Source organism: Nicotiana tabacum, chromosome 17 (genome assembly GCF_000715075.1).
Source record: "Nicotiana tabacum cultivar K326 chromosome 17, ASM71507v2, whole genome shotgun sequence".
NCBI lineage: Eukaryota > Viridiplantae > Streptophyta > Magnoliopsida > Solanales > Solanaceae > Nicotiana > Nicotiana tabacum.
In genome coordinates this window covers 21,303,117-21,374,230 of record NC_134096.1, presented here as the reverse complement: position 1 = coordinate 21,374,230, position 71,114 = coordinate 21,303,117, and the positions used below count along the sequence as shown (strand labels likewise).

The window sequence follows — 71,114 nt, the reverse complement described above, 5'->3', positions numbered from 1 at the left end:
TACTTTACAGTCTTTATTTTATAACAGTTTTGACCACTTTTTCAAGTTTTTCGAAAAAACCTTTTTTTCTACTCATAAACTGCAATAGTTTTTCAATGACATACATGTCCAAACATAATTTCAAATTTCAAATATCATTTTTCAACTTAACTTAAAATATTACTTTTTCAGAAATCATACTAAATGTTATGTCCAAACGCCTACTAACAAGAGGATTTTGAGATGCCAACAAGAGGTGCCCTGATATTATTATTTTTAAGACTCGCGTGATTCCAAGAGTACATAACTGCATCCCTTTAATTGGAGTGTAGCCAAGGTCCAATTGAGGCAATTATACGTTGTTGGATCTCTCGCTAAATAAATAATGTGGTGATCAAATACGAGTATTTCTACACTCAAGTTAGCAAGAACTCATAGAGTGTGTTTTAAAACAAACTTCTCGACGTGCATCAAAGAGAAGCATAAAAAAATATTTTTATTATTCACTAGTCGTTTCCGATGCTATATAACTATAGCATATCTCCCTTTTCCTCTCCCTTTTCTTTTTTCCTTTTTCTTTTTGTGCAGCTTGGTTCCCTTCTTGCCTTCGTAAAAAAACTCTTATTTACTTATGTTTGGAAGTTACAACACGATTCCTTTGATTTGGTTATTATAGTGTGCATTTGTAATCGTATAATCGTGATAGCCTTTTTTTTCATAAAAAAGAAATTGATCTTTGGTCACTCATTCATTCTCTTATTATAAGTTATTGACTAACATTGCTAAGGTCACTCAAGAAACGAGGACGATAATTAATGAAGTTTCCACTAAGTGATATTTATGTAAAGGTGGTCTCTGTTGCAACTGCTTTACTTAGGAAAATCAAAAGCGTATGCTTGCTAATAAACCTTTTTTTGTGTTTGAGATCCTATCTAAATTTTTCTATATTCGAGCTACTAATTAAATTATATTAGTCGTTGCACGTTTTTACTGCTGTATTTTTGAAATTATTACTCAAGTCGAGACAAGTATCGCAATATATATACCGGTAACATAATATCAAAAGGTTTTGCAAAATTCATTTTTATTCGCGTAAAAGTCATTAGTTTGGTAAAATATAAATAACAATTTTATGCTCCATAAATAAAGACTATCAAAATGAGGCATGGCCCATTACAACTTTTATAGCACATCCCGACAAGGGAGTAATATATATATATATATATATATATATATATATAAAATTTCATTCTGACATTCAACATCAAGAAATTAAGCCACGTGACTGTATTAAGATTTGTGCAGGCCGTTTTTTAAAACTATTAGCAAAATATTAAGCCACAATTTAAATTATATATTTAAGTTTAATCTTCTTATTATGATAACTCTAGCATCCTCTTATTTTATCAAGTGGTTCCTTCTTATTTTTTTTTTTCTTTTTTGAACTCAAACAAAGATTTTTGTTAGGCTGAATCAGCAACCAACAAGTTTACAATAAAATTAGGAGCGTACTTGCAATAGAACGGACTAGTATAATTTCTAGACTCGTTTGCCAAGTAATGAGAAACTAGATTTACTTGCCTCTTAACAGAAACTAGAGAAATATTAGGATTTCTCTTTAACAGGAAACGATAGTCCTTCTAAAACACTCCAAATTCTGTAAAATCTTCACTTGAGGTGTAGTTACAAACAATTCCTAGGTATCACATTCGATTATACTCGGCCATTAAAATATTAAATCAACCAGACGTGAGGAAACTTAAATCCATAGTTTCAGCATGCCTAGCATTGGCATAACATCATAAAATCGAAAAAACTGCAACTACAAACTTACTTGATGAATAACGCACAATAGCCCCTACTCTACTGCAGCCCGAAGTATGGAAGACAACTGTATCTATATTACAATTCCAGATTCCATGTGGAGGTTTAGACCAAGACGATACTGCAACCCGTGTGGAAGCACTCACTAGACCTTTCAATCGCTCTTCAATCATGACAATCTCGCATTCGCTTAAAAGTTTCAAAGCTTCAGATAACACATAAGTGGGAGGAAGAATTTTACAATTCCACATAAATTCATTTCTTGTGGCCCAAACTTTCGAAGGACTGCACATGTCTGCCGAGCCATTAAAGAATTTGAGTCACTAACAACGCGCCTAAGGAACTCTGCTATACTAATGCTTTCCTCATTTTGTTTATATTGTCATACCACCCAGATTTCTTCTGCCTTCTCACACTCAAGGAATACATGTTCATTGTTTTTCACCAAGCCACAAAAAAAAAAATCATGCTTGAGGATTAATCATATAGCTAGTAAATTGGACTTAGTAGGTAGAATATTTCGAGCAAACCTCCAAATAATATCTTTGGAGGTAACTTCAAGTACCAAAACGTCTTCCCGTCAACAAATATCAATATAAGTCAAAAGCTCGAAAGAGAGAGAATAACAAAGATGATTAACTGTCCAGGCACAAAAGCTGACTAAGTTGACGAGGCAATTCTTGAAAATAGAGACTTCAGCATATTAGAATGCACTTTAGTAATAAATTTATATAAAATATTACTTAAAGCAATTAGATGCAAGTCTTTAAGAGTAAAAGGATCCAGCGTTTTAGGTATAAGACAATAATGGTTTCGTGTAGTGAGGCATGAAAAGATTTATTTTGTAATCAGTACCTGCAAGCCTCCAGAAACTCATGCCCAATCTGTCACAACCTCAAATTTCCTCCGTAGAATGTCGTGATAACACTTAATCTTAGGGACTAGATAATCCTAACACTTAATGAATTAATTGATAGCGATTAAACAACAGAACTATTAAGCAGAAACCAGCTATTTCTAAATGAAACCAACATTTCCAACATGAAATAACGTCCCAAAACCGGTAGTACAAGTCATAAGCTCTACTCAGTTTGCTAGAAAATCCCTAAATACAACTATTCCGGGAGAGAAATAAACAGTACAAGATGAAGTTTCAGAAGGTGACTCTGAGGCCTACGAACGCGACGACATGTTTACCTTGAGGCTCCACAGCAATGTTCGACCAACTAGCTAATAATCAACAACATCCGAGGCACTTGGATCTACACAAAAATATGCAGAAGCGTAGCCTAAGTACACCACAATGGTGCACAATAAGTATCAAGACTAACCTCGGTGGAGTAGTGATGAGGGACAGTCAAGACACCCACTGGACTAAACAACCTGAACATGTATAAATGTAGAACTAACATGGAACAATATCGATATAAAGCTAGGCATAATGTCAATAATAATACAATGTTTGTAATAGGAACTAAAAGCAACAGTTAGCAACGAGACACAACATGTAATAACACCGTAGAGTAAGATGAACACAGTTTAAATCAGGTGAAACCAAATAAAGAAAAACAAGCAAGAACTCAATAAGAACAATCGCTTTCACACCAGGTTTATCCAAGAATTTCTACAAGATACGAAACCTCAAAATCACAAATCACAAGTCCCAATTTGTGAACCTTAATCACTTGGCATCTTGTGCCTGTATTACAATTTATGACTGCACGGACGACTCACGTGCCAAGAGAGTGACAATATCTAATATACGCACGGACCACTCACGTGCTAACAATAACAGTGACTCATGACTGCATGGACAACTCACGTGCCAATAGGATAACTCTCACACATAAGGCAAGTACACAGGAGTACATGTAAATGATCAATAACATCAGGATTCATCTTCTTAAATCGATATGTGATTTATTTACGTGTATGCGTGTACAAGTGTTCTACCACAATTCAAGTCAACAAGTAAGAGTAGTGACAATGAATGACACATAAGAAACGATCACCACAAAATGTACAAGGTATAACTCACACAAGCTAGGCACACCACTACACAAATATCAACAATAACAACGCCTTCAGGCCATCACAAGTCATTACAAATCATTCCCCGACATAGCCCACCTTGTCTCGCCATGTACACAATAATAAAGTAAATGCCCGCCTTGTCTCGCCGCACGCGCATAATAATATTCCCACCTTGTCTCGCCACATGCGCAAACCCACATATATAGCCCTCCATGTCACGCCGCATGCGCAAATGTCAATAGTAAGAACAACACAGACAACTCACGTGCAAACACCCCGACAATCCTTTCAACAATACGACGTGTGCCAAAACATAACAACACAGTTTAGTGACTTTCACAACAAGTGCCCATATGCCACAACATTTTCTCAAAATAGCTTCAATACCACAATCACGCATAGTCCTCGGTTCAACAATACTGAGTACAACAGCAATAACCACAATAACACGAGAATACGGCAAGTAAATCAACATAAGAACTTCAAAACACAAAGAAACGAAAGGACGATCTCACAAAGAAAGACACAATAGGGAATAATGGTCTCAACAATAATAGTTCAACAAGGGAGAGATAATGTGTAACAATGATTCCACAAAAGTACAATCCGACGATAAGACAGATAACATGAATCAATGACCCCAAATAAGAATACGTCAGCAATGGAATGGATAACAAACTTCAATTAAGGTTAAGCAATAACAAAAGAGATAATAGTAATTTCAATTAAGGTTAAGCAATTACGGAAGAGATACTAATAACTTCAATTGAGATTAAGCAATTACGGAAGAGATACTAATAACTCCAATTAAGGTTGAGCAATTACGGAAGAGATACTAATAACTTCAATTAAGGTTGAGCAATTACGGAAGAGAAGGACGATCTCACAAAGAAAGACACAATAGGGAATAATGGTCTCAACAATAATAGTTCAACAAGGGAGAGATAATGTGTAACAATGATTCCACAAAAGTACAATCCGACGATAAGACAGATAACATGAATCAATGACCCCAAATAAGAATACGCCAGTAATGGAATGGATAACAAACTTCAATTAAGGTTAAGCAATAACAAAAGAGATAATAGTAATTTCAATTAAGGTTAAGCAATTACGGAAGAGATACTAATAACTTCAATTGAGATTAAGCAATTACGGAAGAGATACTAATAACTCCAATTAAGGTTGAGCAATTACGGAAGAGATAATAATAACTTTAATTAAGGTTAAGCAATTACAAAAAGGATAGCATGACAATAAAAGAGGCAACAACTTCAGTTAAGGCACATAGGAGTTTAATCGGCAATAAGGGTAGAACATGAATCAATTAATTCCAAACAAGACATGTAAGGGTGAATTTAGTAAATGGGGGATTTAACATGACAAAACAATTTCAAATCTAATGAACATAAGAACCTAAGAGCCCTAAACGGTCAAATTTTCACAATTAAGCCTGAGTATGTAATTGTCACCTCGCATACACGGCCTTCACAAGACACAATTAGCACAAATGACTCAAATTCCTAAGGGGTAGTTCTCCCCCACAAAGTTAGGCAAGATACTTACCTCAAAGGAGATAGACCGATACTCTAAAATGACATTCTCGAGTGAAACAACCTTCGGACGGCTCAAATCTAGCCAAAATAACTTCAAATCATAAATAAAACTCATAGGAAACAATTTCGGATAATAAAACTCCGATCTTTAATTAAAACTAAAAATACAACCCTCGATCCCGCATCTCGTAACCCGATAAAATTTACAAAACGCTAACACCCATTCCGATACGAGATCAACCATACCAAAATTATCAGTTTCCGACATTGAATCGCTCTTCAAATTCTCATTTTACATTTTGAAAGATTTTTACAAAATTTCTCATTTTCTTCCATTCAATTCACTAATTTAATGATGGAAACAACTATGAAATCATGAAATATAATCAATTTTGGATAAAGAACATTTACTCCAATCAACACGTGAAGAACCTTTCAAAAATCGCCCAAATCCGAGGCCTCTAGCTCAAAAGATGAAAAATGGACAAAACCCATGATTTTGGAAATTATACTCTGCTGCCCAGGTAACATGAATCGTGATCGCGAAGAAGAAAAAAAATAACAGCTGCCAAGAATGCACTACGCGATCGCGAATAAGGGGATGTGAGCGCGATTCAAGACTGTCTCAATGTACGCGATCATGAGCAAAGATATGCGAACACGAAGAACAAAGTAGGGCTCCCCAGCAAGGCCAACTCTACGCGAACGCGGAACATCAAATGTGAACGCGATGCAGAATGGACTTTGATTCGTGTTTCGACTAAACCATTATATCTGTATTGTAATTTTGGAACCATAGCAACTGAAATCATTAAGTTTTGACATCGTATGAGTAATTTATGGTCATTTTACTAAGAATTGAGTTGCTAGATTTTTCAGATTAGTTACGAAATTGCCAATGAATTCGTATTTAAAAATCTGCACTATTTTCAAATATTGAAACTAACATATTTCCTTCATTATAAAGTCAAATGGAGTGATTCAAAATTCTAACTTAACTGGAATTTCACGAGGAATATATTAGAGGTATCAAAAGTGAGTTTCAGGATTGTTTGGCATAAAAAAAACGAGGTAGAACAACTGGCATTTTTTGGCTATTAGTGTTGTTGAAGTTTTTCTCATCTTGAAAGTTTAGGATTGAGAGAATTCAAGGATGTTCTTCAAGTTTCTTCCATGGGATAAGGTCTAAACCATAACCTAAGTATTTTACTTTGATTCATTCCCTTGTTTTAAGGTTTAATCCATGATTTTAATTGAAAATCCATAAAATTCTTTAAATCAAGACCTACGTTATGTCTTAAATTTTAAAAATTGAAAATTCGTTAAAGGCGTTTATTTCCCGATTCCTTTTGGGGTTTTGTTATCGTATATTAGGAGAACAACATACTTGAATTTGGTGAGTTTTGGAGGAGTATTTCGGGATATATGGGACCCAACTAGTGTGGGTTGGACTCTTGGGTTATGAACACACAAAAGCGATATTGTGGCGAATTGGTTGAGCTATCGGGGCGAATTGGTTGAGCTATCGGACTCCGGTTGAGTCAGTTTTCATTCGTGTGAGCTTGTATTCGTTCGGGGTTCGTTCGAGTAATCTTGGATTCGGAATCCAAGGCGCCCATCATTGACTTTTGTTAACTTTTTCGGGAAAATATAAAGATCATAGCTTTATTTATTGTAATTTATTTCTCTTGCATTGTTTGATGTTATTAAGTCATTTTTTAAAATTTGAGTCGTGTGGAGGCAAATTTTAGGGAAAGGCTATTTTGAAGGGTTGAGTTGGCTTAGTTGAAGTAAGTATCTTGCCTAACTTTGTGTGGGGAAAATTACCCCTTAGGATTTGGATGGATTGTGCTATTTGTGTTATGTGAGAGTTGTGTACGCAAGGTGACGAGTGGGTACACGGGTTATATGTGGTATTTGATCGGTTTAGATTATCTACACTCTTTCCATGCCTTTATTTGAATTGTCATAACATGTTATATCTCTCATTATTAATCTACTCTTACATGCTCTATTTGAAGTTGTTAGCACTTATTCTACCTCTTACTTGTTATTTTGCTCGTATATGCTTTAGTTGAAGTTATTGCCTTCCTTATTGTCTTGTTAGCTCTTAATTATTGAATCACTTTTAATTGAAGTTGTTATTTCGTGGAATATCATCTTGTTGAGTTATTGGTGTTGAAATTGTAATAGTCGTTATCACATTGAGGCAAGGTTGTTAATTGTTGAGATACCTTTCCTTGTTGAGCATTCTCATTCATTTTGTTATTGTTGAAATTCTTGTACACATTGTGGTTGAGCCATGGGCTATTTGTTGTGGAAATATTGATGTTGTTGACTTTGTGACAAGGTGTGGCATATGGGCACTTGTGGTGCGAGTTATGGTTGTGTTGCGATATTGATAGGCATGCAGTGGTGTAAGGTTAGGGGTTGATACACATGCGGTGAGATAAGGAGGGCTTGATATGCGTGTTTCTAGTAGGGTAACTAATTGAAGCCACGTGGTGAGATAAGGTGGGCTAAAACGCATGTAGCTATTTCGGGAAAAAAATAATTTTCAATACTAAATGTAAGGCTCACGCGGCGATATAAGGAAAAATTGTGATTGAAATTGTGAAATGTGAATATGAGGCGGTACCTCGGTTGTGATTTTTATTGTACATTCCATGTTGGAACAACTTGTTGATTTGAACGGACATTGTTCTTCCTTCAATCATTCATCTACATTTTGATTGTATTTGGTTATTCATTGTTATCTTGGTGTTGGAACTATTGTGGTTTCTTGTGTGAGTCATGCATTCTATGTAATTTGTTGTGTTGCTTTAACATGTCAATATGTGCCTCTGTTATAACTTGGTGAATTGATTGCCAATGTGAATTTAATTGCCTGGAGTCACTGTATCATATTTTGTTGAGTTGTTGGTAACATAATAATTTAAATAAAATAATTATTAACATGCTTTATTCTATATGCCTCTTAAGATAGAACTCCTTATCTCACTCGATACCTTATTATTCTAAATGGTTATCTCACTTTCACTATAATTGGGTTCTCAAATTATACTCATCACCATGTTAGATGTTTACCTTACTTAAAATTGTTATCATATTTTTCTTTAATAAATTTTATATTTAATTCGTTAATTTAACTTATGTTTTGCTTTGTTTTAAAATGATACTTTTACTCAATTCTATTGATTTCTAAACTAAACTCATCTTATACTTTCGTACAAATTGTATATTAGTTTACTTTACTTGATTTCTAAAATAAACTCATTATTTCATTTGACACCTTACCTTATTCAAGATTGTTATTATGTTTTATGGTATCTAAATATATCTTTCGTTCATCTAAATTAATATTTATCACGGTTGCAAAGTACATGGTAGCACGTGAGCTTTGTCGTGTGATTTGTGTAAGATTTGAAAATTGTGGTTCATGACTTGTGGTTTATGAGGTGTGGTGCCTCGAGGTAATTCTTGTTGTAAGTCCATGCGTTGGAAGCGATTTGATTATTTGAGTTATCATAAGTTTTTCCTTATTTGACTTGATTTGCATCTCATCGGTGTTCGGATTATGTTGTTTCTTTATTACTCATTTACTACTTGCTGCCATTTATGTTTCTATTACTTCATTGTTGGTTGTAAATCAATAATTTTTCTGTCGTTGGTCTTACATTGATCTTCTTTCCATTGTTAGCTTATGTATATCTTGAATATATTTCTATATCTAGTAGGTGTCTTGACCTACCTCATCACTACTCTACCGAGGTTAGGCTTGATACCTATTGGGTACCGTTGTGGTGTACTCATGTTATGCTTCGGCATATTTTTGTGCAGATCCAGGTATTCTGATTGTGTTGTTGATAGTTGCATCTGCGCGGCGGGAAACTTCAAGGTATACCTTCTTGACGTTCGCAGGCCTCGGAGTCACCATCTTACTTCATTATGTTACTATTAAATTGTAATCCAAAACAGTATTGTGTTTAGAAATTGTAGTGTGTTTTAGTATTGTATATGACTCCGTACTATCGGTTTTGAAAAATGTGTAACTATTGGCCGCTTGTGGCTATATATGTCATTTAATAGTTTATGATAAATGATTAAATAGTTCAATTATGTTATTAAATCAGCATATGTTAAGCTTACCTAGTCTTAGAGAGTAGGTGCCATCACGACTTCTAAGGTGAGAAATTAGGGCAATGACAATCGGATTAAGTAAGCAATCTTAGGACAATTCTTTTTCTTCTTTAGGGCTTTTAGCCCCAAGTTGATCGAGGGCATTTCACTCCTAGAAAGGGCTTGTTTGCGACTAGTAGTAGCTGACAACGGTTTTTGACGCATTTATTAGCTGAAGAGGCCTAAGGCTGGTCTCTTTTCTCTCGTACCATGCATGCTTTAATTTAATTATCATTATTCCGAAAGTCAAAAAGTCCTTCCAATTTCTACCAATTCCATCCTACCTTTATTTATGGGCTATGAGCTTTGTAACTTTTTTTTAATAAAATTCTATCTAGTTCGTAGAATTAGTTTGATCCTCCCTACAAAAATAGTTGAGAAAAAATAGGCGCTTTTTTTAAAGGACTCATTATTATAGAGAAGATCTCCTTAGCTCACAAGGTGGCTTTAAGTGATCGGGGATTTTAACTTAAAGATAACATATGAAGGAGGGGTAATGTAGCCCTGGAACCAGAACATTATTCACCCTCATTTCCTTGCTTGCTGCCGAATTTCCAATCTTCTTATAAACTTATTAGCCAACTAATTATCATGTAATGATTACTCACCAAGTAATCATTATGTGATGATTTGAAATTCATTCTTTTTGCTCCAAAATTCCATCTTCACTCTCCAATATACCTACATTATTAATTAATATTCAAATAAGTTTAAAACTTAATACTCAAACTAAGTTGGGCATATACAATATAAAATACAATTAAATAACAAAACAAGTAGAGTAAATAATATCAAAACATATGAAAATATGCCCAACACCACTACCGACACTTCAAATTTTGCTCGTCCTCGAGTAACCTAAACTTTACTATTTCAACCACACAACTCAAGAGACCACATCATGATGGAGCATAAGCAAGTAATCACACTACACCTATGACTATGGTTGATACCAAAAATTAAGCATGAGCATACCCATTTTACACATTTTCTGACTTCGCATGCCATAAGTGTCACAACCTCAGTTTTCCTCCGTAAGATGTCGTGATGGCACCTAATCTCTAAAATTAAGTAAGCCTAACATTTAATAATAACTTAACAAGAATAATCAGCAGGAATACTAAAATAGAACTAACAATCTGATATAGCCTTCCAAAATAGAATCTCAACAACAACTTTATCAAAAGTGGTGGAACTTAGTCATAAGCTCTAATGAATAAATTAGAATGTCTACTACAACTCTGTCTGAATGGAAAATACAACAGAAAATAAAGATAAGGGAAGGTGACTCTGAGGCCTGCGGACGCCGAGTAGGTTTACCTTGAAGTTTCCGGAAAGTAGCTAACAATCGATCCCTAACGTCCGGCACAAGTAGACGTACCTAGATCAGCACAAAAAGAGGTGAAAAAGTGTAGTATGAGTACACCACAACGGTACCCAGTAAGTATCAAGCCTAACCTCGATAGAGTAGTGACGAGGTCAGGTCAATATACCTACTAGGACATAATAAACATAATGAAAATGTAATAACAAGAAAAAATAAAAAGCGGAGAAATAATTAATATGAAGCAAGTTAATAACATAGACTAGTGAAAGGATTGTAAGCATAGAGATAACATAAAGGAAGCGATTGAAATAAACCACAATGATCATATACGAACAATAACTAATTGAACAAGGAAGAACAAAACAACAAGAAGTATTCCCACCAATAACTCGATGCAACATGAGATAAACAACAAGAATCACAATGAGGTACCATCTCCTGTACAATAAGAATCACAACCGAGGTACCGCCTCTTATATAACAAGAATCACAATCGAGGTACCGCCTCATATTCACATTTCTCAATTTTAATCACAATCTTTTCTTGTACCACTGTGTGAGCCTTACATTTAAATAGTTTTAAAAATATTTTCTCCAAAATAGCTACATGCACTTTATCCCAACTTATGATGCCATGTAGCTTCAAGTAACTCCCTTACAAGCAACATGCACATAAGTCTCACCTTATGCTGCCGCATGCATACTAACCCCTATCCTTATACCGCTGCATGTGCATCAATATCATATCACAATAAAAACTCTCACCACAAGTGCCCATATGTCACAACTTGCTAATAATCAATAATATCAATGTCTATACAATAATAGCATGTGGCCCAACCACAATGTGTACAAGAATATCAATAATAATAATGAATGTAAATTTCTCAACAATTAACACTTCGCCTAAATATGCTAACGACTTTTACAACTTTAACACCAATAACTCAACAATGAGAAAGATAATGTGTAACCACGACACTAAATAAGAATATCTCACAATGGAAGATATAACATATACCGATGACTTCAAATAAGGATAATCAATAATGAAAGGATAACATGTAACAATGACTTTAAATAATGATAATCAACAATGAAAAAGATAACATGTAACAATAACCTCAAATAATGATAAATGAACAATGGAAAAGACAATATGTAACAATGAAAGAGGCAACAAGTTCAACTAAAGCATAAGAGAAAAATATAGAGTAAGATGTAGGACAAGTATTAACGAAGTCATTTAAGGCTTGTAAGGATAGACTAACGAAAGTAAGAGTAGATTGACTATGAGAATTTAGAACATGATATGACAATTCAATTAAAACATGGAAAGAGTCTAAGTATCCTAAACCGGTCAAATACTATATATAACCTGTGTACCCACTCGTCATCTTGCGTACACGATTTTCACATAATACAAATGACACAATCAATCCCCAATCCTAAGAGTATTTCTCCCACACAAATTTATGCAAGATATTTACCTTAACTAGGCCAACTCAACCCTCAAAAATATCTTTTTCCCCAAAACTCGCCTCCGCATGGCTCAAATCTAATCAAAATCGACTTAATATCATCAAACAATGAAAGAAAAATCAATAACAATAGATAAAGCTATGATCTTTATACTTTTTCAAAAAGTCAACAAAAGTCAACTCGGGGCTTTGTCAGTCAAAACACCGGTCCAAAGGTAGATTTTGACTACCCATAATCCCACGAGTTCATATATGTGATTAGTTTCAAAATCCGAGTCCAAATCAACTCTCAAAACGCAAATTCTTATTTTTCAAAAAATTTACAAAGTTTCACAAATTTTTCACTTTGATTTACATGATTTTGATGTTAAACTCTAAGATATATTGATGAAATATAGTTGGAAATAAATTAAAATCAGTTGCCCAATGTTTGTAGATGAAAATCCTCGTTCCAAATCTCTTTCTACCGAGTTTAGTGTTCTAAAATGAGAATATGTTGAAAAATCCCGCCTCTCATCCCTTTTATCCAGCTACAGATGTTGCATTTGCGACACATGGTTTGCATTTGTGAGCCCTAGCAGTTGCAGACCAGGGATCACATTTGGAAACCCTGACAGCCTCAATAATAATCGCAGTTGCGACAAAAGCTTCGTAATTGCGAAGCTGGACTTTTCGCAAAAGCGAACAATTGTTCGCAAATGCGAACCAAGCCAAATGCTTGCTGACTTCGCAATTGCGAAGGGGTTAGTCACAATTTCAACATCAGATCCCCCACTGTCACTTTCACAATTGTGAGGCTAGTGCTCGCAATTGCGATAACAGAGCAACATCAATACCAACAATTCATTTTCAGTTCAATTCATTCTGAAACATGCCTGAAACTCATCTGATCCCTTGAGGCTCCAAACCATACATCCACACAAGTCTAAGAATATCATACGAACTCACTCGCGCGATAAAAACATAAAAATAACATCTAAGACTACGAATCGAATACTAAAATGCATGAATTTCAAAGTAAAGTTCAAGAACTACTAGAATTGCATCTAAGCATCCGAATTCTATCAATTTAACTCCAAACGATATCAAATTTTGCAGACAAGTTCTAAATAGCATAACGGACCAATTCCAACTCCCAAAATAAAATTCTAAACTCGATAGCTAAAAGTTAACCTACGGTCAAATCTTTCAATTTCAAACTGCCAAATTTTGGCAAAACAACAAAAATCAATCTGCAGACTTTCGAATTCAATTCTGGGCATACGCCCAAGTCGAAAATCACGATACGAAGATATCAGAGCTATCAAAACACCATTCCGGGCTCTTTTTCAGAAAAGCCAGAGTTTGGTCAACATTTCTAACTTAAGCTTCTAAGTCAAGAACTAAAGGATCCCAAACAACCCGAAATCTTCCCGGAACAAAACTAACCAACCCTGTAAGTTATAAAACCATAAACACACATATGTGAAGCATCAAAAGGCAAAACATGGCACAATTACATAAAATGGCCAGTTGGGTCGTCACAATAAGTTAAACAAATTCAAAGCTTCAAACAACCTGTACATAACCACCTTACCTCAAAGGTCAACTCGTTATCACTAAGCACTCTTGGTTTGCACCCTCACCCAAACAAGAGAAGTTTAATAAATCCACCTATCTGTCATGAGATCATATTCCTTCACTAATAAACAAGAGAATAAATAGTCCAGATATTCAATTCAAAAGATCAAATGCAATTCAAGACTCATACATAAGAACAAAAATTCACTCACTCTCACAAAATAATTTATGCGCTTCCCAAGGTCGTACTATAGGCTTGCATGTAGTGTAGGACTCGACTAATCTAAGCCTGCTAAATCTATGATCAATTAGAACTTTATAGATTGTGATGTAGGCTAAGAGACAGATAAGATACATTTGGGTAATAGTGGGTAACCCTTCTAAGCACATTAATACAATACATCAAATAATTCGAGTGCCGCTCATCATAACCCAATCTTCATATGTCCCATCTCATTACCATATCACAAGTAGGCCCCCTTTCTTTAAGCACTTCAATATTGATAACTCACTAGTGATGATAGAATATACTCGTGTGATGTTTTTTTTCACTTTTTTCCTTCTTTTTTTGTAATTTTTTCTTACACTTCCCCAATGCTTACAATTTTCGTTAATGGCTCTCTGTTTGTAGTGCACCTTTATTACTTTCTACGGTTCCACTCAAAAGCTATCCTATTTTCTCCTTACCCTTCTAGCGCTCAATCTTGTAACTCAAGTACTTTTGGAGATCAAGGTTCAATCAAAGAATAAATTAATAACGAAAGGGAATTAGGCTTGAAACGTGAGTGCCAAAGGAAATATTTATAGGCTCAAAGGACCTAACTAAAAACATTAAATTAATGATAGGCAATTAAGGCTCAAAGGGCTAATCACAGAAATACCTAGATCATCTCATAGACTCAACATTTATTTCGCCTTGTCACACACATGGGGCAAATTCTAGACTAACTCAAGATAACACAGACTACAACTTCAAACTTCTCACACACATTGCACACAACTCATTCTCGACAGATTCATTCCAACTCTCAAGTTAAAGCAAGTAGCATATAACCAAGAAGTATTAAGCAATAAGCACTAGATGAACAAACAAGTCAAGAAGCTCAGAAAAGGGCGTCACAGAACATGCTATTTAAATATTTTAAGGCATCATACAGTTCAAAACATTTCGGGAAGGTGATTCGCATGCCTTAGCCTAAATGTGCTAGCAACAAACATGTCAAAATGCATCTAAAATCAATTATTTCTTACTTCCCACTCCTACTCTAATCTTAAAAACAATACTCGGTTAAAGTTATATCCCCTGAAAAAGAACAGATGCACAAAGAAAAACCAAGGGGGAATTATTACCTAACTAAAACTAACTAGAAACGAAAGGAGAATCCACTTTTTGCATTTTTCAGTGGACCTTAATCCCTAAAAAAAGTTTTCCACAAAATTCATCATCGAAAAAGTCTAAATTTTCTGATTATTTCTTCTTTTTCGATTTTTTCACAAACTGTTTTTTTTACATAAAATACTATACTACTAAAGAGTACTAGCCTGACAATCTCCTCACCCCACACTTAAAATTGTGCATTGTCCTTAATGCATACAATAAATAATAAGAGGGTAAAAGAGACTCCCTAGTAGGTCAAAGTCCGAAGCATTAGCAGTTCACGGGATACGCAGACTTCTCCCATATATGATCATTTGTGCGGACACCTCATACTTAGTTCCAACCACCTGCTCACTTTTGCATACTTCCTATTAGCTTTGACTCTATGCTCCTACTCCTACAAAACACAAAAAATAACATTACAAAGATAACACAATAAAATAAAATAACAAAAAAAAAGTAGAGTTGGCTTGCCTTCCAACAAGTGTTTTATTTATAGTCGTGGCACGACTTATCCAAACTTCATCACTTTTTCCTCCACCTTGAAGATATAAATTATATTCCCAAATTTGATTCAAGCTTTCGATTATGGTCTCGGGTTGGTGGTACAAAGCCAACATAATCAAGTAAACAATATCGCATTTCTCTTCTTGGCATAGCAAATCTCAGACTATATGCACTTTTTTCCTCATTTCTAGACTCCTCCATAAAATCGGATGGATCAATTCTCGTGTCACCAATCAAACACAATATTGAAAAGTAGTTAGAATGAGGTCCAATACGCTCTAGCTCTAAAATCGCTTCAATTTTGACATCCTCATTTTGCACACTACGTCAACCTTGGCATCATCAACAATAGTTTCATCAATGATTGGAACTCCCCTTTCTGCTCCACAATCTAGCCAGTGTCTGTATTAAATAGTTGTTGGGCATCAGACGCCTAAACCTTTTTATGCAATTGAGCCTCCAAGTCATAAATATCTGAGCCAAATTGGTCTATCTCTTGTCTGAGCTCAGTTTATTCCTTTTATCAGTTGTTTTGCCATATTTGAAAGACCATTATGAAGAAACTCATAAAATTTTCATTAGCTTAGCTTGTTCCTCTAGCCAAGATTGGCTCACGATATCTTCTTCTTCAAAGTTATCTTCTTGTCAGAACTTGCTCTCTCCAACCAATTTTTCCTCTTTGGACTTCATTCTCGTGATTGTTGTACAAATTCCCTTTATTGCCTTTTGAGTTTCATCAAGTTGTTCAGCTACTTGCCTCACCATGTCCATAGTACGGGTGGCACGTTCCACATCCTCCACTCCATTGCTCCTATCAAACTCACAAATATTATTAGAAAAATAATAATAAGAGCTTGGAGAAGAATAAAAAGAATTAGGACAGTCATCCCAATGGCCACCTTGACAACCACATACATTACAAAAATCCACTCAGAAGATTGAGATGGTAACCTCAACTTGCTCCCCAAAATAGTTTTATAATTTTTCCATAATTACAGTCTTTCAAAATATTGACAAGGATTACCAAAATTAGAACAACCAATATTCAACCAATTTTATTCCAATATGTCATGTCAACAAATATAATAAACAATTAAACTAAATTAAAATTTTAAAACTTAAATAGGCAAAAGTAAAAATCTAATCTAGTAAAATAGTTAATTTCTAAGTCCTTGGCAACGGTGCCAAAAATTTGTTACTTTAAAATGCACACGCAGGCATACGTGGTCAACAAGTAATAAAGAGTGAGTAGAGTATCGTTCCCACGAGTACTTGTGATTAACTATCAACTAAACTAAAATATTTAACTTATTCAAGTGATGTTTTAAAAGTATGATTTTTTAACTATAACTAAAATAGAGAAGCAAACTAAGAGACTAAAGAAAACAAGTCAGAGAGCTTAGATACGAATTCAATCGGAGAAAATATTCTAGAGATTTGGGTTAGCTAACAATGTTGTTAAGTTTTTTACATAAATTGACTAATTAAGTTATCTAATTTATTAATTGTCAGGGTTAACATGATTAAAGACATAAAATTAAAGAATTATCCAATTTTAATAAATTAAAGACATAAAATAAATAATTAACAACTGAAATGCTCCAAAAATACATGTAATAAATCCAAAAAAACACGGTATATACTAATCCAAGAAATTCGAAGTCACAAGTACATGAGCGACTAGAATACTATAAATACAGTTTGAAACAAAATACAACTATTCGAAACAAAATAACAGTAAATATAGATAAGGAAATGGACTTCAGGGACTGTGAATGTCGTGCATCTCTACCTCAAGTCGCCAGATGCATATATGATCTGAGCAAAACCTCCGCTAGACACCACTGAGACCAACATCAAAATCTACACAAGAAATGCATATGAGTAGTATGCGTACAACTGACTCCATGTACTTTGTAAGTGTCGAGCCTAACTATAACGACCCAGCCGATCGTTTTGAGAGTTGTAGCCTCGTTCCCCTATTTACTACTCATTTTATGCTTTATAGTTATTAGGTGACTTGCCGGGTAGATGGTTCGGGTCCGGAGAGGATTCGGAATGAGTTGAGACACTTAGTCTCAAGGTTGAAAGCTTAAGTTGAAATGGTTGATCGGATGTTGACAATAGAGTTTTGATGGTTTCGTTAGTTCCGTCGGGTGATTTTGGACCGAGAGTGGACTTTGTGGTTAACATGCTCGAATTGGAGTTCCGGGAGTTGGAGTAGGTCTGTGGTGTTATTTGTGACTTGTGTGCAAAATTTAAGATCAATTGGACATGATTTGATAGGTTTCGGAATCGTTTGTAGAAGTTGGAATTCCTAAGTTTCAATAGGCTTGAATTAGGGGTGCAATTCGTGTTTTTGATGTTATTTGAGGTGATTTGAGGGCTCGATTAAGTTCGTATTATATTTTAGGACTTATTGGTATATTTGGTTGAGGTCTTGCGGGCCTGGGTGGAGTTCGGATAGTTTTCAGATCAAAATTGGAGTTTGAAAAATTATTGTAGCTGAAGTCTTCTCGTGCAATCGCACTTGCAGATCATTGGTCGCAAGTGCGGGCTGGTGAGTGCAGGTACGACCTGGAAGGGATTGGATAGTGGTCGCAAGAGCAGAAATGTTTCCGCAGATGCGAAGGCGCATCTGCGTAGGGTCTTCCGCAGAAGCGGAAAGGGGCAGGTTGTGTTGGAATCACAGAAGCGGGCGACAGCTCGCAGGAGCGCACTCGCAGATGCGGAAGCTTGGCCGCATGTATGCGAGGTTAGGAGTGGGGTGTTTTCTGCAAAAGCGGAATAGATACCGCAAAAGTGGTACCGTAGAAGCGGATTTTTGGAGCGCATGTGCGGAAAGCCTGAGCAGGATATTAAAACGAGGGTTTCGAGATTTTCTTCATTTTTGAACATTCCAAGCTCGGGATTAGGAAATTTTGAGAGGGATTTTGAAGGGATTCTTGAGGTAAGTCACTTGTGGTATAATTTGCTCAATAATTATGTTTCCTTATTGATTTTTCACCTAGATTGTATGGATTTAAGGTGTAATTTTGGGGCTTGAGGCTAGGGATTTGGAGAGTTTAAATTGGGGATTTGGGTGTCGATTTGATACTGGATTTTGGTGAATTTGGTATGGTTGGACTCGCGGTTGAATTGGCTTCTAGATTTTGTGACCTTTATTGGATTCCAAGACGTGATCCCGAAGACCGTTTTTTTAGTCAACTTTTGAATGTGATTCAGAATTTAGTGTTTTCTTATAGAATTGATTCCTTTTGCTCGTGTTGATTGTATCGAACTGTTTGTGGCCAGATTCAGGGCATTCCGAGGTAGTTTCGCGAGGTAAGGGCGTATTGAAGTAGAGATTTGCACGGTTTGAGGTAAGTAACACTTCTAAACTTGGATCTGAGGGTATGAATAGCCCAAATTTTGTGTTATGTGATAGATGTTGAGGTGTCGCACATGCTAATTGATGGGCGTGTGGGCATGCACCATAGAAATTGTGATTTAGTCAATACTCTAGAGCTGCATAGCCATTTTTATTTGAACATTCTTGTCGTATTCTATGTGTTAGAGCACTTGAGTTGTGATTCATGCTAGGAATCATATTTAGGATATATGCTGGTACTGTTAGGACCCATAATGGTCGTTCTTGTTGTTGACTTATTTGTTAAATTGCAGTTATGTACTCCGTCTTATTCATGATTTGATATCACATCTCTGTTTTTTGTTATTGTGTATTGTCACATATCGTATCATTGATTAAGGTTGTTTAGTATAATAGTTGTGAGTCCGAGAGACTGGAGAGATTGATGACTGAGTGAGGCCGAGGGTCTGATTGTAAGCGATACTTATGAGATCGGGCTGCACTCCGTAGCATATTTTATTTATGGTCATGGATCTTGCCCGAATCATTTACATTGAGGGATGGATCTTCCATGGGCATGGATCTTGCCCGAGCCATTTCTATTTGGGGATGGATCTTCCCTGGGCATGGATCTTGCCCGAATCATTTATATTTGGGGATGGATTTTCCATGGGCTGGATTGGCCTTATACATTAGTCGGTGTCTGACTGTCAATATATATATATATATATATATATATATATATATATATATATATATATATATATATATATATATATATGGGATGGATCTTCCTTGGGCTGGATTGGCCATATATAGTACTGAGTGATTGAGTATTCCGAGAGTGTGAGTACACGAGGTTTCCATTGTGGTACATCACATACAACATATATTTTGGCATGTAGATATAGAGAGGTCATATTCCTCATATCATTCAAAATTGATCTATCTTACTTGTATTGAGTTTAACTGTTGAACTTGAAAGCATGCCTACATTTCTGTACTGTTATTCCTATTCTAAACTATATATGTCGAGCCCATCACTACTTTCAGTTCAAAGGTTAGATTTGTTACCTATTGAGTTGGTTGTACTCACGTTATACCATACACCTCGTGTGAATATCTAGGTGCTTCCAGTCACGGCGGTTGCTAAGTTGCGAAGTCCGGACCTTTGGAGATCATCGAGGTAGCTGCTTGGCCTTTGCAGACCTTAACTCTCCTCCCTTATCTATCATTTTATGTTTTAGTTTTATTTTCTAGATGGTGTACCAGACTATATCTTCATGTAGATGATCATGTACTCGGTGATACCCCGGTTTTGGGAGAGATTATGTATTGAGATGATTTTCTATCCTGCTTTTAAAAGATTTTCCTTAAATTAAACTATTTTCGTATCTTTCAAAGCTTTAAAGGTTGGAAATGTCTGAGTAGTCAGCTTGCCTAGTACTACGATAGGTGTCATCACGACGTATTCATTTTGGGTCGTGACACTAACCTCGACGAAGTAGTGACGAGACTATAAGAAGGAACTCATTATAAAATTGTACAAGTATAAATAAAATAATAGTAGAACAAAGAAAACAAGTATTTACATGAAGACCGGAATACAAATACATAAGAGAGGGACCTAGAATAACATTTATTTTCAACTTCTCAATACAACAGGGACACAAAACCAACGGTTAAGAACAACCAACATGTCTTCTCTGTTGCGACGTGCAACCCGATCCACAAATATATATACAAATACCATTACGGCGTGCAACCCGATCCCAAACAATAATTCCAATATCCATTGCAGTGTGCAACTCGATCCCAAACAATAATACTAATATATGTTGTGTCGTGCAACCCGATCCCAAACAATGCAACAATGAATGTACAAACTACGACCAACTACAACGTATCTCACAACGAAACGCAATAAGAAAATTACATAAATAAAGACATAAAACAGATAAAAGTGACTATCTAATATCAGACAAAGTCATAAAGCAAGTAAAGGCAGTCAATAAATAAATACACGGATGCATGGAAACATATAGAAAATTAAGGCATGTAACGAATAAATGCATGAATTTAACAAGTAAGGGCAAGTGACAATTAAGCATTTAACACGTAATAACATGGATTAAATGAAAGCATGAAATAATTGAAGACAACAAATAAACATCTGAACCTGCATGCTTAACACATGGCTACATATATACACTCATCACCTTGCATATACGCTGTCACCACACATAAATCAAGTAACAAATAGACCAATCAAGTCCTAATTCTCTCAAGTCAAGAGTAACCACGACATTTACCTCTTTCCGCAACCAAATAAATGATCAATCACGGGTTTTCCTTTAGAATAAGCCTCCCGACCAATCGAATCTAGCCAAATATAGTTCAAACAATTCAAAACAAGCTTTACAAATGTCACGACACAAAATCCCACATGTATTGATGGCGTCTATCGCAATACTAGGCAAGCCGATAATAACAAATAACCACGCATCTTTAAATTGAAAATATAATGAAATAAGCTTAATAGTAAAAACCTTATAAATAATGAAAGAAAATATCGCGACTCAATAAAAAATCCCCCAGAATTTGGGTGTCACTGAGTACATGAGCATCTAAATGACAACATAGTTTGACTGTTAAAAACAATTGTTTAGGAAGATAGAACAGTACAAATAAACTGGAAAGAAGGAGAGTAGAGGTCCGCAGACGCTAAGGCAACTACCTCAATAGTCTCCAAAAAAATAAGGCTCCAAAGCTAGTAACCGCAGTGCCCAGAAGTACCTGGATCTGCACATGAAGTGTGGAGTATAGTATGAGTACAACCGACTCAATGTACTCAATAAGTAACGAGTCTAATCTTGGGCTGAAAGCAATGACGAGCTCAGACAGGTACAGTTCAAATACAAATTCTAACAGTACAGAAATATAGACATGCTTTAAAGTTTAACAGTTTAAGTTCAACAAGCATAAAATATTCCATTTATGAATGATATGAGGGATGATACATCACTATATCCACATGTCAATTATGCATGCAAAGTGTAATGCAACACAGTGATAAAGTCATATGCGTATTCTCGGAGTATTTATTCTCTCTGAGCACGCTCAATCACTTAGTCATCCCAGCCACTCAGTCCTCCAAGTCACTTAGTCCTCTCAGTACTCTCAATCACTTGACACTCGCTCTCAGTAGGTACCTGCACTCACTGCTGGTATGTCAGACTCTGAATGGGCAGATCCTGCCCAAGCGCTAATATAAGCCAATTATGGCATGAATCAATAAATTTTGTTATGGCGTACATCCTGATCCCATAAATATCACTCACAATCAGGCCATGGGTCTCACTCAGTCATCAATCTCTCCAGTCTCTCGGACTCACAAAAAGCCATGACAATCAGTCCAATCAATGATTATATGATGTAACAATAATGGCAACAGAGACTGAGAAATGATATGCAAAGGATAGATATGGCTGAGTATATGATTGCAAATTAAGCAAATAATTCTACAACGAAACGACACATGTGGGTCTCAACAGTACCAGCATATAGCCTAAGCATGCTTTCTAACATGAATCGCAGCTCAACTCCTCTAACACAAAGAGAGTATATGAATGATATCAAGATTTGTTAACTACATAGTTCCACGGAATCAACAACATCACAATATCATGGTGCACGCCCACACGCCTGTCAATTAGCATGTGCGCCACCTCAACACCAACCACATAGCACATACTTCGGGAATTCATACCCTCAGAACCAAGTTTATAAGTGTTACTTACCTCAAACCGCGCAAATTCCTACTCCCATAAGCCTTTTCCTCGTGAATCAGCCTCTAAACGACTCGAATATAGCCGCAAACAACTCAATACAATCAACACAAGCTAGAGGAATCAACTCCATATGATAAAGCTAGGTTATTTAGCAAAAGTCAAAAAGTCAACCCGGGGCTCACGTCTCAGAATCCCAAAAAATTAACAAAATCCGAACACACGTTCAACCATGAGTCCAACCATACCAAAATTACTTAATTCCGATGTCAACTCGACCTTCAAATCCCCAAATTAAAGCTTATAAAGTTTCTACAATTTTTCCCAATTTTTCCATCCCAAAACACTAATTAAAAGGTAAAAACAATGATAGATTCATGTATATTAACCGAATCCGAGTTAGAATCACTTACCCCAAATCAATTCCTTGAAAATTCTTCCAAGAATCACTTCAATCCGAGCTCCCAAAGTTAAAATGTGAAATAATACTCTAATCCTCATTTTTTGAAAATATATAATCTGCCCAATGATATCCTCTTGGTGATCGCGGAAAGTGCCTCGCGATCGCGAAGAACAAAATTTATACTGCCCTTAAAGTACTCTTCGTGAACGCGAACAAACCATTGTGAACGCGATGCACTGGATCATCAACCTACATGATCGCGGACACCTTCACGCGATCGCGAAGAACAAAACACGTGGACTTCCCAGCCTCCTCCTTCCTTCTTCGCGGACACAACCCAGCTCACGCGTTCGCAATTCATAAAATGCCAAAGCTCCGCGATCGTAGACCTTTTCTCGCGATCTCATAGAACACATTTTTCCGAGTCACCCAATCAACTCTTCACAATCGCAAACTTCCCCTCGTGATCGCGTACAAGGAAACCAGCAACATTCATGACAACAACCTCAGCAATTCTTCTAAATCAAATTTCAATATGTTAATCCTCCAAATTCTACCCGAGCCCCCAAGACCTCAACCAAATATACCAACAAGTCTTAAAACATCATACGAACTCACTCTAAGCCTCAAATCACATCAAACAATACTAAAACCATGAACCGCGCATCAAAGCCTAATGACCTTATAACTTCCAAAACTAATGCCGAAACATACCAAACCAACTCCGATTGACCTCAAATTTTGCACACAAGTCATAAATGACACAACGAACCTATTCCAACTTCCGGAACCAAAATCCTAGCCTAGTAACTACAAAGTCAACTCTCAGTAAAACTTCTCAACTCTCCAAACTTCAATGTTTCCAACTTTCGCCAATTCACGCCAAAATTACGTACGTGCCTCCAAATCAATATCCGGACACACTCCTAAGTCCAAAATCATCATACCGATCTATCAGAACCATCAAAACTCTATTCCGGGACCATTTACATATAAGTCAACATCCGGTTAAATTTTCAAATTAGGCTTCCAACCTTGGGACTAAGTGTCCTGATTCATTCAGAAATATCCCCGGAACCAAACCAACGACCTCAACAAGTCACATAATAACATATAAACACAGAATAAGCAATAAATAGGGGAACGAGGCTATAATACTCAAAACAACCAACCGAGTCGTTACAACAAACTACCCACAAGTGAAAAAGGTTCAATCTTTAACTAAATTGAAAAGGTTAACAAAAGTCAAACCCAGGCTCGCTTAGTCAAAAATTGAGATTCGGACCAAATTCCAATTATCCATTCACCCTCGAGCCCGGTTATGTGATTTGTTTTGAAAATCGACCAGAATTCGAGGTCTAAATCTAAATTTTTTCTAATTCCTAAATTCTAACCAAAACCTCTAATTTCTACTTTGAAATCACTTAATTTAAGGTTAAAAATCAATAGATGATTATGAAAATATATCAAAATTAGTTGAAAAGCACTTACCAATGAAGTTGAGGTGAAATCTCTTCAAAAACCTCACTAGTCCGAGCTCTAGGTTTCAAAAATAATAAAAACAATGAATTCCCAACTTTGATCTTTTATTTAACTACGCATCAGATGTTCATCGTGTTCGCGAAGCACCTGCCGCATCCGCGGAGTACACAGACCAGTTGGACTTCTTGTTCGTGAGGTCTTCATCACATTCGCGAAGGCATTTCCCCGCCAATTCTCTACATTCGTTTCCCATGTGTCACCTTCGCGATGAAGGACCACCTGCCTTCCCCAAACTTTCCCCCAACACTACGCGTTTGCGTGTGGTCTGCCGCATTCGCAAAGGTCATACCCACCCACCCACCCCAGCCTTTGCATTCGCGAGCCTACCCTCGCGTTCACGTAGAACAACCATCCCCAGCCCCACAGTTCATTTTTGTGATCTCGGTAGTGGCTTCGCTATCTCAAAGTACTGATATACCAGCAGAAAACCAGCAACTCAACAAGTCCAAATATGGTCCGAAATTAATCTGAAACTCCCCCGAGTCCCTCGATATCCAATCCGAACATGCACACAAGTTTAATAACATAATATAAACTCGCTCGCTACCTCAAAGCATCAAAATAATATCAAATAATAAGAATCGATTATCATAACTCAAGATTTCAACTTAAAAACTCATTTTTCACAATCTTACACATAATGCACTGAAACGCACTCGGGTCACCCCGGACCCTAACTAAACGTGTGTACAAGTCTAAAAATATCATACGAACCTATCAGAATTGTCAAAATACAATATGAGGTCGTTTACCACAAACATTGACCATGGTGAACTCTAGTTGCTTTTAAAGTCAAGAATCATATTTTCTTTGAAATTTCACGTAAATTTTTTTCGAAAAAATGACATGGATCACGTACGCAAGTCATATAATATCAAATGAATCTATGAGAGTTCTCGGAGAAAATAAAGGCTAGTACTCAATACGACCTATCGGTCGTCACATTCTCTGCCTCTAAAAGAAACGTTCGTCCTTGAACAGACATAGAAAAATACCTAGACTGGTAAAAAGGTGGGGATATCTATTCCGCATATCAGACTCGGACTCCCACGTAGACTCCTCAATTAGCTGACCTCTCCATTGCACTTTCATAGAAGGAAAACTCTTGGATCTCAACTCTTGAACCTGCTAGTTTAGCCACCAACTCCTCCTTATAGGTCAAATTATCATAAAGTTGGACCATGCTGAAGTCTAGAACATGTGACATGTCCTCATGATACTTCTGAAGCATAAAAACATAAAATTCCGGATGTACCCCTACTAGGCTAGGAGACAATGCAAGCCTATGAGCAACCTCCCCAACTCTCTCCAAGATCTCGAATTGAAAATTCATTCTTTTTTCTCCAAACTTTCATATTCACTGTCCAATATACATACATTATCAATTAACACCCAAGTAAGTCTAAAGCTCAATACTCAAGCTAAGTTGGACATATACAATATAAAATATAATTAAAAAGCGAATAAAATGTAGAGCAAACAATATCAAAATATATGAAAATATGCATAACATCAAGGTCATAATTTTCTTAAAGTCGATTTTTGTTGTGTTGTATTTGATAATGGATAAGAGTACTTAATTGGTAATACTTAAGTTAAATGGAAGTTGATAGTGGATATTAGTGTTTTAAACAGCGTGGGTGTAAGGTGAGGCATTTTAAATATGCCTCAGTGAGGCGTGAGCCCCGAGGCACGGGGCATAAGCCCCATGGGTATTTAATTTTTAATATTTTATAAATAATATAATTACATTAAATATTTATAAATAGGTAAAATGGTATAAAAATTTTAAGAAAATTATAAATATGTGAAATATATATATAGATGTGCTCCATCCCCACAAAAAAATAGTCAAAACAATCTATTATACGCTACTTATAAGCACAAGTAACTTGAGTCGAAAAGAATAATTTTTTCTACATGAAAGAACAAAAAGGATGACTAACCTGCAATTTGAACTTTAAGCTTTGAACTTGCTGCTATGAAGGAGAATGGAGTTCTCTTTGTGTTTACAAAAAGAAAAATTGACTATTCGTTGCTTTTGGGAGATAGTAGCAGACTAGCGGACAAGATAAAGAATTGAGAAAGACCATAAATTAGAGCTTCAATCAATAAAAAAGGTCTTGACTTTTAAATTTAATATTTCAGTTCCTTTTTAAAACTTTTGAGTAATTACAAACTGACATTTGAGAATTTGGGTATTATATAAAGGACTTATTCAACAAATTTTATTTTAATTTGAAAAAGCCTCTAGAGCTTACGCCTCACTACAAAAATACGCCTTAAACGCCTGAGTGTACGCCCTGAATTGCTGGTCATATGCCTCTTGAGACTTTCGCCCCACATCATCGCTTCGGGGCATTTTTTATGCGCCTTCCCCTTAGGCTCGCCCCGAAAATACCTTTTAAAACACCGGTGGATATAAGTACTTAATCGGTTTGATTTGATATCAATATTTGAAAATCAACTTAATTGGTTTGATATATGTTTAGGAAAAAATTGACCCAAATCAAACCATGCCATTATTATTTTTTCTTCTATATATGTAGGTACGATGGAGAAGGTATTAATCTTTTCTTTATAGAGAAATTGTTTAATCAATTCCTATAGATTTAAGCTTTAGTTCTCAACCTCCTTGCTTATAGAATTAATTAAAATAAAAATTTATATTTTAAAGGACGATTTTCTTATACTGTAATTTTTTAATATTAATAATAAATACTATAAATAAATTAGAATAAAAAAGGTAAGCCTAATATCTTAATGAGAGAGATCAGTATTATTAAAGCCAAATTTAAGAGAATCTCTCTAAAATTTTACTTAATAAATTTATATAAGTTTATTATGCTAAAAAAACAAACACTTTATACAGATGTGTAGTTTAATCTTATACTACACTAGGGGTGGTAAGATGCATTAGCTTTGTTTATTAATAATACCTTATTTGGTACACTTTTTGAATCTATACATTAGTTATGCAAACATTAATTATACACTCGGGGGTCGTTTGGTAGTGTGTATAAGAATAGTGCGTAATAAGGTGTATTATTAATGCAGAGATTAGTAATGCATGGGTTAGTAATGCAAGCATTAGTTATGCAGATATTATTTCTTATAAACTGTTTGGTGTGGTGTATTAAAAATTATAATGCATTGCATAATTTTTAAGAAAAATAGTTGTTTACAAAAATGCCTTCCATATTCTCTAGCTTTAAGGGATTTTAAGGATAATTTTGTGTTTAACCATACTAATGCATGCATTAATAGTCTTGGTATTACTAATGCCATGATTTTCTATGCATTACTTATACATAGGCTAATACCAAGTATGATGTATAACTAATGCAAGTATTAGTTATATAAAAGTTGAAAAAATATACCAAACAAGGTATTAGTAATGCACAAAGCTAATGCTTGCATTATTTTTTCTAATACCTCCTATCAAACGACCCCTCAATTTGTTATTATCTTATGCATAACTAATGCATAAGAAATTATGGCATTAACAATGCAATGGGTTTTAATGCATGCATTAGCCTAGTTAAAGATAAAATTATCCTTCAAAATTTAAGCTTGATTAAAATATTTTATTATATTAATACAAGTTTAAAATAATCAAAGAAAGTTGGAAATAGAGTTATATCCCTAGTAAATAAATAAATACGTAGCATATTTTATTTTTTATAAATAAATATTCAGTTCTATACTACAATATAGATAGACAAATCAAATAATTTTTTTAAAATCTTTTTCATATAAAAATATTCATAATATATGTTTTTTAAAAGATAAAATGATGGACTGGTTATTAGGGTATTTTTGTAAATAAATAATTATTTTAGAAATTGTACAATGATTTAATAAATCAAACCAAACAATGGATAAGAAATATATCAGCATAACAAATACTAGCATTACATACACCGTATTCAACATTATTTTTATACACTCTACCAAACGACCCCTAGCAGTCTTATCATTCTTTGTAAGTAAATGATTCATGGTGAAAAAAAGAAGAAGAAAAGTTAACAATTCACATTTATCATTAGTTATACTGTAATTGATGATGATTTTTCACTCACTTAGAGCCCGTTTGGATTAGCTGATTGTAAATAGCTGATAAGCTTGAAGTGCTGAAAAATATTTAAAAGTATTGAAACTAATTTTTTAAATAAGCATTTACGTGTTTGGATAGACGTGCTGAAACTGATAATAAGCAGTTGATATGTTTGGTAGAAAAATATTGATAAGTTGTTATCTTGTTAAAAAGACTAAAATACCCTTAATTTCTTTTACAAAAGATTATGAATTAAGAAGTTTTTTTTGTAGAGAAAACGATAAACAACGGATATGGAATGAAGAGAAAATTAAAAAAATTATTTTGGAAAAAATATTTTATAAATTAAAAAATATTATTAAGGATAAACTAGTAAATTTTTTGGTCTAATTAAAAGTGTTTATAAGGTGAAAAGTTTAGTCGAGTATGACCAACTTATGACTGATTTTAACTTATAATCATTTGTATGTTACCAAATGGGTAGAAAAGCCAAAACTTAGTTATAGCAAAAGACCCACTTAATTGTGTATTTTTCTTTCCTCTTTTTATTTTATTTCTTTATTTTATTGATCCTAAAACTTATGCACATTTACACAAAATCATTCCATCACACACACACACACACACAAAATCATTTCCATCGGTTAAGGATCGGAGTACAACTTTTCCGATCAGAAAATGGAGGCGACTCCCTCTAATCCTACTCATAACATCATCTCCACCGCCCCCTCTGCTGCAATCAGTATGAACGCCTCCGTCGCCAGCCACCGCAATCCGCTAAGAGTTGACTGGCCGACGGTCGACGGACCACTGGGTTTAACAGAGCAAGATTCCGTCGATTACGCGCGTAGATTCTTCAACTTTGGGTTTTTACTCCTCCCTTGGCTTTGGGCTGTCAATTGCTTCTACTTTTGGCCTGTCCTTCGTCGGCCCAACTCCCATTATCAACCCGAGCTCCGTCGCTGTAAGTCCCAGTTGACTTATCGATTATGAACTCTATGTGATTGAGGAACACTGCGTAATTTTATTTTATTTTTGGATTTAAGTTATATTTATTGACAGTGTAATGGATTTGCTACACTGTGATTTAACCGGTTATAATAGGTTACTTATCATTTATTCTAGGTTATCCATCAACGTTAGTGAATATAGTTGCTTGCAATTGCCTTTTAAAGCGATCTTATTCTGTAAATGTTTTTTACACCGACTGTCCATGCACAGAACTTAAACTCTTTTCCAGAAACCCATTGGAGTAACCGTTTTCTAGCTGCTTTAGTTCGTGAATTGTACTTGTTCTGTTCCGAAAAGAATGAAAGGGTTTACGAGTATAAGGGCCAACACATCTAATTTTGTGAAATAGGACATGATTTCTTAGGTGGTGTTCAAACAAAATTTACATATTCCAAAAATACTTAAAAAGTTCTGTAGATCAAATTCATAGGTAAAAAGAATTTGAAAAATGTCTGAAACAATGTAGTTAGAGAAACATTGTTTGACTTTGCAAGTAAAATTTGCCAAATTAATTGGGACAGAAAGAGAAATTATTTGCTTTCACTGTTTTGATGAGTGTGTACTCATAGGCGAATCCATGAATTAAACTTGATGGGTTCAACTTTTAAGGTTCTTAGTACTTAACTCATTTTACTAGTAATAAAATTATGAGTTCAAATATAATATTCGTTGAAATTTTGACGGGTTTTTATCTATGCTCCACATTAAAGTATTGGGTTAAGATGAGCTAGGTTCTTATGAGCTGTGTGTACTATTTGCTTTTGGAGGGGAAGGGACTAATTTGGCCAGCTTCGGCATTAAGTTACTGAAACGAAACACATTTTTGTTTTGTTTTGCGTTTGCTAAGCTTGAACTGATAGTCGTGTGGATCAGTGCTGAGATAGACAAATCTTACCCCGTCCGGATCACAATTTGAATCTTTTCATGTTCTGTTAATTCCTGCTTCTATTTTTGTGGCTTGAATTGCAAGTTTTATCGAATTTTTTACTTTGTTCTCAGATTAGTATTATCTGAGAAAATGAACTCATGAATGGTAATTTCTATTGAGAAACAGTTTGGCTAGTTGTCCAATAGTCTGGTGTGGTGGATATGTGATAGCGTTGTGTTGATATGGTACTTGTTGAAATGCATTATTGAGGCAATAGATGCTGAGATGGTCCAAATTTGAGTTAAACGCCTATAGCTCAATAGATTTAGGAAGCTTGTTGAACAGGGTGAGAAGTTGACAACCTATAAGGTTCGCGGGCAGGGGGTGGGGTTGCTGAAAAGGGGTTAAGAGTAACAATTGGTTAAGCTCTAGAAACTTAAAATCAATTTCTTTGGCGATGAAGTCAATGTTAAGAGTGATGACCATTAAGCACTTGATATTCAAGAAACACAAACCAAATGCAATTCATATTTTAGAGTTGACTTCTTTGTTTAAAATGTAGAGACTTTTACAGCTGTATCTGTACTATGTTTTGTTGGATGATAGAACATTTTCCAGATGTTATATACCCCAATATTCTCCTAAGATTGTCATGTTTTCCATGTAAACGAATTATATTTAGTTGGATCAAGAAGCATTTTCCAGATGTTATAAGCTGTATCATATCAGTCCCTAGGATGGTTAGGCAGCTCTCACAGCACACGTTTGAGAAGCAAAACACTGGTAACTGGTGCTTAACTTATCAGTGTATGCGAAACGTTTTTAAAAATTATAATTACTTTTATGAGAAATATAAAATAGATTAGTTAAATATAGCATGTTTGAGAAAGCTTGGATTGAATTGCAGATAAGAAATAATTTATTTTGGGGTTAAGTGACTTTATTAGCTCATTACACAAGTTGTAATGAATGCATCATCCGGGTTGTAACTTCCCCAGCATTCCTTTATGCCGGTATTATGAACAAAAGTTACACTTACCAAAACAAATATTTCTGGGATTAAGTGTGTGATAAGTTGACAGACGGCTTTATGTATGTGGGATACATGGGGAAAGCAGCTTGTTGTACCTCAAAGAGTTATTTGATTATCAGTATATTTTCTAAAGGGGATGCATTTATTTTATGTGAAACATGAGAGCCTTCTTTGCAGTTCTTTAAATGTTGGTTGCCTGGCATACACTATTGAGAACAACATTGAGAATCCTAAGGGGTGGTTTGGTTCAAAGATAAGTTATGCATGGATTAGTTATGCGGGTATTAATTATGCGGGGATTAGTTATGCGGTTATTTGTTAAGCTTGGATTAATTATGCGGGTATTAGTTATGCAGGGATTACTATACAAGGATTAATTATTTTATCAAAAACTAATACACATTATGGTGAGTGTTCCACCAGGCATCAAGAATCCCATTGAAGCCCATGACCGGCTTCCATGAATTTCAATATCAAATGTTTGTCCTATGAGAATTCATCTGACAACACTTTGAATTACCTGTCAAATTCTCATTCCTTAATTCCTTGCCGGGAAAATGCAGAAACAAAGATATAGGATGGGAAAATAAAAGATCTTCCTATATCCAATTTTGTTTCTGAAATTCTCATAAACCAAATAAGTGAAAGAATGGCGAGCTGAAATTCTCATTCCTTCATTGGGGGTAATTTTGTCATTTACTAGTTTAATCAATGTAATAATAATACACGTATTATTATTCCACGTTCTACCCGGCATAAGATTATACATAGATTCCCTCAATATTTTATGCGAGTATTATTATTATTTTTAAGGAGGAGTAAAATCTTACCAAACATTGTATAAGTTGTGCAAGATTTTATACGGATTATACTGGATTTTATACATGGTTATACATGGATTAACTCTTTTAGAAGACCAACCAAACGACCCGTAGGTGTTTAAAATCCATGTAGTTTAGAGGAATGAGATGGTAAGAGATGACAGTTACTTTCGCAAGCTGGCTCAGGGCCACTCTTACCAAAAGGAAAAGAAGATGACAGTTACCTTGTTGTCGGTCCTAGTATTTAGTGCTTCTTTTGATCCTAAGAGTTAACTGTACGGGAGGTGGATAGGGATATTCTTTTTGATTCTTCCACTATTAGAAGTGGTGGATATGCCATGTCATCAACCTATCTCCAATGCAAATGCAAATAAGGAATGGACTGTGGTGACATAATACTCGAAAGAATAAAGTCTAATTTTTTTCCCAGAAGTGTCATGTCCGTTTTGTAACTCAAGATCTTTTATTGTGCAAATGTGCATTTAACAACTATTAACTCCCCTTGGTCTAAAAAGCATATATAGTAGCCTTTCTTTGACTTTAGATGGATGATAGATTATACAGGTGTTGAATGCAATTAATATCTCCACATTGTTAAAGTTAAGCTGATATCTAGGACTTTATATAAAGGTGCTAATTTTTGGATGAAAAACGGCCAATTTGACAGTAATGTGCTGAGTTGCTCGGACTCTTCACTTTCAGTGCCGCACCCGTGTCGATACGACGTGGGTGTGGGATCCGTACCGGATTTGGTCAATTGATTTGGGTACTTTGACCAAAATCAACGGAGAAATTCGGGACAGATACAATGATTTTTGAAATCAAAACAAAAGTTAGGGTGAAATTGAAGAAAACGAAATACCTTGTATATATTCCTTTTCCTTATATCTCCTTTTCGGATTCTGCTCTTGATCAATATTTTTTCCTTCTTAGAATACCTTTCAAGTTTTCCCGATAATGTCTCATAATTTAGATATTACTTTATAACTCTACTTTTAGATATTTGAATTATTTTTAGACGAATCCCCGCACCCGTATCCGCACTCACGAATCTTAAAATTTAGATCATGAAGGATCCGACCTCTAGATCTGCACCCGTATCGGACACCCGCACCCGAGTTCGAGCAACTTAGGTAATGTATAGTTACCCTTGCATTTTGACAACAGTAATTTTCTTTAACAGGACTTGGAAACTTAATAAAAACGTAAGAAAATCCTACTAAATCCCAAAACCCTGAAAAAGAAGCACCATGTTTGCTAACCCCCCATCTTGACTGGATATCACCTTTAGATGCCCGAGCCCATATAATCATGTTTCTTGTCCTGTTATTGACCACTAGAAATATCACTTCATCAATCAAGCTATATGCTTATGCATATAAATGTAAATGGACGTTCCAGCATCCTGTGTGCAAAAGCAATGCTCTATATATAATTTAGATGCAGTGCTTTAACAACTTTAGAAGAGATCCATATGGCTGTTACTTGTCGTAATTAGCCGCTATCAAGGATTAACCTTAAAAGGGATGTTTTTTGGCCACTCCCTATTCATAGTGGAGGGCCAGTTCAAGTGGAAATGACTGTTGAGGTTTGGATGCTTCCGCTAGGGATCTCCAGCACTTGCTATGATAACTCCTATGTTTCAGTTGGTTTTGGTGGTCTTCTTGTCTAAATACTATGAGCTTTTTCCTTGTTCACTCTGAATTAAAAAAAAAAAACACTTTCTCGACTCATTTTCCATCCAATTCTCTCTCTCTCTCTCAGTTTTCAAAGCTCGCCTTAAGTGTCAGGTGCTGGGCAGGTGAGCAGTTTTTAATCAGGAATTCCAGTAGAAGTCCTTGTTTTGACAATTAATAATGATCTAAGACTTTCTGACAAGTCATGCAATTGTTAGAAAAATATACTCATATGACTAGGCTTATCACGTGCTTGGGGAACTTCAATACGCATATTACAGTTCTCAATCGCTGAGGTTAGAATGTTTGACTTGTAAATGTTAGGTCAGCAATTGGTTTCATGGTGTTGACTGTTATGAGTTACTGTTTTAACTTGGCCTGCAAGCACTTTTTCTAACATTGAGGTTTTGAAATCTATGATTTGTAGATGTTGTCAGGTCAGCAATTAGTTTCGCGGTGTTTGCTGTTCTTCTCTCAACTTGGGCTCTTACGTTCTCCATTGGAGGAGAGCGTCTATTTGGTCATGCTTGGGACAAGCTAGTAATGTACAACGTTGCTGAGAAATATGGTTTAACGGGGTGGATCTAGGTACTTATTCCATTTCTCTGTGGTCGAAGCTGCTAGATACAAGATTTGTATATATTCTTCACTTGAAAAGATTATCTGACGTTGGAACTTCTCAGTTAGACAGTTACTATGATACTATTAAGGAGGTGATGAAACCAGAAAAGAGGTCCACCTTTTGAACTCAGTGTATGCAAAACCTAAAGATGCACTTTACGGATTGGAAGTTGTCATTTTGCTCCTTTGCGCTCTCTCTGATGGAATTATAATAATGTGAATTAAGGGACATGAGATTTTGTATTGTATTGTTATGAGGTGATTTAGAAGGATTATAATGCTGGAGGATTGTAGATGGGTAAATCAAATCTATGCAAAGTTAAGCTACTAAAAATTAAAGTTATCTGACCATAACCTTTAGAAAAATCATGTAGCTGGTCATAATTAAATAATTTGTGATTTGAGACGCAATAGCAGAGTTGTGTATAATCAGAATTTTTGGGGTTGCAAGAGGTAGTCTTTTAAGGGAAGGGGAAGGGGAGTCAGTGGCGAAGACGCCAATTTACGAGGAGTATCCTTGAATATGTCTAATTATTTACTAAATGTTTAAGTAAATAATATTTTCTTAAAACAGTATAGAGAGAGAGAGAGAACAGTGAAAGAAAAATATTGGTGAAATTGTGATAATAAGTTTGATTATGCAAAATTTTGTGATATTAAGTTAGGTATGCTCTATGCTGCGGGAAATTCCTTCTGCTCTCATAGTCATGGACTCATGGGTAGATCTACCCCTGGTAATGGGTGCAAGAGTACCTCATTTGTTTTGTACTTAACTAGTTTTAGTACACGCGTTTTGCACGTGTTCCTCAAGTTAATGAATGAATAATCTTTTTAAAAAAAAAAGTTAAAACGTGAATTACATTTTTAATGACAGAATTATAATTAAGAAAATAATTATACAAAATTTGCGCATATACAATAGTTTATATATCTAATTTGGGAGAAAAATATTTCTTGAATGGAACTTTGAAGTTGCTCTACTAAATTCAAATATGCATGTTCCTAGCGTATGTTAAAGAAAAATATTATAAATAAATTATTTAGTTTATATAATTTAAATTTTAATTAATTTTAATATTCTAAATATTAGGACTTTCTATTTAATATTTCAAATAAGAAAGTTTTAATAAGCAAAGTTTTAGTTGACCTTAAAGTCCTAAATCTTAGAAAAATAATTAAATGACGTTTTTGTCTACATGAAATCTATATTCGATAGTGTAAGGGTACGCGCTTTCCCTAATGCGCAAAGCAATTCCTAGTTTATAGTACGAGGGTTGCGCGTAAGGCTGGCAAGTGGGCCGGTCCAGGCCCGGGACCGCGGGCCAAACGGTTAAACGGGCCAGGACCGTTTGGTCCGGTTTTAGCGGGCTTGGTCCGGTCTCGTGGGCCGGTCCTATGATTTGGGCCCGTCAGGCCCGGGATCGTTTGGCCCGTCAGGGCCCGGTCCCTTAGTGGGCCAAACGGTCCCAACGGCTTTTTTTAAAATAAAAAAAATAGCCGTTGGGCTGTCAAAAATAGTCGTTGGCTATTTATAAAATAGCCATTTAACCCCCCCTCTCCCCCAACTTTGTTTTAATCTCAAACTTTTTATAATTACACTTTTTTCCTATTTTCAACTATAAATACCCCATCATTATTTCATTTTTTCTTACAAAATCATCAATCTATCATAATCTCTCTCTAATTTACTTCTATAATTGCTACTATTGCTTACTTTATTGTTACAATTTGTGAAACAATTGTGAAGTTGGTGAATTGAAGTTTTCAACGATAATCAATTTCCAACAAGTTGTTCGTCAATTCGGTAAACTCGTTCCAACTCTTAAGTTTTAATATTATAATTTTGTTTGTTTTATTTACTTTGCTTGATTAATTAAGATGGCTTATTCCTTAAAAAATATGTTTAGTAAAAAAAAGAAAAAATCGAAGAGTGGTGAATCTAGTGGCCAATCTATTCCTCCTCCACTTCCCCCGGCTCCCCGACCCAAACCTGTTACCCGTCCTACACCTCCTATTCTTGATAGCGATAATAGTTTATTACAATTTACCGAGAGTCAATTATGCCATAATATTGCACCCGGTGAACAATTAAACCATGAACATATGAATGCTCTTTATGGTAATCCAACTATTGATGAAAATGATGATGAAAAAATAGATTTTGATGAAACGCAACCGGATGACGATACACCCACTAGTCATGCTCCTGAAGTTAACCCAACTAATAATAATCCAGATGATCCCCCGTCTGACCCTCCTATTAGTGCCCCTACTTTTTCTAGACAACCTTCTAAACGGGCAGAAACATCTCTTGTTTGGTAATTTTTTACTCAACTAAGAGAAAAAAATAGGGCTAAGTGTAAAACTTGTGGCAAAGAGTTAGTTTTTCAATATGTTGGAAGTCGGGGGGGGGGGGGGGGTGGAAGTTTGACTAGACACATATTGCTACACCCTCAAGATAAAGCTAGATATTTTCATATGAAAGCTTTGGCTGAGGGGACAAGTGCACCTAGTCAGGCTGACCTTAGTACCGGGTCAAATCAATTTCAACCGGGAATTAACACTGTTACCGGTGGTATTTTATATTATGATCCAAAAAAAGATTGGGAAGAATTGGCAAAAATGGTTGCTATTATGTGCTTACCCTATAGTTTTTCTTCTAACCCCCACTTTGTGCATTATATTAGAAAAGTTTATAATCGTACTTATAAAGGTTTTCCTCGCACAACCGTAAAGAGTGATATTTATAAATATAAACATGAATATGAACAATATTTGCGCTATTTATTTACTTATATAAATTGTCGTCTTGCTATTACAACTGATATTGGTAGAAGTGGTAATGACTGTAATTACCTTACTGTTACTAGTCATTGGATTGATAAGCATTGGATAATGCAAAAGCGCATTATTGCTTATAGAATAATTAATTCACGTCACACAGGGCAATTTATTTCTATCACAATTGCGGATATTTGTAGATATTTTTGCATTAGTGATAAAATAATGTCAGTTTCAATGGATAATGCTACTAGTAACACAAATGTTGTAGCCTTGCTTACCACCACACTAAGTCCTGTATTTAGTAACATTTTTCATGTTAGATGTATTTGTCATATTTACCATTTAATTGTGGGTGATGGTATGCGAATTTTAAATGTTGAAATTGAAAAGGTTAAAATGGCTCTTAATTGGTTTTTTTATTCAAACCGTAGAAGTAGACTTAGAGAATATTTTAAAAGATGCGATGAATTTGGCCTAAGAGAAAGAAAGGTTCCTAAACCTAGTCCAACTAGATGGAATTACATGTACGAAAGTTTAGTTGTTGCATATGAATATAGAAACCCCATAAACTCAACGTTTAATGCTCATGTAAGTGATGATTATGAGCACCTTACAAATGCGGATTGGGCTAATGTTAAAATGCTTGTAGATTTTTTAGAAAAATTCCATATTGCTACAAATGAATTTTCTGGGCAATATTATCTTACTATTTCTAACTGTTTAGTTTATATTGCAGAACTTGCAAATTTGTTTGATCATTTTTCAAAGGGTGGGGAAATTTATCAACTTGCTATTGATTCCATGAGAAAAAGTTTAAAAAATATTTTTTTCCTATTCCCCCTATTTATGGTATTGCTGCATTGTTAAATCCTACTATGAAATTAGGAGGTCCTCAATTTTGGTATGAAACTGTTTATAATGGTTTAGCACTTGAAGATGAGGAGTTGTCTAAACTTCCGAACGCAATAGCCTCAATTAAAATAAATGTTCAAACTATTTATAATGCTTATCAAGTTGCATTAGATCATGCTAGACCAAATGTTCCAACTCCTTCTTCTTCTATTTCTCAATCATCTAAAAGAACTACGGGAGTAAGAGTACTTAGTGCTTGGGCAGGGTTCAGGGGTTCTCAAGGTTCTAGTACTAGTGATTTTTCACAACTAAATGAGCTTGAAGTTTATTTGTCACAGGGAATTGAGGAAGTGAATCCCGACGGCTCCTTTAATATTTTGGAATGGTGGAAGGACAAAGAAAAACACTTTCCGATTCTTTCAAGGATGGCCCGAGATATTTTAACTATTCAAGCTTCAACAGTGGCATCAGAGAGCGTTTTCAGTCAAGCAAGACTTCAACTCGGTGATTATAGAGCGTCTATGAGGGAGAGCTTGGAAAAATCAGTACTTTTCAAAGATTGGATCCGTTCGGAAAGAATAAATTTTGGACTTGCTGAATCACAACCAGAGGTAGACGAAGTTTACGAAGAAATGCTAGCAGAACTTGCGGAGGATGATGCTTCGCCCGGAAGCGGTGATGACCAAGCTTCATTTCCGCCACCACCAACGGAAATTCCTCCGGACCTTGAATGATTTATGAAATTTGTAAGAGATACCATGTAAATTAATATGTAACTTGTATTTTGGCACATCTTGATTAGTTTCTTTTTCTTCTCAATGGTGGTATTAGCACCTTGTTGTGCTCATTCCATAGGGGGAGGAAGACTAAGAAAGATATTGCCATGATTTTTAATGCTATAATAAAAATATAACGCATTGATTTGAATATCTCTTTACAATATTTTTGTCTTTTTATATATCTTAAGCTATACATATAGTATACTAGTCTTTTTATATATCTTTTTATATATCTTAAGCTATACATATAGTATACTAGTCTTTTTTCTCACATTGATTTGAATATCTCTTTACAATATTTTTGTCTTTTTATATATCTTGTATTTTTGTCTTTTTATATATCTTAAGCTATACATATATATATATATATAAGCTTATATTTATACTATACTATAGTCTATACTATATATACATCTTAAGATATACTAAGTATACTAGATATACTAGATATATATAGTATAGTATAGTAGATATACATGTATATATAGTATATCTTAAGATGTATACTATCGAATATGGCTTATATACTATGTATATATAGTATAGTATAGTATAGTATATATACAACTTAAGATATATAAGCTATATTCGATATATAGTATAATATAGTATAGTATATATATATAAGCTTATATTTATACTATACTATAGTCTATACTATATATACATCTCATAAGATATATAAGCTATATTCGATATACATATATATAAAAGCTTATATATATACTATACTATACTATAATATATATAATATACTAGATATATACATCTTAAGATATACTATATATACATAGTATACTAGATATACTAGATATATATATAGTATAGTATAGTAGATATACATGTATATATAGTATATCTTAAGATGTATATATAGTATATAAATCGAATATAGCTTATATATAGTAAGATGTATATATATTATAGTATAGTATAGTATAGTATATATATATATATATATATATCGAATATATCGAATATAGCTTATATATCTTAAGTTGTATATATAGTATAGTGTGTGTATATATTTAAATCTTAAGATGTATATATAGTATATCTTAATATGTATACTATCGAATATGACTTATAAACTATGTATATATAGTATAGTGTGTGTATATATATATATATATATCTTAAGATGTATATATAGTATATAAATCGAATATAGCTTATATATCTTAAGATGTATATATAGTATAGTATAGTATAGTATAGTATATATATAAGCTTATATATATATATGTATATCGAGTATATCGAATATACTATGTATATATAGTATAGTGTGTGTGTGTGTGTATATATATATATATCTTAAGATGTATATATATACTATAATATACTATATATATACTATAATATATATACATAGTTTATAAGTCATATTCGATAGTATACATCTTAAGATGTATATATATCTTAAGATCTACTATACTATACTATATATATATCTAGTATATCTAGTATACTATGTATATATAGTATATCTTAAGATGTATATATAGTATATTTTAAGATGTATACTATATATATATAATATAGTATATATATATTTTAAGATGTATATATAGTATATAAATCGAATATAACTTATATATCTTTATTACTATTTTTTTTCTCTAACTAATATAAAAAATAAAAAAAAATAGAAAGTTTCTGTTGGGCCCGTTTGGGCTCCGCTTAGGCCCAAGACCGGCCCACTTAACCCGGGATCGTTAGTTCGTGGTCCCGGTCCCGAGCCGGTTCCAGCAATAAGCCCGCGAAGCCCGGGACTGCATAGGACCGACCCACTTAGGATCGGGCCCGCGAAGCCCACTTAGAATCGAGCCCGACCCACTTGCCACCCTTAGTTGCGCGTGTACCAAGTTTGATGACAATATATTCTTAAAAGTAATATAACTTGTATTCAAAATATATGCTTGAGATAATTAAAAGACCTTTTTTTAAATCATGGATTGACAAATTACAATGTGATGCTTGATATAACTATATCTCTCCTAGTGAAGGTAGTTTAAACCAAATCTACGTTAGTTTTATTACGAAACTATGTCAGAATTTACAAAATATTTGGCTAGTGCGTGAAAATTACTCGAACAATAAAAGATTTAATTCAATTAAAATAATTACTTCGAAGGATGTTTTTAATTATAGATAATAATAACAACATACTCAGCATTATCCCACACTAAAAGGTTTAATTAGATTAAGGCAATTACTTCAAAGTGATTTTAATTATAGACAATTCAACTAATTATATATGTAGTATAATTTATTTATTTACATCGAATTGAGTGCTATTTGATTTAGTCTTAAAATGATTTAATTTATTTTGATAGAATAAAAATAAATAGCCACAAAGTTTCGTAATAAATAGCCAAAAAGTTGTACCAGATTTGATGAAAGTATATTTTTAAAAATAACATAACTAATATTCAAAATATATGCTTGAGATAATTAAACGACCTTTTTTTAATTATTGATTGAGAAATTACAATGTGACGCTTGATATAGCTATATCTCTCCTAGTGAAGGTAGTTTAAATCAAATCTATGTAAGTTTATTAAGAAATTATGTCAGATTTTACAAAATATTTGCCTAGTGCATGAAAATTACTCGATCAATAAAAGGTTTAGTTACATTAAGATAAGTAAGGATAATTTTAATTATCGACAATCGAATTATAATTCATTTATTTACATTAAATTGAGTGCTACTTGATTTAGACTTAAAATGATTTAGTTTATTTTAACAGAATAAAAATAAATATCCAAAAAGTTGGAAATACGATTTTTTCTCACATTTCTGACATAAATAAAGAAGGAAGAGAGACAGACTTAGAGCCCGTTTGGATTAGCTGATTGTAAATTGCTGATAAACTTGAAGTGTTGAAAGGCATTTTTAAGTGTTAAAACTGATATTTTAAATAAGCATTTACGTGTTTAGATAGCTGTGCTGAAACTGATAATAAGCAATTGATGTATTTGGTAGAAAAGTGTTGATAAGTCGTTCTTTTGTAAAATAACTAAAATATCTTTAAAGTCATAGCTTGCTAGCGCTTAATGGCGTTATATGAGATTTTAGACGGTGTTTGAGGTGGCTTATTGCCCGAGCAGCTTGTGCTAGGTGAGACGAGATTATTGAACCTGAGATCAGTGCGATCAGAGTTATGTAGGGTACATTAAAAGAGCAAATACTGTTATTCAGTTCAGAATGAGGTAATAGTTCTTGTCAGGAGGAGAGACTCCATGATTTGTTGATTCGACAGATGGTTATGAGTTTTTACACATCCTTTTCGTCGTGGAAGTATTGCGAGAGTTGGGACAGAGTTTATATACGTTATGAGGTGTACTGCGTGCATCGGATTCGTGAAACTTCAGCTATTGTGGTCAAGTGATGCTATTATGGTCAAACGACTTATGTGGTGCATGGTGTAATTTTAGCGGAGGAGCATGATCATGTTTGGTACAGTGTGTGGTCATTGATGCGGTGTTCGTATGTTAGAATCGGGTCTGGTGAAAATTTTCGGATGTTGGAATTTGGTTCTAAAGCTTGTTAGCTAAAGGATATAGGATCTTCAGTTTGGCTCGAGCTAATGTGCTCGCATGGGTTGTGGTGGCACGAGCAGGTGCACGAGGTGATTTTGGACAACTCCTGATCAGTTCTTGGCACATTCAAGGGCGAACATATGTTTAAGTGGGGGAGAATATAACGACCCGATAGGTCGTTTTGAGCTTTAGCGCGGCGTTCGACGGTTCGAGGCCTCGAGTAGCTTCACTTCATGTATTATGACTTGTACGTATGGTCGGAATCAAATTTCGGGAAATTCAGAGTTGATTCGGATGGAAAATTCTAGATTCGGCAACTTTAAGCTGGAAGAATTGACTAATGTTTGACTTTTGAGTAAACTACCCCGGAATCAGAATTTGAAGGTCCCAATAGGTTCATATGATGATTTCGAACTTGAACGTATATTCGGGTTGAGTATCGGGTGGTCCGAGAGTATTTCAGCGCTTATTATGGAAAGTTGGCATTTTAAAAGTTTAAGAATTTGTTAAGTTTGACTTGAAGTGAATTTTGATGTTATCGATGTCCGGTCAGGATTCAAAGTTCGTATTGTGATTTATGACTTGTGCGTAAAGTTTAGTGTCATTTCGGACGTGTTCGGCGAAGTTTGAATGTTTGAAAGTCTAAAGAGGTTTCAACCGTTGATTCATAGTTTTGATATTATTTGGCGTGATTTGAGGTTTCGACTGAGTTCGTATCGTATTTTGAGATGCGTTGGTATATTTGGTTAAGGCCCCGAGTGGCTCAGGTGAGTTTCGGACGAGGTTCAGATCGATTTGAGCTTTGTTGAAGCTGCTGGAATTTATGTTGCTGGTGCAATCGCTTATGCGAAGCCTTGGTCGCTGAAGCGCCTGGAGAAGGGCCAAAGCAGTGGCCGCAGGTGTGAAGCAATTCCCGCACCTGTGTGATCGCATATGCGGTCTCTGGCAATGCAGAAGCGATGGGAAGCGTAGAAGCGCAATGGTGGCTCGCACATGCGTTTGCGCGGAAGTGGACCTTCTGACACAGGTGCGATGGAGCAGTTGGGTAGTGCACTTCGCAGAAGCGAGCTCGTAGGTGCGATAAAATTTGTCCGCAAGTGCGAAAGTCGCTAGGCAGTTGGGTGCTTTTAATCAGAGACTTAGCCCATTTCTCTCATATTTTTTATTTGGTTGGGCGATTCTTGGAGCTCTTGGAGGTGAGAGTTTCATCATCAATTGTGAGATAAGTTACTCCCACCTATTGTAAGTTAAATACATTGATTCTATAAGGATTTTAACATAAAAATTAGTAGAAATTATGGAATTTTAGTAGAAAACCTAGAATTTGGTATTTTTGGATTTTGACCACGAAATTGGACATAAAAATTGGAATAAATCATACATTTGAGTTCGTGGCGTCATGGGTAAAGTTTATTTTCGAAAATTTTTATAATCCGGGCACGTGGGCCCAAGGGTTGACTTTTTTGACTTTTCGATAGGAGTTGAGAATTGTTATAAATTGATTAATTATAAGTATTAGAGTATATTTTGATTGAATTGCACATTGTTTGACTAGTTTCAGATCGTTTAGTTTTGAGTCAAGAAGTTAAAGAGGCATTGGAGCCGGTTATGGAACTTCGGAGCGAGGTAAGTCTCTTGTCTAACCTTGTGAGGGGGAAACTAACTCTTAGGTGATGTAATTGTTATGTGCTATTAGTTGTGGGTGCTGCGTACTCATGAGATGACGAGAGTCCGTACGTGGCTAAAGCATATTTATGTTCGGGTAGACTTAGGACTTTACCATGTAATAATTAAATTATTTGAACTCATTCTGCTGACTTAATTAAATTAAAATTATAATTGAACTTGATTTAGAAATTACATATATATTAGGCTGAGCCTTATCACCTTGAGTTGTTGGCAATTTATTTGAGAATCAGTAAAGGTTATACTCACTTTGTGTTCATATACTTTATCGCAAGCACGTGCCTCGTAATTTGAATTTTTTTTTCTTTCTTGTGGAGCGGGCCGAACGCCTCGGCAGGATCATGTACTACACTCTTATGGGAGCGGGTCGTTCGCCTCGGCAGTATAATGGACGCATCTATGGTTCGTACCGCTCGACCCTCGGCAGTGTACACGTTATGATGGGATCGGGCAATTGGCCTCGGCAGTAACATATTCCTTCTGGGATCGGGCCGTACGACCTCGCCATAATCGTGCGTTATATCGCTAGCAGTCCGAATATTCACGAGATTTTTCCTTCCACTGATGCCTTGAATTTTATATGGTATTTCTTATTCATTTGATATTGGCACTGGATATTTTCCAAGCTATTGAGATAGGATACGAGATTGAGAAGTTTATATCGTTAAAAGAAATTTTGAAAGATTATGCTGGTTACCGTTTCATCCTACTATTACTGTTGTGCTTCATATCTGTTTAGCATTTAGCATACTGCTTTTATTGGACCTCTAGTAAGTGTTGGCGTCGACCCCTCGTCACTACTTCTCCGGGGTTAGGCTAGATACTTACTGGGTACGCGTTGATTTACACACTCATGCTACATTTGTTGCACTTATTGTGGAGGCATATATATGGTGGTCTTTTGGGCGCAAGGGCGTGATTGTTGCGGGGACTTTACGGTGAGTTGCATTCCATGTTACCCGCGGCATACAGAGTCTCCATCAGAGTTATTTATATTCTGCTGTCTAGCTTGTATTCCAGACAGATATTGTATTATTATTGTACTCCTTAGTAGATGCTTATGCACTTGTGATACCGGATTTTGGGATATGCTAATTGATGCTTATGGTTTTATATATCATTATCGCCTTTCATTTCTTTTATAAACTAATAATTATGTACGTTCACGTGGATTTAAAAGCGTAAATCTCCTTCCTTAATAAGAATTATGATTTCAAAAGTAATAAATTGAGTAATTAAGTTGATCAGTCATTATTGGCTTGCCTGACGACGGCGTTAGGCGCCATCACGACTTATAGTAGATTTTGGGTCGTGACACTTTAATTAGACAATTCAACTAATTATATATGTAGTATAATTTATTTACTTACATCAAATTGAGTGCTGTTTGATTTAGTCTTAAAATGATTTATTTTATTTTGACAGAATAAAAATAAATAGCCACAAAGTTTCGTAATAAATAGCTAAAAAGCTGTGCCAGATTTGATGAAAATATATTTTTAAAAATAACATAACTAATATTCAAAATATATGCTTGAGATAATTAAAAGACCTTTTTTTAATTATGGATTGAGAAATTACAATGTGATGCTTGATATAGCTATATCTCTCCAAGTGAAGGTAGTTTAAACCAAATCTCTGTTAGTTTTATTACGAAACTATGTTAGATTTTACTAAATATTTGCCTAGTGCATGAAAATTACTCGATCAATAAAAGGTTTACTTAGATTAAAGATAAGTACTTCAAAGTATATTTTTAATTATCGACAATCTAACTATAATTCATTTATTTACATTAAATTGAGTGCTATTTGATTTAGACTTAAAATGATTTAGTTTATTTTAACAAAATAAAAATAAATAGCCAAAAAGTTGGAAATACAATTTGTTTTTGACATTTCTGACATAAATAAAGAAGGAAGAGAGACAAACTTAGAGCCCGTTTGAATTATCTGATTGTAAATTGCTTATAAACTTGAAGTGTTGAAAGGCATTTTTAAGTGTTAAAACTAATATTTTAAATAAGTATTTACATGTTTGGATAGCTGTGCTGAAACTGATAATAAACAATTAATGTGTTTGGTAGAAAAGTGATGATAAGTTGTTCTTTGTTAAATGACTAAAATATCCTTAAAAACAAACTATAAATTAAAAAGTTTCTTTGTAACAAAAGGGATGAACAACGAATATGGAATGAAAAGAAAGCTAGAAAATTTATTTTGAAAAAAATATTTTGTGAATTAAAAATATTATTAAGGATAAACTAGTAAAAGTCTTGGTCAAACTAAAAATGCTTATAAGCTGAAAATTCATAAGTTGATGTTGATCAACTTATGACTTATGACTAATTTTAACTTATAAGCATTTTGGGTATTTACCAAACGCATAAATAAGCTAAAAGGTGCTTATAAGCCAACTTGACTAGAGCTCAACCAAAAACCCTAGTAGAAACAAACTCTTCCCAACTATTCAAATTTACTGCTTTTTACCCGACAATTAAACAACTACATGCCACTGTCTGGTATAGTTTTGCTGAATTAGGTTCTTAATTTTGTTATTATTCCTTTAAATGGTTAAATAAAAGTTTATTATATTTATTTGAGCATAAATATTATAATGGCTGATACAAAAACGCGATGCATTAAAATCTATTGAGAGAGCAAGTAAACGATAATTCATTATAACTAAATTATATAGTTCGTCTACACAATTTATATAAAGAAAGAATTTATATAAGTATAATATTTTTCATTTTCTATTCCTAAATATTAGGAGTTCTTACCTAGTTTAAATAAGGAAAGAAAAATTTAGTTGATTTAAAAGTCCTAAATATTAGAAAAATAACTTATATTACAATTTAATCAAATAATACATCTATTTTAAAGGGTAAAAAAGATCATTTGACTAAGAGGTTTCGTACTTTTGATATAATACTAGTCTCTAAGTTCGTACGATGCATAAATATCTTATGTCAAATATTACGAAACGCATACCAAAAAATAATAAACTTTCAAATTAATTGCAACTGAATATGTACGAAGTTTAGTACATACAAAATTCGATAATCAGTTCCTTAAAAGAAAAAGGAATATAATATACAATCCAAACCAACTAATTTGGTAATATTTTGGCACAACAAAAGGAAAAAATAGAAGTAAATATTATGAAATCATATAATTATGTGATTAAAGTTGTAAAATCACTTGAATATAATAATACCTAATATTATTTCTCCAGTTCAATGATCTTCTTTGATTTAGTTAAGTTTTAATGATTCAGATACAGATAATTATGTCATTCGTAGCTTTTTTGGCATTAATTTTTTATGTTCTTTTGTTGTTCCATTTACGTTGTGGCATTATTTTTTTATGATCTTTGGCCAATGCACTCATGTCACAAAATTGATGTGAAACCTTAAAAATATGAAATCGACATCCAATCCACATCATCATCTTAGACAGGAATTGCGTATTCGGGTTTATTTTATAATTTTAATTTTTATCTAAAATTGACTGGACTATATTTCGTTGTTTCAAAATAATGCCAACTTATAAACCAACAAAAGTTCCCAAATCATTGCAAGTTCTACTTGGAAGACACGAGGAACACAAGTGTTGCTACTACAACTTGGAGGCTCAAATATTCGATTTAGAGCACACCAATTTTATTCAAGATGAATCCTTGATGGAATTACATATGATTATTATTGAATATGGGACATTGATGGAATTGAATATACTTACCGTATTGTCCTCCTCATAGAAATCTCATCATACTTAGTTTGACTCCGAAACGATTTAACGAGCTGATTGTCCGAAATTTTAGTAGACACGTTTAATTGAATTAAAATATATAAAGTTGCATTTATAATTTATCCTGTATGAATTTGTTTTTTGAAGAAGTAATTTTGTTTTTAGGGTCATAAAAGTCAGCTAATATTTCAAGGATATTTTTATCGTTTAACATTTAGAGTCTTAATATTCGTGCTGTTATATATATAGAAAGATTAAACGAATCGAATTTTATAATATAATAAGAGGGGAATAAAATAGAATAAAATAAGCAGGAGGTAATCTAATTCAGTATAGTTTATATGTAGAGTGAGATCTTTATTTTTCATTACATAGTCTTTTAAAAAAACAAGTTATTCCAATGGGAGAATAACTCAATTAAATTAAAATTTACATATTTTTTACCTTTCATTACATAGAATATTTTTAATTTTACCTTTTCTATTCCAATTTATATGTTATAGTTTTCCCTTAGCTTGTATAAAAAGAATGTTATAATTTTTTAACACTAATATAATTTTAAACCTCTTATTTTATATTTAATAAAATAATTATAGCTTCATAATAATTTATATTCTTAAACTCCGCCAAATATCGTCACAGAAATTAGAATCGAGGAACAGTAGATTTTCCATTAAACTCTGATTTTAATATTGAAAATGTTTCTCTACAGGGAGCAGGCCCACTATTTCTTTAAAGCCACGTGTGAAGTTTCTTCACTCGGACCAAAAGCCCTTGTTATAACGCCTGTGAAAATCAAATCAGTAGCTAGTACCCTTCTTCCGCCGCGGACCTCCGTCGCAAACGACGGCAGCCATTTCACCGACGTCGAAAAATTAATCTGCATCACAGAGCACGAACCCTAACAAGTCCTCAATAATGCCTAAAACAAAAAGGAGTAACGGAAAATCCGACAAAAATGACGGAGACGAGCCGGAGATTTTCGTCGTTCCATCTTCCAGTACCGAATCACAACAAGACGAAAAAGAAGAAGAAGAAGAAAACGACGGCGTAGAAAATGTTCAGGAGGAATACGTAAGAGATACGGACGAAGAAGAAGAAGAAGAAAAGGCCGCGGAGGGCAAAGCCGGTAATAATACTAATCGCCGAGGCAGGAACGAGAAATTGGAAGTACAGAAGAAGGTTTATAGAAGAAAGGGGAAGAAAGGAGATGAAAATAGAGAAAATGAAGCAAAAAAGTCAAAGCAAAGTGAGAGTGAAAATTTGAAAATATATATGAGGAAGAAGAAGGTCAAAAATGGGAGGGAAAAAGAAGAGGAGGAGCAGAATGTTGCAAAAACAGCTAAAAGGGAAAAGGATAATACCGAGAAAAAGATGAAGGAGAAGAATGAAAAAGGAAGAATAGGCAAAAATGCAAAGAGCAATGGAGATTCGACTCGTGGATGCAAAATTGAGAACAAGAAGAAGAAAAATGAAGAGGAAGGAGGACAAAAAGTAGCCAAAAAGGCGAAGAGCAATGGTGATTCGAGTTGCGGAGGCAAAAATGAGAACAAGAAGAAGAAAAGAGAAGAGGAAGGAGGACAAAAAGTAGCAAAAAAGGCGAAGAGCAATGGTGATTCAAGTCGTGGAAGTGAAAATGAGAAGGAGGAGAGTAAGAAGAAAAAGAAAAGGGCAGAAGAAGGAGAAGGAGGAGGAGGAGGAGGAGGAAAAGCAACAAAAAAGGCTAAGAGCAATGGCGATTCGAGTAGGTCGAAAAAAGAAGAGAAAAAAATGAAGAAAACAGAGAATAAGAAGGAAGGAAATGAAGAAGCTGAAGAAAAGGGAGTGAAAAGGGCACAGAGTAATGGGTCTACAAGTCGAGCTACAAAAGAGAAGATGAAAAGGGAGAAGGAGGAAAACGAGGGTAAAGCAAGTAATGGGAAGGTAGAAAATGGAGCAAGGAGCAATGGTGACACCCCTTTGAAGAAATTAAAGGCAAAGAAGAAAAGGGAAGATGATGAAGAGGAGGAACATGAGAAGAGTGAAAGTGCTCTTTATCAGTTTCCTCATAATCGAATCCATCGAATAATAAAGGACGAAAATTCTGATATGAGGATGTCCCAAGAAGCAACATTTGTTGTTAACAAAGCTACGGTATGGCCCTATAGTCCTTATTCAGTTGTGTTATATTTGCCACTGTACATATTATTTTCATTGTCTTATCAACAACAACAACAAACCCAGAAGTTAATGTTATCGACATTTGTTATTTTATAAAGAGTCCCTGCTAGTGCATTTTTCATAGTTAATCTTTCAAAAGTTATTCTTTGACTTTGAGGACCTCCATTAAAGAAGTGAGTGATTGACACAAGTACTGTCTAAAACCTTCATTGCTCACTGATTTTGGAGATTATTAGACTTCTTTTAGTTTTATGAGGACTTTGGGATAACTGCTGGAGGCATATGTGATCTGCCCAATAGCATAAGTAAATAGAGGTGAAGTAAGATTAGACAAAATCGTTTAGCCTAAATGTGGAGAGTTAGATATATAAGTTCAGTCTTACAGGAGAATGGCATAAAGGTGGAGAAATAAATAAAATAAAAGTAGAATGAGTGTGGTATGTGATGGGAAGACAAGAAATATTATAAAATAGTGAATGTTGGGCCGTTAAGGACCAATATATCTACTAGATGAATGGCGTAGCGGCTATTACAACAACAACAAACACAGTGTAATCCCACAAGTGGGGTTTGAGGAGGGTAGTCTGTAAGCAGACCTTATCCCTACCGGGTGGGGTAGATAAGTTGTTTCCAATAGACTCTCGACTCAAGGAAAGTTGGAAAAAGAAGCAATGACAACAAGCAATAATAATAACAAGATACTAAGATAATCGAAGCAGAAGAAACAACATATAGTAATAGAAATCAAATAATAAGAAAACCTTATAAAAAAAATCAAATAATAAGAAAATACAAGAATATTACAAATACTACTGGCGTGGAAAAGAAATACGCTGACTACCTACTAACCTTCTACCCTAATTCTTGACCTCCATACCCTACTCTCAAAGGTCATGTCCTCGGTAGGTTGAAGCTGTGAATGTCCTGCATAATCAACTCTCCCCAATACTTCTTTGACCTACCTCTACCTCTCTTGAAGGCCTCCCAGCCTGCGTCTACCTCTTTGTTGGCCCTCCCATGCCAGCCTGCAACACCTCCTCACTGGAGCATCTGTGCATCTCCTCTTCAATACCCGAACCATCTCAACCTTGCTTCCCACATCTTGTCCACAACAGGGGCCACTCATACCTTGTCCTAAATATCTTCGTTCCTAATCTTATCTCTCCTAGTATGCCCACACATCCACCTTAGTATCCTCATTTTCGCTACTTCCATCTTTTGGACATGAAAGTTCTTGATTGGCCAATATTCCGCCCCATAGAAAGTCTAACCGCCACTTTGTAGAACTTACCTTTAATTCTTGGTGGCACAAGACACCACATGCGAGCCTCTCCAATACGATGCGTGACATCCTCGTTAATCTCCCTATTACCTTGGATTATTGACCCAAGGTACTTGAAACTCCCTTTCCTGGGGATAAATTGTGTATCAACCCTTACTTCCACGTCAGCCTCATGAGTTACATCATTGAACTTGCACTCCAAATATTCCGTCTTAGTCCTGCTCAACCTGAAGCCTTTAGACTCTAAGGTTTGTCTCCAAACCTCCGGTCTAGTGTCAACTCCGCCTCGCGTCTCGTCAATCAATATTATGTCATCTGCAAATAACATGCACCATGGCATTTCCCTTGAATGTGTCGCGTCAATTCATCCATCACCAATGCAAATAAAAACAGGCTAAGAGCTGATCCCTGGTGCAAACCCATCACAACTAGAAAGTGTTTCGATTCCCCTCCCACTATCCTTACCCGGGTCTTGACTCTATGATACTATGTCTTTAATCGCCCTAGTGTATGCCAAAGGTACACCTCTTGTCTCCAAACATCTCCATAGAACCTCTCTTATGATTTTGTCATATGCTTTTTCTAGGTCAATGAACACCATATGTAAGTCCCTCTTCCTCTCCTTAATACTGCTCTACCAATCCCTCTTCCTCCTGCTCTACCAATCTCCTTACAAGGTGAATGGTTTTCGTAGTTGATCGCCCCGATATGAATCCGTATTGGTTCTCGGAAATAGATACTCCCTTCTTACCCTTGTCTCCACCACTTTCTCTCAAACTTTCATAGCGTGGCTTAGCAACTTGATACTTCTGTAGTTGTTGCAATTTTGAATATCGCCTTTGTTCTTGTACAACGAAACCATTGTACACCACCTCCATTCTTTGAGCATCTTTGCCGGGTTAAAAAATGACATTAAACAACCTGGTTAGCCACTCCAAACCTGCTCTGCATGCGCTCTTCCAAAATTCTACATGGATCTTGTCTGGCCCGGTCGCTCTTCCCTTACAGTACCCAAAATCTCGACAACTCTCGGAGTGTACCAAATCACCCATCACAATATTCTTGCCCCCTCTTCATTCAAGAGTTTATGGAAGTATGCCTGTCATCTTGGTCTAATGTGTGCCTCTTCCACTAATACTTAGCCTTTCTCGTCTTTGATGTACGTCACTTCGTCAAGGTCTCGGGCTATCCTCTCCCTCATCTTGGCTAGCATGTATAACTTCTTATCCCCGCCTTTACCCTCAATTTCTTCATACAAGCGTTTGAACGTTGTCGTTTTCGTTGTTGTTATTGCTAACTTCGTCTCCCTCTTCGCTGTCTTATGCCTCTCCCTGTTCATCCTCTTGTCATCCTTGTCTTTGCTCTCCACTAACTTCGCATAAGCAATCTTCTTAGCTTCCACTCTCTCTTGGACCTCTCACCTCTCTATTCCACCCCCCGATGTCTACTAGAGTTATCCCTCCAGACCCCAACACATCTCTAGCTGCTTCCCTAATGCAACTAGCGGTGCTATCCTAAATACTGTTTGCATCCGCACTACTTCCCCGAGCCCCCATCTCCATCATCTTCTTCCCCATCTCCTGGGCTCGGTCAGAAGTCAAGCCATCCCATTTGATCCTTGGTCTGTCGTACATAGGCCTCTTTTTCCTTTTCCTCTTAATCTCTAAATCCATCGCCAAAAGCTTATGTCGGGTTGTAAGATTCTCACTCGAGATAACCTTGCAGTCCTTACGAGGACCTCTATCACACTCCCTAAGGAGGAAGTAATCTATTTGAGTCTTAGCCCTGAGCCACCGTACTACAAAAGGTTATCTAGCGCTCTTCCTTTTTCGGGAAACTCGAATAACTATTACCAACTCAAAAGCTTCTGCGAAATCCAAAAGCGAGACTCCTTCGCATCTATCCCCAAAACCAAAACCTCCATGCACAACGCCATAACCCTTTGAAGTAGTCACGATGTGGCCATTGAAATCGCCTCTTATGAACAACTTCTCGTTGGGTAGTATACCTCTCACAACTTTGTCCAAATTCTCCCAAAAATACCTCTTGACCTCCTCTTCCAGGCCCGCTTGAGGTACGTAGGCACTAATTATGTTCAAAATAAGCCTCCAACGACTAGCTTAATCACCATCGTCCTATTGTTCACCCTTCTAACCTCTATCACATGCTCCCCGAGTTCTTTATCAACTAAAATGCCTACTCTATTCCTATTCTTCGAGCCTCCTGAGTACCACAATTTAAACTCATCCATGGCTTGTGCCTTAGTACCTACCCATTTGGTTTCCTGGACACAAGTTAAGTTAATCTTTCTCTTCTTAAGAATCTTCACCAACTCTATAGACTTCCCCGTCAATGTCCCTATGTTTCAAGATCCTACTCTCAGCCTAGAGGTACCCTTAACCCACTTGCCACCTTTGAAACCCCCCCCCCCCAAACCGAGGACATGACCTTAGTTTACCATTGTTCACTAGAGCCACTAAAACATATGTAAGCTAATTAAAGGTTTACTAAATAGAACAACTTGAAATCAACTAATCTATAACAAAGACAGGCAAGCAAATATGAACGAGAGAAATAGAATATAGCCGGCGAGGCAACCAAAAATAAAAAGTATTCAACACCGCAAAGTGTGTCGGCAAGGCGACGAAAAGGAAAGGTATCACAATAACAAAGATGACAAGGCCAAAATAGAGGAACAATAATGAAGCTAGAACTCTTAACCCAATAATCACCGCAGAGGCAACCAAAAATTAAACAAAAAAATTTGAACACAACAAAGAGTGCTGGCAGGGCGATGAATCAGAAAGGAATCACAATAATAGAGCCGGCAAGGCCAAAATAGAGGAACGATAGTACTTGGAGAACGTTGAATCTAATGGTGTAGTTGGACTTTGCACAACACCTATGGAGACCAAGATCTGGAACAAAATAATACAAAAGAGACGAACTGGCAGCAATGAAGGCAGGGCGCCCGAGTATGTCGTCCAAGTTAGTTTTCCGTCAAGGATGCACTTCTTTGTCAGCTCTGGATGTACCTGCAAAATCAAAGAAAGAAAGAACAAAGGGGAGGGGAGATGGTGGAGGTCGACGAAGTATATATCTAGATATATATATGATGAAAGAAAGAAATTCAGCTTCTAAGATGAATTTTCCGTTGAATACACAAAATTAGAGATGATCATATCCAATACAAGATGCAAATAGCACAGATAGAGGATAAAACAAGAGAATGTCACTAAGGTAGTTTTGATCATGTCTGATGTAAACTTGTGTTTACGCTGACCCATAGGTCCAATAATATGATGACTGAAGGTGTGACAAATGAGACGAAGTAAACCTACAACATCTCGGAATAAACACCGACTTGGCTAAGGATAGACACAGTGAAGGCAATTCATGTAGGTGATACGAACTAGTTAGGATTAAGACTTAGTTGTTGTGGTTATAGTTATAATAAGTTTGGTTTTTGTAAGGAGTCTTTTTATCATTTTAGAGACTTGTATCTCTGCGTTAGGGGAAAGTGTATGATTTAGAGCTAAGTTGCTCGAACACAAGTGCGGGTGTCCGACACGAGTGCGGATCTAGAGGTCGGATCCTTCGAGATGTAAATTTTAAGATTCGGGGATATGGATCCTAGTACGGATACCGGTGCGGGGATCCGACTAAAAATAATTAAAAAAATAAAAAATAAAAATTTCTTATGAGAAATTTTGTGCAATACTTAAGTATAGCTTGTAAAGTGTAGATTATTTTAGTCTCAAGTTGTAGATAAGTAAATGATTGATTTCCTAGATAAGGTATGCTATTTTCTTCAAATCTACCCTAGTTTTGGTTATGATTTTGGGAATCAAATTGTATCTCGTCTCGAATTTTTTTTGTCCATCATGGTCGAAGTGTCCAAAATTGTTTGACTAGATCCGGTACGGATCCCATACCCACACCCATACTACTGTCGTATCGACACGGGTACGACACCTAAACTGCCGTGTCGTAGCAACTTAAATTTAGAGAACTCCTTATATGCCCTTTATTTGGCATTGTAATAAAATGAACTTGAATAGAATACAATCAAACCTTTCTATAACAGTCTCGTTTGTTCCGATATTTTTTGGCTGCTATAGTGAAGTACTGTTACAAAGGACATATATTATAACATTAATATAAAAATCGGTTCCGAGAAAAACATAGCTTTTATAGTGAATGACTGTTATATGGAGATGCTGTTATAGAGAGAGGTCTGCTTGTAGAATGAATTCATAGGACTCATGAAGCTGATCTCAACTAATTTGAGATTGAGGTGTAGCTTTTGATTGAATTATACGAGATTACCGGAGCAACTTATCAGTGCGAAATTTAGGCTGCTAGAGGCATGCATGATCTGACCTAATATCACAAATGGGAGTAGGAACTTATTGAAGCCACAACAAGTATGTGACATATCTGTAAATATTATTCACATTCTTAAGCTAAAGATGATCCTTGGAGATACCATATTCTTAGCTACACCAAGCCATGGCATACTCCTTTTAGCACCCGGTTGGGTTGGTGAAGTATACACGTTTCTAATGCATTGAGGAGTAAGATTGGTGGAACATGGAAAACCTTTTCTCTTTTCCATTGAATTAGTAGATGCTTCATATGCTTGGAAAATGTAAAGTATAGAGTCATTTTTTGGATTAGAAAGCATTTAGGACCTTCTTGTATTTTTGATACTTTCTGATATTTTTAGTTTGTTGTGTCCATGTTGCTTTTCTCAGGTAATGTAGTTGCACCAATGTAGTTAATTGTTGCAGTTACAAACCAAGCTGTTTCTGCAGTTCAGAATTATCTCATTTTCTCTTTACAACATTTAATATTATTAGGAGAAAACTATTTGTAAATGCTTTTGTTGAGCAATGAGGTGTGGATTCTTTGCCTTGATAGTGTGGTACCATTGTGTTGTTCATTATATAATCAGGAAAATAATACCCCTCAAAAGTGTAGGACCCTTTTGTGGTGAATTGTTTGCTTTCAAACTGTTTTATTGTTTCTTCCTCACCTCTCTTATGTAAGTTTTCTTTTGTTTATATGTTAGTGGATCTCCCTTCCCCTTCCACCGTGGCACTGTCTTGTTCTTCTTTTGTCGTGAGGTGTCAGTTTGTAATGGACTTAGATTAAGTCAAGCCTAAGCTCAAGGTTTTAGGTTAAGTAAGCTGCCTGTTTGGATTGTGCTCTGAGCCCTACTTTTCGTAGGTTGTGTTATTAGGAGAGATGAAGGGAAGAAGCAAAGGAGAAGGATAAAGCATTTGCATTTGAGTTGATCAATTTCGGAGCTTGTGGAAGTTACATTCTTTAATTAATTAATTAATTTATTTATTGACAAGGAAAATTACTTTCTTTAATTCTGTACCAGGAGTAGTAGTAGCAGTATATCTGCTTCGCTCTGCATGTTATCTTGCTTTACATATTTACGATGTCTTACAGATTTTGGTTGCTCCATGCAGGAGAAATTTCTTGAAGTATTTTGCAGGGAGGCTTATGCTTGTTCTTTTCTGGATCGCAACAATTATGTTGGATATGACCATCTCTGTGAGTATCTCTCAGTCCTTTGCTTATAAGTTAGTAGGACCTTCTTTCCTTGTGTAACAGCAGCTAGTGTTTTTTCTGTTACATTTTACATGATATTCCTGATTCACTTAGTGCTTGTGGTTTTGTGCTTTGCATTACTGAATTTGTTCTTTAATCACCTCCTGTTATTTCGGCATACCTTATCTTTGTTGATTTTCCATTTTCATCATTTTTAGTAACTTGTCACTTTGAAGTCTTTAGATGCTTATCACTGCATTTCTTATCAATGAAAGATGAGTTGAGTTGCATATCATAACCTTTCTCACTTTCATACTTTTCACGTGTTAAAATTTATCCTATCTCAAATTGTATGGCCTAGTTTGGTCTATGTGGCTGACTTGAATTTTCAGTCTAGTATTAAGTATTAATTATGAAAAAAATTATCCTATCTCAAATTGTATGGCCTAGTTTGGTCTATGTGGCTGACTTGAATTTTCAGTCTAGTATTAAGTATTAATTATGAAAAAATCTTAGAGACCTCCAGATTTGTGTTTGTGATACTAAGTTTCCTTGTGTTAAGTTTCCTTGTGTTTTCGGATATACACCAACTTCCTTTATTTGATTTTTCAAAAAACTAGGCTGCTTTGAGTGATAAATTTTCTACAACATTCCCGAACTGCTGGTAATAAACATGTCAAGATTTCAACACAAACCCTCTTTGGATAGGAGAAAAGAGAGAGAGAAGATGTTGGTACAATATTGTAGTTAAAGGTTCATATATTTCTTATATTGGGGAATAATGATATTAGAGAAGACCAATGCAGTAAGGGAGGTTAGTGTAATATCTCAGACCACACGGAGGTAAATGATACAACAACAAACCTAGAGGAGGCCTCTTAAATTATTCCTCAATTTATCTCTTTCTTTGGGGAAAAAACTTGTATGTTTATAATTGCAAAAAATAGAACTGTGAATTATTTTCTTGAAATAAAAAGGATAAAGGAATAGTGAAGTCAGGAAAAAGTACTGTTAACTTTCAAAACAGTAACTAGGTCAAATAAAATGGGGTTCTGGGAGTATTATTGTAACTAGTAGGCCTTACTCAATGTGTACTATGCTTTGCACCTGGGCTCTATCTTACCTTCTTCTATCTTTCCAGTACGGAATTGTTTAATTTACCATTCTTAAAGTTGGAAACACCAAAAATTGATTAACAGCTCACTATACCACTTGCATATATCTATACTTCAGATTTCGGAAATCTAAGCTTTTACATGAAATTACTGGTGAAAGTCATTGTTAACACCTGTTGAAGGTTTTGACAGTAGTCTTTATTCTGTATAAAAGTTGATATGACATAATAAGTCTTGTTGAATTTTATTTCAAGGTTTCTAAAATTGAGAGCATTCCTTAGAAGTGGACTAAGGATTACTTACTATCACATGGAAGTGCAAAGAGTTGGTAGGGATAAGCTAATAAAGTACTAGAGTAATGATGTTTTATGGCCAGAGAAATAACACTATCAATGGATAGAACTCACATAAGAAGTCCAATGTATTGCACATTGGGTAGTTTCTGGGTTCTTTTTCTGGAGTTTTTGTTTAATGATGCTACTGCTTAGTGAACTAAAATGAAATTTTCAGTAGAAGTAGGAACTTTAAGAATTCTTTGCAATGTTGTTTGCTCTCTTCACATTGAACACAATCGTCAAACTAAAGATGGTGAAACAACTTGAGTTCACATATTTTGATAAAAATACTAAAAGATGACCAGAACAGTTAACAACTAGTTGAATAGTATCATCCTAATAGTGAACAATCATCCAAGTTAAAAGCAGTAGTGGAGCCTTGTTCCCTCTAAAAGTTGTTGGTAATTGCTCGTGCAAACAGCTGCATCTTGCAGCAAACATGTAAACAATTTATTCTCAATCAGCGCAAAGAGGTGCAGTGATGCAAATTGCCAAGGTATCATTGGCATTGCTTAAATTGGCGGTTGAAGAATACATGAAAAAATTTCAGGAATTAGTCAAAAAATTGACTAGAAGTCCGATATTCTGTGTCGGCATTTCACCATATAAAAAAAGAGAAGATCTTTTCAGAACAATGCTCGGATATTCATTATCGAGGAGGGCTCAATATCCAAACCTTGATACCATGGAGAAAATGAGAACAAGTTCTGGAGATATTCTTTTTGAGAAGCTGATAAAATGATCAATGTAGTGGCTGGAAGAGACGTCAGTGGAGGAGGTACCGTAGTTTGTATAGTTACCAAAATGAGAAAAATGTAATACTTTCTTTTAGATAGCCAGAACTCTTATTGGGGGGGAGGGTTCGGGTTACGTTCCCTTGACCTAGACACGGATTATATGATTAACTTATAGATATGAGCAAAAACTTGGGCCAAACAGGTGTCATAAGGTCACTAGAGGTTGGCAAAAGCTACTTGGGTGTATTAAGTAAGTTTATAGAGGCTCTGATGCAATAAAATGAGACAATAAAAAAGAAAAAAATCTTATTAAAATGGTCGATACCAAATAAAAAGGTTCATATATAGGAGTTTTAAGTTGCATGAAATAAGAAAATATCTTAATTTTTGGGATTCTTAATTATGACATAATAATTACGAATATTCTACACTACATTCTTTAATTATTTTTTGATGTTCAACAATATTTACTTTCAGTCATAACCCATATGGAGACTGTAGAGGAACATATATAGATGATATAGCTGACCCCAACTAAATTTAGAATCGATTCATTATTGATGTTGTTATAACTTTGGGTTCTTAATTATGACATAATATATTCTACACAATATTTTTTAAGTATTCTTTGGTTTCTATAATATTTACTTTAATTCTTAAGTCTCATCCCATTTGGATCTGAATAGATATAGATCATATAGTTGCCACCAACTAGTTTGGAATCAAGACATTATTGTTTTACTTTAATACACATAGGTGCAGGGTTTCGATTCCACCTAAGGCCTGCCCTTCTTATCTACCCCGATTCATGGGCGAACACATTCCAAAGAAAGAAAAAAAAAGAGAAAAGAGAAACAAAAATAAAAGAAAGAGAAAGAACAACCCACTTATTTTAAGTTCTCGTGTTGAGTTCAAATTTCATGTCTCAAATTGCCACCCCTAATGTACTACAAACTCAATTGAAAAACTTAAGAGGAAGAAAATTTAAAATGAACAAAAAGGTTATTTAATAAAAGAACTAAAATGGGCAAAAAGGAAGGATTAACGGATACCATCTTGAATATGCAATTTTGCTTTCTTACACTGTTCTTATTACCTTTTGATTTGTTGTGTGATCCAACTCGAACCGGTCGAATGACCAAAATTCTGATTTAAACAATCTTTGTCTAGTTATCGGGCTATCAATTTTCTGGTATTCTTATTCATCAAGGAAAAATAAAAAAGTATTCTGGAATTCTGCTTTTTTTGTCAATTTGAGAGAACTAAAAGGAGCAGCTTAGCTATAATCTATGCAGCATTCTGTGACATCTTATTATTAGACTTGGTTCGGGCTGTGTTTATGAGTATAACCAATTTTGTTCTCGAGAAGTCATTTTATTTGCATTCTTAGTAGCTCTCGATATTTTTTTGTGTTGCAGCTTCAGTTGTTTCCAAACGACACAGATTTGACTTTCTTTCAGGTATCGATTACTGTTTTCCCAATAACGAATGATTTGGCTCTCCCAAATTTTCGACATTTTCATTCTTTATTTATGGGATGCTATCTATGCAGAGTTTGTTCCGCAGAAAGTAAGAGCTGTAGATGCATTGGCTGAAATCCCCAAGGCTGAGGAGACATGATCTCGCCGATCTGGAATTGATGCTTTATACAATTTATTGTTGTTCGTACATGACATCATTTTTGCACCAACTATTGAGAGCAGTAACATAGTTTTCCCAGTTTGCTAATACAGGATATAGGGGGAGAAGGTTACGGGAAAGGGGAAACGAACCTGGGGTTTTGGGGTGGTGAATGGGCCATTCTGTTCTAATCAAATTGGTTTCCTATCTTTGCAGAGCTTATGACTGTAAATAAACATGTATCTAAGCTCTTGAACATTTAGCTTGACTTAATGATAAATGTTGACGAGTTCTGATCAGGTATGATGTATCTCAATGCATGTATGTGCTTGGATCATAATGTCATATTTGTAGGTAAAACCTCATTGTGATACTATGCGTCTGTGCCTCTGTGAAAACTGAAGAGACATGTCCACTGCTTAATCCCGTTAACTGTGGATTGAAGAAGTCACTTCTTTTCTTTTCTCTGCTTTTAAGCTTTCGTTAATCATAGATACCATTACCATATGAAGAACAAACAGATTTACAATATATGGACATTTTGATAAGGCATTCTTATTTTATTTTCCAAAAGCACGAGTATATGATGTGTGTTTTACTTGGGCCTTGTTAAATGTTGTATTTCTAAGAAAAAACTCAATAATGAATTGGTATTTCATGGGTCCCCAATAATAGCCATATCCTTGTGATCAATTCTAGGCTTGATGTCAAGTTTGAGTGTAGGGCAATGTGTTGAGGGATGACATTGTTGGATTTGTGTCTATCCAAGTCATTATAGGCTTTGTGAGATGAAATAATCTTTCAGTCAAAGGACCAAAATCAGTCTACTTATCCCACCAACTTGTCATCCTTCACTTCTCACAAAACATTATTTTTCCATTTTATGCCGGATGTCTACAGGTCTTCTCCAAACAAAAGAATGGCCATAATCTCCATTTTTTCCTGGCTTGGTGAGAGTGCCACCAATACTCAAAAGTAAGTTCTATAGAGCGGTGGTTAGACTAGTCATGATGTATGGAGCTGAGTGTTGGCCCGTTAAGAACTCACATATCCAGAAGATGAAAGTAGCAGAAATGAGGATGTTGCGGTGGATGTGCGGGCACACTAGGATAGATAAGATTAGGAATGATGATATTCGGGAGAAGGTGCACGTGGCTCCCATTGATGACAAGATGCGGGAAGCGAGGCTTAGATGGTTCGGACATGTTCAGAGGAAAAGCTCAGATGCTCCGGTACGGAGGTGTGAGCGGCTGGTTGTGGAGGGAACGAGAAGAGGTATATGGCGGCCTAAGAAGTATTGGGGAGAGGTGATCAGGCAGGATATGGTGAGGCTCTAGATTTCCGAGGACATGACACTTGATAGGAAGATGTGGAGGTCGAGAATTAGGGTTGTAGGTTAGAAGGTAGTTGAGTCATGCCTTACTTCGTACCGTTGTGGGACTAGCCATGTAGGGGTTTTGTCTAAGATAGCTAGTGGCAATGTTGTGTTTTACTATTTCGCTTTTCAGTGCAGGTCCTATTTACTAGCTATCGCTTTTGCTTTGCATCTTTCATATAGATTTCATGGTGTTCCTATTTTCTTATGATTGCTGTGTTGATACTAATATTGTCTCTCTTTGCTTTGTATCTTTCTTCTGGATTTCATGATGTTCTTATTTTTCCTATGATTGCTGTGATGATACTAATATTGTTTCCTTTTTGTCCTTTGGCTTTTTGTTTTCTTGAGCCGAGGGTCTTTCGGAAACAACCTCTCTACTCCTTCGGGATATGGGTAAGGTCTGCGTACACACTACCCTCCTCAGACCCATTAGTGAGATTTTACTGGGTTGTTGTTGTTGGTGATGGTGAGAATGGCTACCAATGTTCACGAACAACAAAAACGCGCGCGCACACACATGCACTTTTTGCAATTACAACTGTATAGGAATACAATGTACTCAGTTACCTCTAGCTGATGACATCACGTAGTTCTCTCAGTTTCAAGCTATTACAAACTATAAAAGCTTATTTTCACTGTTGTTCTTGGTGATTATAATGCATTGCCAAACATTACATGAAAAGATTTAGTTTAATGGTTTTGCTTCCAATCGCAAATTAATGCTTGACATTATATTGCAAACGGTGTAGGCATAATGCATACACACATTAAGTTTAGAAAAATATTGTTTACACGCACATAATTTATTTTTCGTACAAAGTAGTATTGAATAACACCACTTGGTTGAAGGTGTCTCTACCACATATCAGCTTATGAAAAAGAAGGGATTTGCAGTAACTCCAATCATCTTCAATGGCATTGTACGGATTCATGTAGCCGACTCTAACTAGCTCGTGATTGAGGGGCAGTTGATTGAAAAAAAGGCCGTAAAATATGCTTATTCCATATTATAAAGGGATTTTTTCGTTCCTATACACTATTTGAAATTTTATTACCAATAATATCCACGTTTATTTATTTACCCCACCTAAACAAGTTTTATCTACAAAATATATACATTTATTTAAATTAGAATCCTTTCTGCAGTAGCCTTCCTTTTTTAGACGCTGGAATTTGGGATCGCGTAGGATTCTTCAGAGATTTTATTGACGCAATCATCGCACATTAATCAAGCCAATGTATTTGTAGAATCCTGCTATTACGCCGATTTTCTTTGATGATTTTATCATCATAATCAAGTTCTATTCTCTGGTTTTCTCTGGTTTTCCATAAGCGAAGGTTTTGAATTTTTTTTTGCAAATAATTATCTACAATTGTATTGAATTTCGCGACATAATGTCAAAATTAGCGATTATGCTTCAGCTAAATGGTCACTGGGATAACATTGGGAGATACAAAGATTTTAATGTTGATGGAATTGTAGTCGACGAGGATTCAAATTATAGTGAATTGAATTCTGCAATTGCAGAGCATCTAATGATCAATACCTCCGCAAAAATCATTGAAATCAAATACACTATCAACAAACGTTGTCCTCCAATGGAAATTCGGAACGATATGGGAATTCGAGTATACATGTAGACAAAAAAGGAAAATAAAAGCTTAGGAATGTATCCGCTGTGTCTAACAGTGCGTGATTTCGATTTGGAATGCAGTATCTCTAATTAGAGCACAATTACAGGTTTGCTCTGTTTTTTCAGTAGTGATATTTTGTCAGTTTCATGTGTTCTACAATAACATAACTACAATAATACTACATGACAAATGTAGTTCAACTGTTATGTCTATTGAAGTATTCAATTTCATGTGTTCTACTATTTTAGTACAACATATCTACAATGTAAGTCTGAGTTGTAGATACTTTTAATTGAGTACAAGTTCATCTGATTATCGTATGTCTAAAGTGGTTCAATTGTCAAGCAATTGTAACAAAATTGGAGAAGTATCAGAAACAGTGAAGTTGATTGATAGGCCAACATTTCCGGCGATTGTGGACTATGAAAGTATCATCATAACAGAACGTACGCCAAATGTTATTGAAGTAGGCCAAGTCTACCAATACAAGCAAACAATTGTCAGTGCAATGAAGCACTATTTTGTCATGAATAAGTTTCAATTTAGGGTGAAAAGGTCTAGCACAAGAAGGTAGGAACAATTCAATTGTCAAATTCATATTTTTGTTTAATTTGTAGTGTTTTTGGATTTTTTTGGTACAATTTATAGTTTCTTTGTATATAAATTTTATATAATTTGTAGTTTGTTTGTATATAAATTGTTTACTATAAGATTTTTGTGCTTAAGCAGCCTCTTATTTTGTAGCTATATTTTTTTTATCACATTTTTTAAATTATTTTTATTCTGTAGCTACTGCTTCGTATGTGTTGGGGATAATTGTACATGACACTTAAAGTCCACCAGTATAAACGAATCAACATTGTTCAAAGTTCAAAAATTCAACAGCTTGTACACATGCTCTTTGATGGACAATACATACATATAACGCAAACCTACTGCCATGGTAGTTGGTAGCATGGTTATACCAAAATATGCGGATCCTAAGACAATATACACATCAAAAGACATACAAGCTGATATGTTGTCGGAACATGGTGTGAACTTAACATACATGCAAGCTTGGAGAGCAAAGGAAAAAGGCTTTGGAATTTTTGAGAGGTCATCCTGCTGATTCCTACAGTTGCTTGCCAAGTTATTGTATATTCTGGAGAAGACTTATCCAGGGTCATTAGTTAAATTGCAGAAGACTGAAGATGACTGTTTCTTGTACGTATTTGTTGCACTTAGTACGTCCATCAAGGGTTGGGAGTATTGTAGGCCAGTTGTAGTAGTTGATGGCGCCTTCTTGTAGTCGGCATATAGGGGAATAATGTTAACAGCTAGCACAATGGGTGCATCAAGTATTGTAGATTAATTGTAGAAATATTGTTATAAAGTTATTTTTTAGTGTGTATTTTTTATACTCTCAGGTTTTATTAAAGAAACTAAATTTCTTTTTGCCACCTGTGTGATAGCTAGCATATTACCACTGGCATATGCTGTTGTTGATTCAGAAAATGACGCATCATGGACATGGGTTTTTTAGTAATTTAAACATGCGTATGGTGAAAAACCAAATATGTGTGTTGTTTCGGACCAGAATGAGAGTATCTTGAAGGCAACATCTACTGTTTATACCGGCATGCCACATTATTCTTGCATGTGGCATATTTGGATAAATGTAATGTCAAAGTTCAAGAAGGGTCATCTAAAGTTAAGCGAATTGTACTTTGCCATGATACGATCATACACACTTGATAAATTTAATGGAAGAAGGTAACAGATTGAAGAGATCGACACACATGTTAAAGCATACCTATACGATATTGGCTATCACAGATGGTCTCGGGTACATGCTACGGTGAACAGAACGTGGACGATGGCATCAAATATTGCAGAGTCATTGAATGTGGTAATAAAAGATGCAAGGGAGCTGCCCATAGTAGAACTATTAGAGTACATGAGGATTTTCTTGAACGTTGGACTAATAAAAAGTTATTGAAAGCAAAGGGTACGTTCACATACCTTGGAAAAAAAATACAACAAAGAGTTGGAGGACAAGAGGAAATTATCGTAGAAGATGAGAGTAAGCTATAGCCAATAACATCAGATCATTGATTCCATCAAACTAAATATATACTGTTAATTGTAGATAAAGTGTTGTATAATTGTAGTTATTTTGTATATGTTGCTGATAACTTGTTGTGTGTTTGTAATGAAATTATAGGTGAGGGATTCCACAGATCACATCCATACTGTGATAGATGGTGTGAAGCGATTCATTATTTGCCTTCAAAATAAAAGATGTAGTTGTGGACAATTTCAACTTGATGAACTTCCTTGTGCACATGCTTTGGCATCTTTGAGGCACATGAACGAGTCTTATGAAAACTATTGTTCTCTTTATTACACGAGGGAAAGCCTTTTGCATACTTATGAAATATCAGTAGATCTGCTGCCTGACGAAAGCAAATGGAATGTGCCATAACATATAGCTGAAGAAGTTGTAATGCCACCTACTGGGAAAAGACAGCGAGGGAGACCTCAAAAACAAAGATACAAACCATATGATGAAGTAAATGCAAAGAAGTACAAGTTTCATATGGCAACTGCGGACTAGAAGGGCATAACAAAAGATCTTGTAAGAATGCTCCCAAAAGGAAATAAAAATTGATAGTCACAAGATTTTTTTTTCTTGAGTACTGTTGAAGATAATCTGTAGTTTAAGATACGAAGTTGTATTTGTTCTGTTCTGGAGAATTATAGTTGAGGTGTAATTGTGTTGCTAATTTGAATAAAGGCTGTCTCGTATAATGAAATATTTTCAACTCTTAATGCAATTGGTTTGTGGTTGTTTTGTTCAATTACTGAGTTTATTTATTTCAACCTTTCCTAACAACACTGCTTAAAATTGAATGGATTATGTATTTTTTGTATATTAGTTGTAGACATAATTGTAGTTAAACTGTAAAAAAATTATATGCTAACAATATCGAGATCAAGTACTAACAACTTTCAATAAAAAAAAACCACATATGTTTTCTATTCTAAGTAGTAGAATTCTGGACAAAATAACAAAACAAAAGGTAAAACAATTGTAGCACAAATCTGCTACAAATAAATTGTAGCTTACTTGTTCTTAGTTAACAATTTGTCTACAACTTTATTACAAACCAGCTACAACTAAACAATTTAACTATAATTTTTCTACAGAAAAGGGCAACTAATTCTTCTTTTTCCAGACTTGTGTTTTCTCGTTCACAGCTGGTGCACCTTTTCTTCTTGCTAATCTGCGAGTCACCTCACTTTTACTAGTTGAACCAAGCTCTTATTTTTTCCTAGCATAATCCCAAAGTAGCGCCCCATAACGTATACTGTGTTGATCAATATCAGAAAGGTTTTCCTTTGAAATCAGTACTCTCCAATGCTGACATATTCTGCAAATGCAGCCACATATACACCACAGTCACTGCAAAAAGAAATTAAGGGAAAAGATTTAGCATTAATAGTAAAATAAAATATGTTAAATAGATAGAAGAAAAAACAACTTTTTCATACATTGATCTCTCTTTTTGCTGGGGCATCTCACCGACCAACCACTGAATGTCAAGAGGGTCAGTAACACCTTTTTCAATGTATGCCTTTGTGTTCTTGTAGTTGATATCTAGACGCTTGCCATAGAAGCCGGTGCATGACAAGTAGGGGGGGAGGGGTCATAACAACAAACTTGTTGACAACAGATTCAACAAGGTTGTGATTTCGTGAAGAGACCATAGAATCATAAACATATAGAACCCTATCGGTAATGTCAAACACAACCAACAACCAATGAAATTTTTCCACAATGTTTATGGGCATAATCACAAAATCAACTTTATCCCATGCAACATTTGCAAGTAACCTGTACCCCAACATACAGTGATTCCTCTTTTTGCTGGGGTATCTCACCGACCAACCACTGAATGTCAAGAGGATTAGTAACACCTTTTTCAATGATCCCTCCACAATGTCAAACATACAGTGATCCATCTTTTTGCTGGGGTATCTCACCGACCAACCACTGAATGTCAAAAGGGTCAGTAACACCTTTTTCAATGTATGCCTTTGTGTTCTTGTAGTTGATATCTAGACGCTTGCCATAGAAGCCGGTGCATGACAAGTAGGGGGGGAGGGGTCATAACAACAAACTTGTTGACAACAGATTCAACAAGGTTGTGATTTGGTAAAGAGACCATAAAATCATAAACATATAGAACCCTATTGGTAATGTCAAACACAACCAACAACCAATAAAATTTCTCCACAATGTTTATGGGCATAATCACAAAATCAACTTATCCCATGCAACATTTGCAAGTAACCTGTACCCCAATATGTATTCTGATACGGAGTCCTGGGGTTTGACAACAACAAGCTTTTTATCGGCAGGAGCATTAATGTACCTCTGATAAATTTGTTCAATTCTAGTCTTGAACATACAGTCAGTGGTTCTAAACCGTGTTTTGTTTTGAGGACCATACTTTCCTATTTTCCTCAAATAGTATAAAATAACATCAATGTGCTGCAAAAAATAGATTTTATTATTTGTCAATGCTTCATACAATTTAACTATAATTTTAAAACAAAAAACTACAGACTTCTTAAATTACAGAATACTACAACCAGGGTATGTGTTTACCGTGTCGTTGAGGACTTGCCCGGGATGTGCCGAAGTATAAAACCATTCTTTTTTTATCAACTTTCTCCACTCCAAGATCATACCACGACTTTAGATGGTTATCGTTTAAAGAATAAGACGCCTTCCTCCTATTTAAACACATAGCAATTACAATTAATATGTAGTTTCAACTGGAAATCCAAAAATTTAATGCAATCGAAAATATGAAAAAATTGCATAATCTAACCTCTTTGAAACTGTATCGGTACCAGATTATAACCACTTATTGAATTCTTCTAACAAGTCAGGATCAACGTCATCGCTAATAACCCCAGTAAATGGATGTTTGATGAGGAAAATTGGAGGTCCAACTGAAGTGCTTCCCCCAGAACTGTTAAAAGGAAGAAAGGGGGATCTGGCATGCTTTCTAGGCTGCCTTGTTCTTCCTTGATGCACATGGGTTGTTTTGTCTTCATTAAGCTCGCCGAACTTAACAATATGGGAGAAGTTCTCTGACAACTCAAAATCATCAAGTGTTACTTCCCTTTTTTAGACCTGGACTCATTGTCTGAATCACCAACATTAATGTAGTCGACTATTTCACCTTCAAAATTTAAAATAAAAGAACAACATTGTATGTTGCATCAGTTCTTTTTGGAAAATTGAAACTTATATAAAACCTTTTTTTCCCTACAATTATATTGTAACATATAATACCACTGAAATCTTCACATCAATCGTCTCCTTGTTGTATAACGTTTTCTTGTTGAATGAGAGATTGCATTTTTGTAGTCTCTTTCTCCTCATTTAAATGATCTCCTGGAATGCCAACTTTAGCATCCTATTTTGGAGAGTCCACATGCATAGTTTCCTTCTCTGTTACAATAAATGTGTACAACTTAATAAAATTATAGATAATTTATAGTAAATATTAACAACACTGTAGATAAATTATAGTAAATTTGTTGAAATATTGTCCTACAGCTGATATGCAAAATGTATTGTGAAATATGATGATAAAATGTACTAAATCATACCTGCATTTTCTTCATCCAATGCCCCTTGAAATTGGAAAGATAAGTCAACACCTACAAGAACAATCTCCTCAATTTGAATGTCATTCATGTGTCCTGTATCTAAGAAAACCATTGGAAATATAATGTAGATTATTTGTTGGTAATTTAGGCGATATGTAGATATATTGTAGATATAATGTTGATACATGTTTTACTGCTGCTGGCCAACACTGGTTTAGCACTACTGACTAGAATGTCTTGATTGTTCTTTTCTTTGTAATGCTTATCATTTTTCTTAGAACTGCCAATAAACTACAAGCATAATTTGTTAGGCTATATACTTTATGAATGATAATAGAAACTTAGACATGGTAAAAATTATTGTCCAAAATGAATATATTTCGAATGAAACCTTAGCATCAATGTTATCCCTTTGACTGTTTATTACTTGTAAAACAGACTTGATGGAATCATTGAGTAGCAGTCGAATGCTACCTAGTTCTTCAAAAACCTAAAGAACAAAAAATAGTTATAATGTATCTTACAATTAGAGCCTTACATATATATATAAAGAAGACTAAAAATCAAGAATTATGTATACCTCTTTCTTGAAGGTTCCAAGGTCTGAACCCACATACATATTAAAATAGAAAGGGTTAACGAAATAATTTGCATAACATAAATTAAAGAAACCATCTAGGATTATGTATAAATGTTATCTTATCAACATATTTTCTTAATATTTTATTTGTTTCACAATATATTGCTTGCCATCTATTCCCATTGCATGCTTATGTCTTGATGGAGATGGAGCATCTGTCGGATGCTCGACCTTTGTTTCAGCTTCTTCAAGGATGTATTCAACTTTATCTGGCAAATTCATTCTTGAAAGCTCTTCTGGTACTTCAATTATGTTGGTGAACTGAGTGACAAAAAATGTGAGGGACCTAGTCATAATATATATAAAATGTGTAGATAATTTGTATTAAATTGTCTGCCCAAAAGTGAAAACCATTTACCTTGATCCATGATGGTTTGATCATTCTATCTTCCAATGCAGATAACCATATCTTGTCCTTACTAGATGTCCAGTTAAGTATGCGTGGGATCGAATTACCAACCTTTGTAGCTATATCCGTGTTGACTGTAGAGCAACACTCATACAACCATATTTGCATAGCTAGTGCAAAACCTAGAATGACATAAAAATGCACAGAAAGGTTGAGCTTGTGCCTAACAG

The 71,114-nt window shown here is 35.1% G+C and overlaps 2 protein-coding genes across 2 annotated transcripts; both read left to right on the top strand.

Moving 5' to 3' along the window:
- Window positions 1-29,553: 29,553 nt before the first annotated feature.
- Window positions 29,554-35,157, top strand: LOC107826899 (putative gamma-secretase subunit PEN-2). The gene is made up of 2 exons (XM_016653945.2): window positions 29,554-29,928; window positions 34,801-35,157. Exons 1-2 carry the CDS (start codon window positions 29,643-29,645, stop codon window positions 34,959-34,961), a joined length of 447 nt encoding a protein of 148 aa, XP_016509431.2. The 5' UTR covers window positions 29,554-29,642; the 3' UTR covers window positions 34,962-35,157.
- A 14,004-nt stretch (window positions 35,158-49,161) lies between these two features.
- LOC107805027 (uncharacterized) lies at window positions 49,162-61,508 on the top strand. The gene is made up of 4 exons (XM_075234085.1): window positions 49,162-50,528; window positions 57,321-57,405; window positions 61,008-61,049; window positions 61,142-61,508. Exons 1-4 carry the CDS (start codon window positions 49,314-49,316, stop codon window positions 61,207-61,209), a joined length of 1,410 nt encoding a protein of 469 aa, XP_075090186.1. The 5' UTR covers window positions 49,162-49,313; the 3' UTR covers window positions 61,210-61,508.
- The last annotated feature ends 9,606 nt before the right edge of the window (window positions 61,509-71,114 follow it).

Excerpts from the sequence above, each read along its gene's own strand:
- LOC107826899 (XM_016653945.2), top strand. The coding sequence starts at position 29,643 with ATGGAGGCGACTCCCTCTAATCCTACTCATAACATCATCTCCACCGCC. Across the intron at positions 29,929-34,800 it reads TCAACCCGAGCTCCGTCGCT|ATGTTGTCAGGTCAGCAATT; the intron begins GTAAGTCCCAGT and ends TATGATTTGTAG.
- LOC107805027 (XM_075234085.1), top strand. The coding sequence starts at position 49,314 with ATGCCTAAAACAAAAAGGAGTAACGGAAAATCCGACAAAAATGACGGA. Across the intron at positions 57,406-61,007 it reads TGTTGGATATGACCATCTCT|CTTCAGTTGTTTCCAAACGA; the intron begins GTGAGTATCTCT and ends TTTGTGTTGCAG. Across the intron at positions 61,050-61,141 it reads CAGATTTGACTTTCTTTCAG|AGTTTGTTCCGCAGAAAGTA; the intron begins GTATCGATTACT and ends CTATCTATGCAG.